At 49.3% G+C, this 72,089-nt stretch overlaps 8 non-coding genes across 8 annotated transcripts; all 8 read left to right on the forward strand.

Moving 5' to 3' along the window:
- Positions 1-9,183: 9,183 nt before the first annotated feature.
- LOC136588830 (U6 spliceosomal RNA) lies at positions 9,184-9,290 on the forward strand. Its single transcript, XR_010787638.1, has one exon. It is a non-coding gene; the product is annotated as a U6 spliceosomal RNA (small nuclear RNA).
- Positions 9,291-21,125: 11,835 nt separating this feature from the next.
- On the forward strand, positions 21,126-21,232 carry LOC136588831 (U6 spliceosomal RNA). Its single transcript, XR_010787639.1, has one exon. It is a non-coding gene; the product is annotated as a U6 spliceosomal RNA (small nuclear RNA).
- A 14,816-nt stretch (positions 21,233-36,048) lies between these two features.
- On the forward strand, positions 36,049-36,155 carry LOC136588832 (U6 spliceosomal RNA). Its single transcript, XR_010787640.1, has one exon. It is a non-coding gene; the product is annotated as a U6 spliceosomal RNA (small nuclear RNA).
- Positions 36,156-41,522: 5,367 nt separating this feature from the next.
- Positions 41,523-41,629, forward strand: LOC136588834 (U6 spliceosomal RNA). The gene has a single exon (XR_010787641.1). It is a non-coding gene; the product is annotated as a U6 spliceosomal RNA (small nuclear RNA).
- A 2,939-nt stretch (positions 41,630-44,568) lies between these two features.
- LOC136588835 (U6 spliceosomal RNA) lies at positions 44,569-44,675 on the forward strand. Its single transcript, XR_010787642.1, has one exon. It is a non-coding gene; the product is annotated as a U6 spliceosomal RNA (small nuclear RNA).
- A 6,262-nt stretch (positions 44,676-50,937) lies between these two features.
- On the forward strand, positions 50,938-51,044 carry LOC136588836 (U6 spliceosomal RNA). The gene has a single exon (XR_010787643.1). It is a non-coding gene; the product is annotated as a U6 spliceosomal RNA (small nuclear RNA).
- A 7,031-nt stretch (positions 51,045-58,075) lies between these two features.
- On the forward strand, positions 58,076-58,182 carry LOC136588837 (U6 spliceosomal RNA). The gene has a single exon (XR_010787644.1). It is a non-coding gene; the product is annotated as a U6 spliceosomal RNA (small nuclear RNA).
- A 12,089-nt stretch (positions 58,183-70,271) lies between these two features.
- On the forward strand, positions 70,272-70,378 carry LOC136588867 (U6 spliceosomal RNA). The gene has a single exon (XR_010787671.1). It is a non-coding gene; the product is annotated as a U6 spliceosomal RNA (small nuclear RNA).
- Positions 70,379-72,089: the final 1,711 nt, after the last annotated feature.

Raw genomic sequence — 72,089 nt, forward strand, 5'->3', positions numbered from 1 at the left:
TGGAGGCTCTAGTACCCTGTTGTACTGCCTCTAGCTTGGATACAAGATGTGATACGGGCGGGCATGGAGGCTCTAATACCCTGTTGTACCGTCTCTAGCTTGGATACAAGATGTGATACGGGCGGGCATGGAGGCTCTAGTACCCTGTTGTACCGCCTCTAGCTTGGATACAAGATGTGATACAGACGGGCATGGAGGCTCTAGTACCCTGTTGTACCGCCTCTAGCTTGGATACAAGATGTGATACAGGCAGGCATGGAGGCTCTAGTACCCTGTTGTACCACCTCTAGCTTGGATACAAGATGTGATACAGGCAGGCATGGAGGCTCTAGTACCCTGTTGTACCACCTCTAGCTTGGATACAAGATGTGATACGGGTGGGCATGGAGGCTCTAGTACCCTGTTGCACTGCCTCTAGCTTGGATACAAGATGTGATACAGACAAGCATGGAGGCTCTAGTACCCTGTTGTACCACCTCTAGCTTGGATACAAGATGTGATACAGGCAGGCATGGAGGCTCTAGTACCCTGTTGTACCGCCTGTAGCTTGGATACAAGATGTGATACAGGTGGGCATGGAGGCTCTAGTACCCTGATGTACCGCCTCTAACTTGGATACAAGATGTGATATAGATAGGCATGGAGGCTCTAATACCCTGTTGTACCACCTCTAGCTTGGATACAAGATGTGATACAGACAGGCATGGAGGCTCTAGTACCCTGTTGTACCGCCTCTAGGTTGGATACAAGATGTGATACAGGCGGGCATGGAGGCTCTAGTACCCTGTTGTACCGCCTCTAGCTTGGATACAAGATGTGATACGGGCGGGCATGGAGGCTCTAGTACCCTGTTGTACTGCCTCTAGCTTGGATACAAGATGTGATACAGGCGGGCATGGAGGCTCTAGTACCCTGTTGTACCGCCTCTAGCTTGGATACAAGATGTGATACGGGCGGGCATGGAGGCTCTAGTACCCTGTTGTACCGCCTCTAGCTTGGATACAAGATGTGATACAGGCGGGCATGGAGGCTCTAGTACTCTGTTGTACCGCCTCTAGCTTGGATACAAGATGTGATACAGGTGGGCATGGATGCTCTAGTATCCTGTTGTACTGCCTCTAGCTTGGATACAAGATGTGATACGGGCGGGCATGGAGGCTCTAGTACCCTGTTGTACTGCCTCTAGCTTGGATACAAGATTTGATACAGACAGGCATGGAGGCTCTAGTACCCTGTTGTACTGCCTCTAGCTTGGATACAAGATGTGATACAGGCAGGTATGGAGGCTCTAGTACCCTGTTGTACCACCTCTAGCTTGGATACAAGATGTGATACAGGCAGGCATGGAGGCTCTAGTACCCTGTTGTACCACCTCTAGCTTGGATACAAGATGTGATACAGGTGGGCATAGAGGCTCTAGTACCCTGTTGCACTGCCTCTAGCTTGGATACAAGATGTGATACAGACAGGCATGGAGGCTCTAGTACCCTGTTGTACCACCTCTAGCTTGGATACAAGATGTGATACAGCCAGGCATGGAGGCTCTAGTACCCTGTTGTACCGCCTGTAGCTTGGATACAAGATGTGATTTGGGTGGGCATGGAGGCTCTAGTACCCTTTTGCACTGCCTCTAGCTTGGATACCAGATGTGATACGGGTGGGCATGGAGGCTCTAGTACCCTGTTGTACCACCTCTAGCTTGGATACAAGATGTGATACAGGTGGGCATGGAGGCTCTAGTACCCTGTTGCACTGCCTCTAGCTTGGATACAAGATGTGACACAGACAGGCATGGAGGCTCTAGTACCCTGTTGTACCACCTCTAGTTTGGATACAAGATGTGATACAGGCAGGCATGGAGGCTCTAGTACCCTGTTGTACCGCCTGTAGCTTGGATACAAGATGTGATACGGGCGGGCATGGAGGCTCTAGTACCCTGTTGTACCGTCTCTAGCTTGGATACAAGATGTGATACGGGCGGGCATGGAGGCTCTAGTACCCTGTTGTACTGCCTCTAGCTTGGATACAAGATGTGATACGGGCGGGCATGGAGGCTCTAATACCCTGTTGTACCGTCTCTAGCTTGGATACAAGATGTGATACGGGCGGGCATGGAGGCTCTAGTACCCTGTTGTACCGCCTCTAGCTTGGATACAAGATGTGATACAGACGGGCATGGAGGCTCTAGTACCCTGTTGTACCGCCTCTAGCTTGGATACAAGATGTGATACAGGCGGGCATGGAGGCTCTAGTACCCTGTTGTACCACCTGTAGCTTGGATACAAGATGTGATACAGGCGGGCATGGAGGCTCTAGTACCCTGTTGTACCGCCTCTAGCTTGGATACAAGATGTGATACGGGCGGGCATGAAGGCTCTAGTACCCTGTTGTACCGCCTCTAGCTTGGATACAAGATGTGATACGGGCGGGCATGAAGGCTCTAGTACCCTGTTGTACCGCCTCTAGCTTGGATACAAGATGTGATACAGGCGGGCATGGAGGCTCTAGTACCCTGTGGTACCGCCTCTAGCTTGGATACAAGATGTGATACGGGCGGGCATGGAGGCTCTAGTACCCTGTTGTACCGCCTCTAGCTTGGATACAAGATGTGATACAGGCAGGCATAGAGGCTCTAGTACCCTGTTGTACCGCCTCTAGCTTGGATACAAGATGTGATACAGGCGGGCATAGTGGCTCTAGTACCCTGTTGTACCGCCTCTAGCTGGGATACAAGATGTGATACGGGCGGGCATGGAGGCTCTAGTTCCCTGTTGTACTGCCTCTAGCTTGGATACAAGATGTGATACAGACAGGCATGGAGGCTCTAGTACCCTGTTGTACCACCTCTAGCTTGGATACAAGATGTGATACAGACAGGCATGGAGGCTCTAGTACCCTGTTGTACTGCCTCTAGCTTGGATACAAGATGTGATACAGGCGGGCATAGAGGCTCTAGTACCCTGTTGTACCGCCTCTAGCTTGGATACAAGATGTGATACGGGCGGGCATGGAGGCTCTAGTACCCTGTTGTACCGTCTCTAGCTTGGATACAAGATGTGATACGGGCGGGCATGGAGGCTCTAGTACCCTGTTGTACTGCCTCTAGCTTGGATACAAGATGTGATACGGGCGGGCATGGAGGCTCTAATACCCTGTTGTACCGTCTCTAGCTTGGATACAAGATGTGATACGGGCGGGCATGGAGGCTCTAGTACCCTGTTGTACCGCCTCTAGCTTGGATACAAGATGTGATACAGACGGGCATGGAGGCTCTAGTACCCTGTTGTACCGCCTCTAGCTTGGATACAAGATGTGATACAGGCGGGCATGGAGGCTCTAGTACCCTGTTGTACCACCTGTAGCTTGGATACAAGATGTGATACAGGCGGGCATGGAGGCTCTAGTACCCTGTTGTACCGCCTCTAGCTTGGATACAAGATGTGATACAGGCAGGCATAGAGGCTCTAGTACCCTGTTGTACCGCCTCTAGCTTGGATACAAGATGTGATACAGGCGGGCATAGTGGCTCTAGTACCCTGTTGTACCGCCTCTAGCTGGGATACAAGATGTGATACGGGCGGGCATGGAGGCTCTAGTTCCCTGTTGTACTGCCTCTAGCTTGGATACAAGATGTGATACAGACAGGCATGGAGGCTCTAGTACCCTGTTGTACCACCTCTAGCTTGGATACAAGATGTGATACAGACAGGCATGGAGGCTCTAGTACCCTGTTGTACTGCCTCTAGCTTGGATACAAGATGTGATACAGGCGGGCATAGAGGCTCTAGTACCCTGTTGTACCGCCTGTAGCTTGGATACAAGATGTGATACGGGCGGGCATGGAGGCTCTAGTACCCTGTTGTACCGTCTCTAGCTTGGATACAAGATGTGATACGGGCGGGCATGGAGGCTCTAGTACCCTGTTGTACTGCCTCTAGCTTGGATACAAGATGTGATACGGGCGGGCATGGAGGCTCTAATACCCTGTTGTACCGTCTCTAGCTTGGATACAAGATGTGATACGGGCGGGCATGGAGGCTCTAGTACCCTGTTGTACCGCCTCTAGCTTGGATACAAGATGTGATACAGACGGGCATGGAGGCTCTAGTACCCTGTTGTACCGCCTCTAGCTTGGATACAAGATGTGATACAGGCGGGCATGGAGGCTCTAGTACCCTGTTGTACCACCTGTAGCTTGGATACAAGATGTGATACAGGCGGGCATGGAGGCTCTAGTACCCTGTTGTACCGCCTCTAGCTTGGATACAAGATGTGATACGGGCGGGCATGAAGGCTCTAGTACCCTGTTGTACCGCCTCTAGCTTGGATACAAGATGTGATACGGGCGGGCATGAAGGCTCTAGTACCCTGTTGTACCGCCTCTAGCTTGGATACAAGATGTGATACAGGCGGGCATGGAGGCTCTAGTACCCTGTTGTACCGCCTCTAGCTTGGATACAAGATGTGATACGGGCGGGCATGGAGGCTCTAGTACCCTGTTGTACCGCCTCTAGCTTGGATACAAGATGTGATACAGGCAGGCATAGAGGCTCTAGTACCCTGTTGTACCGCCTCTAGCTTGGATACAAGATGTGATACAGGCGGGCATAGTGGCTCTAGTACCCTGTTGTACCGCCTCTAGCTGGGATACAAGATGTGATACGGGCGGGCATGGAGGCTCTAGTTCCCTGTTGTACTGCCTCTAGCTTGGATACAAGATGTGATACAGACAGGCATGGAGGCTCTAGTACCCTGTTGTACCACCTCTAGCTTGGATACAAGATGTGATACAGACAGGCATGGAGGCTCTAGTACCCTGTTGTACTGCCTCTAGCTTGGATACAAGATGTGATACAGGCGGGCATAGAGGCTCTAGTACCCTGTTGTACCGCCTCTAGCTTGGATACAAGATGTGATACGGGCGGGCATGGAGGCTCTAGTACCCTGTTGTACCGCCTCTAGGTTGGATACAAGATGCGATACGGGCGGGCATGGAGGCTCTAGTACCCTGATGTACCGCCTCTAGCTTGGATACAAGATGTGATACAGGTGGGCATGGAGGCTCTAGTACCCTGTTGTACCGCCTCTAGCTTGGATACAAGATGTGATATAGACAGGCATGGAGGCTCTAATACCCTGTTGTACCACCTGTAGCTTGGATACAAGATGTGATACGGGCGGGCATGGAGGCTCTAGTACCCTGTTGTACCGCCTCTAGCTTGGATACAAGATGTGATACGGGCGGGCATGGAGGCTCTAGTACCCTGTTGTACCGCCTCTAGCTTGGATACAAGATGTGATACAGGCCGGCATGGAGCCTCTAGTACCCTGTTGTACCGCCTCTAGCTTGGATACAAGATGTGATACAGGTGGGCATGGAGGCTCTAGTACCCTGTTGTACCGCCTCTAGCTTGGATACAAGATGTGATATAGATAGGCATGGAGGCTCTAATACCCTGTTGTACCACCTCTAGCTTGCATACAAGATGTGATACAGACAGGCATGGAGGCTCTAGTACCCTGTTGTACCGCCTCTAGCTTGGATACAAGATGTGATACAGGTGGGCATGGAGGCTCTAGTACCCTGTTGTACCGCCTCTAGCTTGGATACAAGATGTGATATAGATAGGCATGGAGGCTCTAATACCCTGTTGTACCACCTCTAGCTTGCATACAAGATGTGATACAGACAGGCATGGAGGCTCTAGTACCCTGTTGTACCGCCTCTAGGTTGGATACATGATGTGATACAGGCGGGCATGGAGGCTCTAGTACCCTGTAGTACCGCCTCTAGCTTGGATACAAGATGTGATACGGGCGGGCATGGAGGCTCTAGTACCCTGTTGTACTCTCTCTAGCTTGGATACAAGATGTGATACAGGCGGGCATGGAGGCTCTAGTACCCTGTTGTACCGGCTCTAGCTTGGATAGAAGATGTGATACGGGTGGGCATGGAGGCTCTAGTACCCTGTTGTACCGCCTCTAGCTTGGATACAAGATGTGATACAGGCGGGCATGGAGGCTCTAGTACCCTGTTGTACCGCCTCTAGCTTGGATACAAGATGTGATACAGGTGGGCATGGATGCTCTAGTATCCTGTTGTACTGCCTCTAGCTTGGATACAAGATGTGATACGGGCGGGCATGGAGGCTCTAGTACCCTGTTGTACTGCCTCTAGCTTGGATACAAGATGTGATACAGACAGGCATGGAGGCTCTAGTACCCTGTTGTACCACCTCTAGCTTGGATACAAGATGTGATACAGGCAGGCATGGAGGCTCTAGTACCCTGTTGTACCACCTGTAGCTTGGATACAAGTTGTGATACGGGTGGGCATGGAGGCTCTAGTACCCTGTTGCACTGCCTCTAGCTTGGATACCAGATGTGATACGGGTGGGCATGGAGGCTCTAGTTCCCTGTTGTACTGCCTCTAGCTTGGATACAAGATGTGATACAGACAGGCATGGAGGCTCTAGTACCCTGTTGTACCACCTGTAGCTTGGATACAAGATTTAATACAGGTGGGCATGGAGGCTCTAGTACCCTGTTGCACTGCCTCTAGCTTGGATACCAGATGTGATACGGGTGGGCATGGAGGCTCTAGTACCCTGTTGTACCGCCTCTAGCTTGGATACAAGATGTGATATAGACAGGCATGGAGGCTCTAGTACCCTATTGTACCACCTCTAGCTTGGATACAAGATGTGATACAGACAGGCATGGAGGCTCTAGTACCCTGTTGTACTGCCTCTAGCTTGGATACAAGATGTGATACAGGTGGGCATGGAGGCTCTAGTACCCTGTTGTACCGCCTCTAGCTTGGATACAAGATGTGATACGGGCGGGCATGGAGGCTCTAGTTCCCTGTTGTACTGCCTCTAGCTTGGATACAAGATGTGATACAGACAGGCATGGAGGCTCTAGTACCCTGTTGTACCACCTGTAGCTTGGATACAAGGTGTGATACGGGTGGGCATGGAGGCTCTAGTACCCTGTTGTACCGCCTCTAGCTTGGATACAAGATGTGATACAGGTGGGCATGGAGGCTCTAGTACCCTGTTGTACCGCCTCTAGCTTGGATACAAGATGTGATACGGGCGGGCATGGAGGCTCTAGTACACTGTTGTACTGCCTCTAGCTTGGATACAAGATGTGATACAGACAGGCATGGAAGCTCTAGTACCCTGTTGTACCACCTGTAGCTTGGATACAAGATGTGATACGGGCGGGCCTGGAGGCTCTAGTACCCTGTTGTACCGCCTCTAGCTTGGATACAAGATGTGATACAGGCCGGCATGGAGGCTCTAGTACCCTGTTGTACCGCCTCTAGCTTGGATACAAGATGTGACACAGGTGGGCATGGAGGCTCTAGTACCCTGTTGTACCGCCTCTAGCTTGGATACAAGATGTGATATAGATAGGCATGGAGGCTCTAATACCCTGTTGTACCACCTCTAGCTTGGATACAAGATGTGATACAGGCGGGCATGGAGGCTCTAGTACCCTGTAGTACCGCCTCTAGGTTGGATACAAGATGTGATACAGGCGGGCATGGAGGCTCTAGTACCCTGTTGTACCGCCTCTAGCTTGTATACAAGATGTGATACGGGCGGGCATGGAGGCTCTAGTACCCTGTTGTACTGCCTCTAGCTTGGATACAAGATGTGATACAGGCGGGCATGGAGGCTTTAGTACCCTGTTGTACCGCCTCTAGCTTGGATACAAGATGTGATACGGGCGGGCATGGAGGCTCTAGTACCCTGTTGTACTGCGTCTAGCTTGGATAGAAGATGTGATACAGGCGGGCATGGAGGCTCTAGTACCCTGTTGTACCACCTCTAGCTTGGATACAAGATGTGATACAGGTTGGCATGGATGCTCTAGTATCCTGTTGTACTGCCTCTAGCTTGGATACAAGATGTGATACGGGCGGGCTTGGAGGCTCTAGTACCCTGTTGTACTGCCTCTAGCTTGGATACAAGATGTGATACAGACAGGCATGGAGGCTCTAGTACCCTGTTGTACCACCTCTAGCTTGGATACAAGATGTGATACAGGCAGGCATGGAGGCTCTAGTACCCTGTTGTACCACCTCTAGCTTGGATACAATATGTGATACAGGCAGGCATGGAGGCTCTAGTACCCTGTTGTACCACCTGTAGCTTGGATACAAGATGTGATACGGGTGGGCATGGAGGCTCTAGTACCCTGTTGCACTGCCTCTAGCTTGGATACCAGATGTGATACGGGTGGGCATGGAGGCTCTAGTTCCCTGTTGTACTGCCTCTAGCTTGGATACAAGATGTGATACAGACAGGCATGGAGGCTCTAGTACCCTGTTGTACCACCTGTAGCTTGGATACAAGATGTAATACAGGTGGGCATGGAGGCTCTAGTACCCTGTTGCACTGCCTCTAGTTTGTATACCAGATGTGATACTGGCGGGCATGGCGGCATACAGGTTCTGTATGGTATCCTGTGGCATATTGCTCCACATTTGCTATGTAACTGAACCTTTAGATCATGCAAAGTTGTAGGTTGTAGAAGTTGGTCTCCCAGATGGTCCCATACATGTTATCTTGGTGATAAATTTGACCTGGCAGCCACGGAAGTGTGACAATGTTGTGGGACATTCCTGTGACCCCCTTGTGTGTGCGGCCGAGCACACTTGTCAGCTGATAGGTAAGGGCACGCATCGCTGTACTTCGGCCAGGGCAGACCGGTGGGCAGAAGGCGCTGCACTGCTGCACGCCCAGCCCTAATGCTATAGCGCCACGTCCAGCAGCAGTAGGCGTGAGCCGGCAATCACGTCCTAATGTGACCGTCAGCCAGTGGTGCAGCAGTGAGCAGCTGCTCTCCTGATGGAAGCAGAACGCTGCAGTCATCCGCAGTACATTCCACACCAGCTGCGCCTTCTGTGGTACAAGGTCCGTATTCCGAGACCAGCATTCTTCCCAGCATGCACTGCGGCGTCTTCTCATTTGCATATAACATTGTCACAAAATGCTCTTCAGTTTGGCCAAAATACTCTATATTAATGGGTTTTATTATTACAGGCATGACATATTAGGTAAAATATCACAGCAGGATACATTATTTTTAATTTATAAAAGTAATCTCTCCACAATGTAAGAACTTCTCTCCCGCGGGACCATAAATACCGCCGGGGCTGTCTGCAGTATCGTGCTTGCTTCGGCAGCACATATACTAAAATTGGAACGATACAGAGAAGATTAGCATGGCCCCTGCGCAAGGATGACACGCAAATTCGTGAGGCGTTCCATATTTTTGCACCCATTCTTCAATTAGAATTAAAAAAAAAATTCTAACATAACATTTTTTTCTCCTTATAGGTTTTAACTTGGAGTAATAATAATAATTGTCTCACGGTGCCACCACTAAAAGGTGTATTTTTTGTGCCATGTGACTACAGGCATACAGCAAATGTACCCGAGGCGCCATAACCACGTACAGTGTAACCCCCCCCAGAAGTTGTGGGATGACACTTTTGTCTGTGTGATTGTAACATTGTTATAAGTGAGTGATTACAATATCGGAGTAAAAGGATCATTTAGGCGACTTTCACACGGGCGACCCCCTATTTTGTGTCTGCAATATTTGGTTGCCAGCAATGCTTTTTTTTTAGAATAATCTCCCATCGCAGTGCTGACGGCCACAATAAAATTGCGCGATAAAAAATGTACAATTTTTTATTGCGAAAATGAATAGGACTTTCCATTATCAAAATTGCATCGCAACACAATCTTGTTGCATTGCGAGGCGATAAAAAGGAGCGGCTCCATAGCGAAACCTGGGAGATAAAAAGAATCGCACATCGCAGAAAGATAGAGCAGCCGTTATTTTTTGTTCTCTCAACATCACATCAGTGAAAACATCACAGATGGGAAGGAAACCGTTGGTTTCATAATCTGCTTTTTTACTGACTATCGCATCAGGCGAAAATCGCACGATTTTCTTGCCTGTGTGAAACCACCCTTATTGCGGAAAACTGATGCCTTGTACGAAGACTCCAGTACCCTGTTGTACCGCCTCTAGCTTGGATACAAGATGTGATACAGGTGGGCATGGAGGCTCTAGTACCCTGTTGTACCGCCTCTAGCTTGGATACAAGATGTGATACAGGCGGGCATGGAGGCTCTAGTACCCTGTTGTACTGCCTCTAGCTTGGATACAAGATGTGATACAGGCGGGCATGGAGGCTCTAGTACCCTGTTGTACCACCTCTAGCTTGGATACAAGATGTGATACAGACAGGCATGGAGGCTCTAGTACCCTGTTGTACTGCCTCTAGCTTGGATACAAGATGTGATACAGGTGGGCATGGAGGCTCTAGTACCCTATTGTACCGCCTCTAGCTTGGATACAAGATGTGATACGGGCGGGCATGGAGGCTCTAGTACCCTGTTGTACTCTCTCTAGCTTGGATACAAGATGTGATACAGGCGGGCATGGAGGCTCTAGTACCCTGTTGTACCGCCTCTAGCTTGGATACAAGATGTGATACGGGCGGGCATGGAGGCTCTAGTACCCTGTTGTACCGCCTCTAGCTTGGATAAAAGATGTGATACAGGTGGGCATGGATGCTCTAGTATCCTGTTGTACTGCCTCTAGCTTGGATACAAGATGTGATACGGGCGGGCATGGAGGCTCTAGTACCCTGTTGTACTGCCTCTAGCTTGGATACAAGATGTGATACAGACAGGCATGGAGGCTCTAGTACCCTGTTGTACCGCCTCTAGCTTGGATACAACATGTGATACAGGCAGGCATGGAGGCTCTAGTACCCTGTTGTACCGCCTCTAGCTTGGATACAAGATGTGATACAGGTGGGCATGGATGCTCTAGTATCCTGTTGTACCACCTCTAGCTTGGATACAAGATGTGATACAGACAGGCATGGAGGCTCTAGTACCCTGTTGTACTGCCTCTAACGTGGATACAAGATGTGATACAGGCGGGCATGGAGGCTCTAGTACCCTGTTGTACCGCCTCTAGCTTGGATACAAAATGTGATACGGGCGGGCATGGAGGCTCTAGTACACTGTTGTACTGCCTCTAGCTTGGATACAAGATGTGATACAGGCAGGCATGGAGGCTCTAGTACCCTGTTGTACTGCCTCTAGCTTGGATACAAGATGTGATACAGACAGGCATGGAGGCTCTAGTACCCTGTTGTACCACCTCTAGCTTGTATACAAGATGTGATACAGGCAGGCATGGAGGCTCTAGTACCCTGTTGTACCGCCTCTAGCTTGGATACAAGATGTGATACAGGTGGGCATGGATGCTCTAGTATCCTGTTGTACTGCCTCTAGCTTGGATACAAGATGTGATACAGGCGGGCATAGAGGCTCTAGTACCCTGTTGTACCGCCTCCAGCTTGGATACAAGATGTGATACAGGCGAGCATGGAGGCTCTAGTACCCTGTTGTACCGCCTCTAGCTTGGATACAAGATGTGATACGGGCGGGCATGGAGGCTCTAGTACACTGTTGTACTGCCTCTAGCTTGGATACAAGATGTGATACAGGCGGGCATGGAGGCTCTAGTACCCTGTTGTACCGCCTCTAGGTTGGATACAAGATGTGATACGGGCGGGCATGGAGGCTCTAGTACCCTGTTGTACCGCCTCTAGCTTGGATACAAGATGTGATACAGGTGGGCATGGAGGCTCTAGTACCCTGTTGTACCGCCTCTAGCTTGGATACAAGATGTGATATAGACAGGCATGGAGGCTCTAATACCCTGTTGTACCACCTCTAGCTTGGATACAAGATGTGATACAGACAGGCATGGAGGCTCTAGTACCCTGTTGTACCACCTCTAGCTTGGATACAAGATGTGATACAGACAGGCATGGAGGCTCTAGTACCCTGTTGTACTGCCTCTAGCTTGGATACAAGATGTGATACAGGCGGGCATGGAGGCTCTAATACCCTGTTGTACCGCCTCTAGCTTGGATACAAGATGTGATACGGGTGGGCATGGAGGCTCTAGTACCCTGTTGTACTCTCTCTAGCTTGGATACAAGATGTGATACAGGCGGGCATGGAGGCTCTAGTACCCTGTTGTACCGCCTCTAGCTTGGATACAAGATGTGATACGGGCGGGCATGGAGGCTCTAGTACCCTGTTGTACCGCCTCTAGCTTGGATACAAGATGTGATACAGGCGGGCATGGAGGCTCTAGTACCCTGTTGTACCGCCTCTAGCTTGGATAAAAGATGTGATACAGGTGGGCATGGATGCTCTAGTATCCTGTTGTACCACCTCTAGCTTGGATACAAGATGTGATACGGGCGGGCATGGAGGCTCTAGTACCCTGTTGTACTGCCTCTAGCTTGGATACAAGATGTGATACAGACTGACATGGAGGCTCTAGTGCCCTGTTGTACCGCCTCTAGCTTGGATACAAGATGTGATACAGGTGGGCATGGAGGCTCTAGTACCCTGTTGTACCGCCTCTAGCTTGGATACAAGATGTGATATAGACAGGCATGGAGGCTCTAATACCCTGTTGTACCACCTCTAGCTTGGATACAAGATGTGATACAGACAGGCATGGAGGCTCTAGTACCCTGTTGTACTGCCTCTAACGTGGATACAAGATGTGATACAGGCGGGCATGGAGGCTCTAGTACCCTGTTGTACCGCCTCTAGCTTGGATACAAGATGTGATACGGGCGGGCATGGAGGCTCTAGTACACTGTTGTACTGCCTCTAGCTTGGATACAAGATGTGATACAGGCAGGCATGGAGGCTCTAGTACCCTGTTGTACTGCCTCTAGCTTGGATACAAGATGTGATACAGACAGGCATGGAGGCTCTAGTACCCTGTTGTACCACCTCTAGCTTGTATACAAGATGTGATACAGGGAGGCATGGAGGCTCTAGTACCCTGTTGTACCGCCTCTAGCTTGGATACAAGATGTGATACAGGTGGGCATGGATGCTCTAGTATCCTGTTGTACTGCCTCTAGCTTGGATACAAGATGTGATACAGGCGGGCATAGAGGCTCTAGTACCCTGTTGTACCGCCTCCAGCTTGGATACAAGATGTGATACGGGCGGGCATGGAGGCTCTAGTACCCTGTTGTACTGCCTCTAGCTTGGATACAAGATGTGATACGGGTGGGCATGAAGGCTCTAGTACCCTGTTGTACCGCCTCTAGCTTGGATACAAGATGTGATACAGACAGGCATGGAGGCTCTAGTACCCTGTTGTGCCGCCTCTAGCTTGGATATAAAAAGTGATAGGGGTGGGCTTGGAGGCTCTGGTACCCTGTTGTACCGCCTCTAGCTTGGATACAAGATGTGATACGGGCGGGCATGGAGGCTCTAGTACCCTGTTGTACCGCCTCTAGCTTGGATACAAGATGTGATACAGGTGGGCATGGAGGCTCTAGTACCCTGTTGTACCGCCTCTAGCTTGGATACAAGATGTGATACAGGTGGGCATGGAGGCTCTAGTACCCTGTTGTACCGCCTCTAGCTTGGATACAAGATGTGATATAGACAGGCATGGAGGCTCTAATACCCTGTTGTACCACCTCTAGCTTGGATACAAGATGTGATACAGACAGGCATGGAGGCTCTAGTACCCTGTTGTACCGCCTCTAGCTTAGATACAAGATGTGATACAGGCGGGCATGGAGGCTCTAGTACCCTGTTGTACCGCCTCTAGCTTGGATACAAGATGTGATACGGGCGGGCATGAAGGCTCTAGTACCCTGTTGTACCGCCTCTAGGTTGGATACAAGATGTGATACGGGCGGGCATGGAGGCTCTAGTACCCTGTTGTACCGACTCTAGCTTGGATACAAGATGTGATACGGGCGGGCATGGAGGCTCTAGTACCCTGTTGTACCGCCTCTAGGTTGGATACAAGATGTGATACGGGCGGGCATGGAGGCTCTAGTACCCTGTTGTACCGCCTCTAGCTTGGATACAAGATGTGATACAGGTGGGCATGGAGGCTCTAGTACCCTGTTGTACCGCCTCTAGCTTGGATACAAGATGTGATATAGACAGGCATGGAGGCTCTAATACCCTGTTGTACCACCTCTAGCTTGGATACAAGATGTGATACAGGCAGGCATGGAGGCTCTAGTACCCTGTTGTACCGCCTCTAGCTTGGATACAAGATGTGATACAGGTGGGCATGGATGCTCTAGTATCCTGTTGTACTGCCTCTAGCTTGGATACAAGATGTGATACAGGCGGGCATAGAGGCTCTAGTACCCTGTTGTACCGCCTCCAGCTTGGATACAAGATGTGATACAGGCGGGCATGGAGGCTCTAGTACCCTGTTGTACCGCCTCTAGCTTGGATACAAGATGTGATACGGGCGGGCATGGAGGCTCTAGTACACTGTTGTACTGCCTCTAGCTTGGATACAAGATGTGATACAGGCGGGCATGGAGGCTCTAGTACCCTGTTGTACCGCCTCTAGGTTGGATACAAGATGTGATACGGGCGGGCATGGAGGCTCTAGTACCCTGTTGTACCGCCTCTAGCTTGGATACAAGATGTGATACAGGTGGGCATGGAGGCTCTAGTACCCTGTTGTACCGCCTCTAGCTTGGATACAAGATGTGATATAGACAGGCATGGAGGCTCTAATACCCTGTTGTACCACCTCTAGCTTGGATACAAGATGTGATACAGACAGGCATGGAGGCTCTAGTACCCTGTTGTACCACCTCTAGCTTGGATACAAGATGTGATACAGACAGGCATGGAGGCTCTAGTACCCTGTTGTACTGCCTCTAGCTTGGATACAAGATGTGATACAGGCGGGCATGGAGGCTCTAGTACCCTGTTGTACCGCCTCTAGCTTGGATACAAGATGTGATACGGGCGGGCATGGAGGCTCTAGTACCCTGTTGTACTCTCTCTAGCTTGGATACAAGATGTGATACAGGCGGGCATGGAGGCTCTAGTACCCTGTTGTACCGCCTCTAGCTTGGATAAAAGATGTGATACAGGTGGGCATGGATGCTCTACTATCCTGTTGTACTGCCTCTAGCTTGGATACAAGATGTGATACGGGCGGGCATGGAGGCTCTAGTACCCTGTTGTACTGCCTCTAGCTTGGATACAAGATGTGATACAGACAGGCATGGAGGCTCTAGTACCCTGTTGTACCGCCTCTAGCTTGGATACAAGATGTGATACAGGTGGGCATGGAGGCTCTAGTACCCTGTTGTACCGCCTCTAGCTTGGATACAAGATGTGATATAGACAGGCATGGAGGCTCTAATACCCTGTTGTACCACCTCTAGCTTGGATACAAGATGTGATACAGACAGGCATGGAGGCTCTAGTACCCTGTTGTACTGCCTCTAACGTGGATACAAGATGTGATACAGGCGGGCATGGAGGCTCTAGTACCCTGTTGTACCGCCTCTAGCTTGGATACAAGATGTGATACGGGCGGGCATGGAGGCTCTAGTACACTGTTGTACTGCCTCTAGCTTGGATACAAGATGTGATACAGGCAGGCATGGAGGCTCTAGTACCCTGTTGTACTGCCTCTAGCTTGGATACAAGATGTGATACAGACAGGCATGGAGGCTCTAGTACCCTGTTGTACCACCTCTAGCTTGTATACAAGATGTGATACAGGCAGGCATGGAGGCTCTAGTACCCTGTTGTACCGCCTCTAGCTTGGATACAAGATGTGATACAGGTGGGCATGGATGCTCTAGTATCCTGTTGTACTGCCTCTAGCTTGGATACAAGATGTGATACAGGCGGGCATAGAGGCTCTAGTACCCTGTTGTACCGCCTCCAGCTTGGATACAAGATGTGATACGGGCGGGCATGGAGGCTCTAGTACCCTGTTGTACTGCCTCTAGCTTGGATACAAGATGTGATACGGGTGGGCATGAAGGCTCTAGTACCCTGTTGTACCGCCTCTAGCTTGGATACAAGATGTGATACAGACAGGCATGGAGGCTCTAGTACCCTGTTGTGCCGCCTCTAGCTTGGATATAAAAAGTGATAGGGGTGGGCTTGGAGGCTCTGGTACCCTGTTGTACCGCCTCTAGCTTGGATACAAGATGTGATACGGGCGGGCATGGAGGCTCTAGTACCCTGTTGTACCGCCTCTAGCTTGGATACAAGATGTGATACAGGTGGGCATGGAGGCTCTAGTACCCTGTTGTACCGCCTCTAGCTTGGATACAAGATGTGATACAGGTGGGCATGGAGGCTCTAGTACCCTGTTGTACCGCCTCTAGCTTGGATACAAGATGTGATATAGACAGGCATGGAGGCTCTAATACCCTGTTGTACCACCTCTAGCTTGGATACAAGATGTGATACAGACAGGCATGGAGGCTCTAGTACCCTGTTGTACCGCCTCTAGCTTAGATACAAGATGTGATACAGGCGGGCATGGAGGCTCTAGTACCCTGTTGTACCGCCTCTAGCTTGGATACAAGATGTGATACGGGCGGGCATGGAGGCTCTAGTACCCTGTTGTACCGCCTCTAGGTTGGATACAAGATGTGATACGGGCGGGCATGGAGGCTCTAGTACCCTATTGTACCGCCTCTAGCTTGGATACAAGATGTGATACAGGTGGGCATGGAGGCTCTAGTACCCTGTTGTACCGCCTCTAGCTTGGATACAAGATGTGATATAGACAGGCATGGAGGCTCTAATACCCTGTTGCACCACCTCTAGCTTGGATACAAGATGTGATACAGACAGGCATGGAGGCTCTAGTACCCTGTTGTACTGCCTCTAGCTTGGATACAAGATGTGATACAGGCGGGCATGGAGGCTCTAGTACCCTGTTGTACCGCCTCTAGCTTGGATACAAGATGTGATACGGGCGGGCATGGAGGCTCTAGTACCCTGTTGTACTCTCTCTAGCTTGGATACAAGATGTGATACAGGCGGGCATGGAGGCTCTAGTACCCTGTTGTACCGCCTCTAGCTTGGATACAAGATGTGATACGGGCGGGCATGGAGGCTCTAGTACCCTGTTGTACTGCCTCTAGCTTGGATACAAGATGTGATACAGGCGGGCATAGAGGCTCTAGTACCCTGTTGTACCGCCCCCAGCTTGGATACAAGATGTGATACAGGCGGGCATGGAGGCTCTAGTACCCTGTTGTACCGCCTCTAGGTTGGATACAAGATGTGATACGGGCGGGCATGGAGGCTCTAGTACCCTGTTGTACCGCCTCTAGCTTGGATACTAGATGTGATACAGTTGGGCATGGAGGCTCTAGTACCCTGTTGTACCGCCTCTAGCTTGGATACAAGATGTGATATAGACAGGCATGGAGGCTCTAATACCCTGTTGTGCCGCCTCTAGCTTGGATACAAGATGTGATACAGGTGGGCATGGAGGCTCTAGTACCCTGTTGTACCGCCTCTAGCTTGGATACAAGATGTGATATAGACAGGCATGGAGGCTCTAATACCCTGTTGTGCCGCCTCTAGCTTGGATACAAGATGTGATACAGACAGGCATGGAGGCTCTAGTACCCTGTTGTACCACCTCTAGCTTGGATACAAGATGTGATACAGACAGGCATGGAGGCTCTAGTACCCTGTTGTACTGCCTCTAACGTGGATACAAGATGTGATACAGGCGGGCATGGAGGCTCTAGTACCCTGTTGTACCGCCTCTAGCTTGGATACAAGATGTGATACGGGCGGGCATGGAGGCTCTAGTACCCTGTTGTACTGCCTCTAGCTTGGATACAAGATGTGATACAGACAGGCATGGAGGCTCTAGTACCCTGTTGTACCGCCTCTAGCTTGGATACAAGATGTGATACAGGTGGGCATGGAGGCTCTAGTACCCTGTTGTACCGCCTCTAGCTTGGATACAAGATGTGATATACACAGGCATGGAGGCTCTAATACCCTGTTGTACCACCTCTAGCTTGGATACAAGATGTGATACAGACAGGCATGGAGGCTCTAGTACCCTGTTGTACTGCCTCTAACGTGGATACAAGATGTGATACAGGCGGGCATGGAGGCTCTAGTACCCTGTTGTACCGCCTCTAGCTTGGATACAAGATGTGATACGGGCGGGCATGGAGGCTCTAGTACACTGTTGTACTGCCTCTAGCTTGGATACAAGATGTGATACAGGCAGGCATGGAGGCTCTAGTACCCTGTTGTACTGCCTCTAGCTTGGATACAAGATGTGATACAGACAGGCATGGAGGCTCTAGTACCCTGTTGTACCACCTCTAGCTTGTATACAAGATGTGATACAGGCAGGCATGGAGGCTCTAGTACCCTGTTGTACCGCCTCTAGCTTGGATACAAGATGTGATACAGGTGGGCATGGATGCTCTAGTATCCTGTTGTACTGCCTCTAGCTTGGATACAAGATGTGATACAGGCGGGCATAGAGGCTCTAGTACCCTGTTGTACCGCCTCCAGCTTGGATACAAGATGTGATACAGGCGGGCATGGAGGCTCTAGTACCCTGTTGTACCGCCTCTAGGTTGGATACAAGATGTGATACGGGCGGGCATGGAGGCTCTAGTACCCTGTTGTACCGCCTCTAGCTTGGATACTAGATGTGATACAGTTGGGCATGGAGGCTCTAGTACCCTGTTGTACCGCCTCTAGCTTGGATACAAGATGTGATATAGACAGGCATGGAGGCTCTAATACCCTGTTGTGCCGCCTCTAGCTTGGATACAAGATGTGATACAGGTGGGCATGGAGGCTCTAGTACCCTGTTGTACCGCCTCTAGCTTGGATACAAGATGTGATATAGACAGGCATGGAGGCTCTAATACCCTGTTGTGCCGCCTCTAGCTTGGATACAAGATGTGATACAGACAGGCATGGAGGCTCTAGTACCCTGTTGTACCACCTCTAGCTTGTATACAAGATGTGATACAGGCAGGCATGGAGGCTCTAGTACCCTGTTGTACCGCCTCTAGCTTGGATACAAGATGTGATACAGGTGGGCATGGATGCTCTAGTATCCTGTTGTACTGCCTCTAGCTTGGATACAAGATGTGATACAGGCGGGCATAGAGGCTCTAGTACCCTGTTGTACCGCCTCCAGCTTGGATACAAGATGTGATACGGGCGGGCATGGAGGCTCTAGTACCCTGTTGTACCGCCTCTAGGTTGGATACAAGATGTGATACGGGCGGGCATGGAGGCTCTAGTACCCTGTTGTACCGCCTCTAGCTTGGATACTAGATGTGATACAGTTGGGCATGGAGGCTCTAGTACCCTGTTGTACCGCCTCTAGCTTGGATACAAGATGTGATATAGACAGGCATGGAGGCTCTAATACCCTGTTGTGCCGCCTCTAGCTTGGATACAAGATGTGATACGGGTGGGCATGGAGGCTCTAGTACCCTGTTGTACCACCTCTAGCTTGGATACAAGATGTGATACAGACAGGCATGGAGGCTCTAGTACCCTGTTGTACCGCCTCTAGGTTGGATACAAGATGTGATACAGGCAGGCATGGAGGCTCTAGTACCCTGTTGTACTCTCTATAGCTTGGATACAAGATGTGATACAGGCGGGCATGGAGGCTCTAGTACCCTGTTGTACCGCCTCTAGCTTGGATACAAGATTTGATACGGGCGGGCATGGAGGCTCTAGTACCCTGTTGTACCGCCTCTAGCTTGGATACAAGATGTGATACAGGCGGGCATGGAGGCTCTAGTACCCTGTTGTACCGCCTCTAGCTTGGATAAAAGATGTGATACAGGTGGGCATGGATGCTCTAGTATCCTGTTGTACTGCCTCTAGCTTGGATACAAGATGTGATACGGGCGGGCATGGAGGCTCTAGTACCCTGTTGTACTGCCTCTAGCTTGGATACAAGATGTGATACAGACAGGCATGGAGGCTCTAGTACCCTGTTGTACCACCTCTAGCTTGGATACAAGATGTGATACAGGCAGGCATGGAGGCTCTAGTACCCTGTTGTACCACCTCTAGCTTGGATACAAGATGTGATACAGGCAGGCATGGAGGCTCTAGTACCCTGTTGTACCACCTGTAGCTTGGATACAAGATGTGATACGGGTGGGCATGGAGGCTCTAGTACCCTGTTGCACTGCCTCTAGCTTGGATACCAGATGTGATACGGGTGGGCATGGAGGCTCTAGTTCCCTGTTGTACTGCCTCTAGCTTGGATACAAGATGTGATACAGACAGGCATGGAGGCTCTAGTACCCTGTTGTACCACCTGTAGCTTGGATACAAGATGTAATACAGGTGGGCATGGAGGCTCTAGTACCCTGTTGCACTGCCTCTAGCTTGGATACCAGATGTGATACGGGTGGGCATGGAGGCTCTAGTACCCTGTTGCACTGCTTCTAGTTTGTATACCAGATGTGATACTGGCGGGCATGGCGGCATACAGGTTCTGTATGGTATCCTGTGGCATATTGCTCCACATTTGCTATGTAACTGAACCTTTAGATCATGCAAAGTTGTAGGTTGTAGAAGTTGGTCTCCCAGATGGTCCCATACATGTTATCTTGGTGATAAATTTGACCTGGCAGCCACGGAAGTGTGACAATGTTGTGGGACATTCCTGTGACCCCCTTGTGTGTGCGGCCGAGCACACTTGTCAGCTGATAGGTAAGGGCACGCATCGCTGTACTCCGGCCAGGGCAGACCGGTGGGCAGAAGGCGCTGCACTGCTGCACGCCCAGCCCTAATGCTATAGCGCCACGTCCAGCAGCAGTAGGCGTGAGCCGGCAATCACGTCCTAATGTGACCGTCAGCCAGTGGTGCAGCAGTGAGCAGCTGCTCTCCTGATGGAAGCAGAACGCTGCAGTCATCCGCAGTACATTCCACACCAGCTGCGCCTTCTGTGGTACAAGGTCCGTATTCCGAGACCAGCATTCTTCCCAGCATGCACTGCGGCTTCTTCTCATTTGCATATAACATTGTCACAAAATGCTCTTCAGTTTGGCCAAAATACTCTATATTAATGGGTTTTATTATTACAGGCATGACATATTAGGTAAAATATCACAGCAGGATACATTATTTTTAATTTATAAAAGTAATCTCTCCACAATGTAAGAACTTCTCTCCCGCGGGACCATAAATACCGCCGGGGCTGTCTGCAGTATCGTGCTTGCTTCGGCAGCACATATACTAAAATTGGAACGATACAGAGAAGATTAGCATGGCCCCTGCGCAAGGATGACACGCAAATTCGTGAGGCGTTCCATATTTTTGCACCGATTCTTCAATTAGAATTAAAAAAAAAATTCTAACATAACATTTTTTTCTCCTTATAGGTTTTAACTTGGAGTAATAATAATAATTGTCTCACGGTGCCACCACTAAAAGGTGTATTTTTTGTGTCATGTGACTACAGGCATACAGCAAATGTACCCGAGGCGCCATAACCACGTACAGTGTAACCCCCCCCCAGAAGTTGTGGGATGACACTTTTGTCTGTGTGATTGTAACGTTGTTATAAGTGAGTGATTACAATATCGGAGTAAAAGGATCATTTAGGCGACTTTCACACGGGCGACCCCCTATTTTGTGTCTGCAATATTTGGTTGCCAGCAATGCTTTTTTTTTAGAATAATCTCCCATCGCAGTGCTGACGGCCACAATAAAATTGCGCGATAAAAAATGTACAATTTTTTATTGCGAAAATGAATAGGACTTTCCATTATCAAAATTGCATCGCAACACAATCTTGTTGCATTGCGAGGCGATAAAAAGGAGCGGCTCCATAGCGAAACCTGGGAGATAAAAAGAATCGCACATCGCAGAAAGATAGAGCAGCCGTTATTTTTTGTTCTCTCAACATCACATCAGTGAAAACATCACAGATGGGAAGGAAACCGTTGGTTTCATAATCTGCTTTTTTACTGACTATCGCATCAGGCGAAAATCGCACGATTTTCTTGCCTGTGTGAAACCACCCTTATTGCGGAAAACTGATGCCTTGTACGAAGACTCCAGTACCCTGTTGTACCGCCTCTAGCTTAGATACAAGATGCGATACAGGCGGGCATGGAGGCTCTAGTATCCTGTTGTACCGCCTCTAGCTTGGATACAAGATGTGATACAGGCAGGCATAGAGGCTCTAGTACCCTGTTGTACCGCCTCAAGCTTGGATAGAAGATGTGATACGGGCGGGCATGGAGGCTCTAGTACCCTGTTGTACCGCCTCTAGCTTGGATACAAGATGTGATACAGGCGGGCATGGAGGCTCTAGTACCCTGTTGTACCGCCTCTAGCTTGGATACAAGATGTGATACAGGCGGGCATAGAGGCTCTAGTACCCTGTTGTACCGCCTCTAGCTGGGATACAAGATGTGATACGGGCGGGCATGGAGGCTCTAGTACCCTGTTGTACCGCCTCTAGGTTGGATACAAGATGTGATACGGGTGGGCATGGAGGCTCTAGTACCCTGTTGTACCGCCTCTAGCTTGGATACAAGATGTGATACAGGTGGGCATGGAGGCTCTAGTACCCTGTTGTACCGCCTCTAGCTTGGATACAAGATGTGATATAGACAGGCATGGAGGCTCTAATACCCTGTTGTACCACCTCTAGCTTGGATACAAGATGTGATACAGACAGGCATGGAGGCTCTAGTACCCTGTTGTACTGCCTCTAGTTTGGATACAAGATGTGATACAGGCGGGCATGGAGGCTCTAGTACCCTGTTGTACCGCCTCTAGCTTGGATACAAGATGTGATACGGGCGGGCATGGAGGCTCTAGTACCCTTTTGTACCGCCTCTAGCTTGGATACAAGATGTGATACAGGTGGGCATGGAGGCTCTAGTGCCCTGTTGTACCGCCTCTAGCTTGGATACAAGATGTGATATAGACAGGCATGGAGGCTCTAATACCCTGTTGTACCACCTCTAGCTTGGATACAAGATGTGATACAGACAGGCATGGAGGCTCTAGTACCCTGTTGTACCGCCTCTAACGTGGATACAAGATGTGATACAGGCGGGCATGGAGGCTCTAGTACCCTGTTGTACCGCCTCTAGCTTGGATACAAGATGTGATACGGGCGGGCATGGAGGCTCTAGTACACTGTTGTACTGCCTCTAGCTTGGATACAAGATGTGATACAGGCAGGCATGGAGGCTCTAGTACCCTGTTGTACTGCCTCTAGCTTGGATACAAGATGTGATACAGACAGGCATGGAGGCTCTAGTACCCTGTTGTACCACCTCTAGCTTGGATACAAGATGTGATACAGGCAGGCATGGAGGCTCTAGTACCCTGTTGTACCGCCTCTAGCTTGGATACAAGATGTGATACAGGTGGGCATGGATGCTCTAGTATCCTGTTGTACTGCCTCTAGCTTGGATACAAGATGTGATACAGGCGGGCATGGAGGCTCTAGTACCCTGTTGTACCGCCTCAAGCTTGGATACAAGATGTGATACGGGCGGGCATGGAGGCTCTAGTACCCTGTTGTACCGCCTCTAGGTTGGATACAAGATGTGATACGGGCGGGCATGGAGGCTCTAGTACCCTGTTGTACCGCCTCTAGCTTGGATACTAGATGTGATACAGTTGGGCATGGAGGCTCTAGTACCCTGTTGTACCGCCTCTAGCTTGGATACAAGATGTGATATAGACAGGCATGGAGGCTCTAATACCCTGTTGTACCACCTCTAGCTTGGATACAAGATGTGATACAGACAGGCATGGAGGCTCTAGTACCCTGTTGTACTGCCTCTAGCTTGGATACAAGATGTGATACAGGCGGGCATGGAGGCTCTAGTACCCTGTTGTACCGCCTCTAGCTTGGATACAAGATGTGATACGGGCGGGCATGGAGGCTCTAGTACCCTGTTGTACCGCCTCTAGCTTGGATACAAGATGTGATACGGGCGGGCATGGAGGCTCTAGTACACTGTTGTACTGCCTCTAGCTTGGATACAAGATGTGATACAGACAGGCATGGAGGCTCTAGTACCCTGTTGTACCACCTGTAGCTTGGATACAAGATGTGATATGGGCGGGCATGGAGGCTCTAGTACCCTGTTGTACCGCCTCTAGCTTGGATACAAGATGTGATACAGGCCGGCATGGAGGCTCTAGTACCCTGTTGTGCCGCCTCTAGCTTGGATACAAGATGTGATACAGGTGGGCATGGAGGCTCTAGTACCCTGTTGTACCGCCTCTAGCTTGGATACAAGATGTGATACAGACAGGCATGGAGGCTCTAGTACCCTGTTGTACCGCCTCTAGGTTGGATACAAGATGTGATACAGGCGGGCATGGAGGCTCTAGTACCCTGTTGTACCGCCTCTAGCTTGGATACAAGATGTGATACGGGCGGGCATGGAGGCTCTAGTACCCTGTTGTACTGCCTCTAGCTTGGATACAAGATGTGATACAGGCGGGCATGGAGGCTCTAGTACCCTGTTGTACCGCCTCTAGCTTGGATACAAGATGTGATACGGGCGGGCATGGAGGCTCTAGTACCCTGTTGTACCGCCTCTAGCTTGGATACAAGATGTGATACAGGCGGGCATGGAGGCTCTAGTACTCTGTTGTACCACCTCTAGCTTGGATACAAGATGTGATACAGGTGGGCATGGATGCTCTAGTATCCTGTTGTACTGCCTCTAGCTTGGATACAAGATGTGATACAGACAGGCATGGAGGCTCTAGTACCCTGTTGTACCACCTCTAGCTTGGATACAAGATGTGATACAGGCAGGCATGGAGGCTCTAGTACCCTGTTGTACCACCTCTAGCTTGGATACAAGATGTGATACAGGCTGGCATGGAGGCTCTAGTACCCTGTTGTACCACCTCTAGCTTGGATACAAGATGTGATACAGGCAGGCATGGAGGCTCTAGTACCCTGTTGTACCGCCTGTAGCTTGGATACAAGATGTGATTTGGGTGGGCATGGAGGCTCTAGTACCCTGTTGCACTGCCTCTAGCTTGGATACCAGATGTGATACGGGTGGGCATGGAGGCTCTAGTACCCTGTTGCACTGCCTCTAGCTTGGATACAAGATGTGATACAGACAGGCATGGAGGCTCTAGTACCCTGTTGTACCACCTCTAGCTTGGATACAAGATGTGATACAGGCAGGCATGGAGGCTCTAGTACCCTGTTGTACCGCCTGTAGCTTGGATACAAGATGTGATTTGGGTGGGCATGGAGGCTCTAGTACCCTGTTGCACTGCCTCTAGCTTGGATACCAGATGTGATACGGGTGGGCATGGAGGCTCTAGTACCCTGTTGCACTGCCTCTAGTTTGGATGCAAGATGTGATACAGACGGGCATGGAGGCTCTAGTACCCTGTTGTACCGCCTCTAGCTTGGATACAAGATGTGATACGGGCGGGCATGGAGGCTCTAGTACCCTGTTGTACCGTCTCTAGCTTGGATACAAGATGTGATACGGGCGGGCATGGAGGCTCTAGTACCCTGTTGTACTGCCTCTAGCTTGGATACAAGATGTGATGCGGGCGGGCATGGAGGCTCTAATACCCTGTTGTACCGTCTCTAGCTTGGATACAAGATGTGACACGGGCGGGCATGGAGGCTCTAGTACCCTGTTGTACCGCCTCTAGCTTGGATACAAGATGTGATACAGACGGGCATGGAGGCTCTAGTACCCTGTTGTACCGCCTCTAGCTTGGATACAAGATGTGATACAGGCGGGCATGGAGGCTCTAGTACCCTGTTGTACCGCCTGTAGCTTGGATACAAGATGTGATTTGGGTGGGCATGGAGGCTCTAGTACCCTGTTGCACTGCCTCTAGCTTGGATACCAGATGTGATACGGGTGGGCATGGAGGCTCTAGTACCCTGTGATACCACCTCTAGCTTGGATACAAGATGTGATACAGTTGGGCATGGAGGCTCTAGTACCCTGTTGCACTGCCTCTAGCTTGGATACAAGATGTGATACAGACAGGCATGGAGGCTCTAGTACCCTGTTGTACCACCTCTAGCTTGGATACAAGATGTGATACAGGCAGGCATGGAGGCTCTAGTACCCTGTTGTACCGCCTGTAGCTTGGATACAAGATGTGATTTGGGTGGGCATGGAGGCTCTAGTACCCTGTTGCACTGCCTCTAGCTTGGATACCAGATGTGATACGGGTGGGCATGGAGGCTCTAGTACCCTGTTGCACTGCCTCTAGTTTGGATGCAAGATGTGATACAGGCGGGCATGGAGGCTCTAGTACCCTGTTGTACTGCCTCTAGCTTGGATACAAGATGTGATACGGGCGGGCATGGAGGCTCTAGTACCCTGTTGTACCGTCTCTAGCTTGGATACAAGATGTGATACGGGCGGGCATGTAGGCTCTAGTACCCTGTTGTACTGCCTCTAGCTTGGATACAAGATGTGATACAGGCCGGCATGGAGGCTCTAGTACCCTGTTGTGCCGCCTCTAGCTTGGATACAAGATGTGATACAGGTGGGCATGGAGGCTCTAGTACCCTGTTGTACCGCCTCTAGCTTGGATACAAGATGTGATACAGACGGGCATGGAGGCTCTAGTACCCTGTTGTACCGCCTCTAGCTTGGATACAAGATGTGATACAGGCGGGCATGGAGGCTCTAGTACCCTGTTGTACCACCTGTAGCTTGGATACAAGATGTGATACAGGCGGGCATGGAGGCTCTAGTACCCTGTTGTACCGCCTCTAGCTTGGATACAAGATGTGATACGGGCGGGCATGAAGGCTCTAGTACCCTGTTGTACCGCCTCTAGCTTGGATACAAGATGTGATACGGGCGGGCATGAAGGCTCTAGTACCCTGTTGTACCGCCTCTAGCTTGGATACAAGATGTGATACAGGCGGACATGGAGGCTCTAGTACCCTGTTGTACCGCCTCTAGCTTGGATACAAGATGTGATACGGGCGGGCATGGAGGCTCTAGTACCCTGTTGTACCGCCTCTAGCTTGGATACAAGATGTGATACAGACAGGCATGGAGTCTCTAGTACCCTGTTGTACTGCCTCTAGCTTGGATACCAGATGTGATACGGGTGGGCATGGAGGCTCTAGTACCCTGTTGCACTGCCTCTAGTTTGTATACCAGATGTGATACTGGCGGGCATGGCGGCATACAGGTTCTGTATGGTATCCTGTGGCATATTGCTCCATATTTGCTATGTAACTGAACCTTTAGATCATGCAAAGTTGTAGGTTGTAGAAGTTGGTCTCCCAGATGGTCCCATACATGTTATCTTGGTGATAAATTTGACCTGGCAGCCACGGAAGTGTGACAATGTTGTGGGACATTCCTGTGACCCCCTTGTAAGGCTTGAGGGACAGTTAGGAGGGAAAGCCTCATGGGATCTGGGAGCTTTATATACATGATGGATGGATGATATGTCACCTTCTATGGAGAAGGTTTTCTGGTTAACCATGATATGTTACAAAGGTCATTACTGGGTCAGATGAGATGGAAGAGAGTGAGTTCTGCCCAGTGATGGACTGGTTGGCAGCAGCACATGATTGGCTGAAGAAAAATGGCGGGAAATGCCTGTGGTTGTCAGGCAGAATCTGGTGGCCTGATAGTGGCTGGTGATTGGTCCAGAGGAATAAGCTGAGAGGAGCAGCAGTGATATATGGAGGTGCAGAGATGTGGGCCATCATCAGCTGGAAAGGAAGCAGCATCCCGGTGACAGCTCCCTGTTCCTGTCAGCTCCCCTCACAATTCCTGTCACAGCTTCAGATCCTCTGTGAAGATGAAGGACTTTCTGCAGCGCCTGATCGTCAGCGAGGATGAAGTGGTCAGTTAGGAACAGTTTCACAGATGTCTGGAATCCCCTGCGCTTCAGCTTAGAACTTGTCAGCAGTGCCGGCCAGGAGGAGCTGCAGAGGACATTGTGTGAACGCTTGTATCTGAGGAGGACTTGTCAGTAGAAAATTACCAGCGAAGCAAACGCAGAGGCTGCCTTTACCTTCATCCGATCGGAGGCGACTGAAACCTGGCAGCGGGAACAGTGCCCAGCAGATGCCAACGCCAGCAGGAACAGTGCCACCAGATGCCAACACCAAGTTCTGTACTGCTGTGCGTGCAGGGTACGGGTGAAGCTCGACAAGATGGCGACGGTCCCTCTGCCAAGTACTGTGCTGCTGTAATGGCAGGGTACAGGTGAAGCTGTACAAGTGGTGAGACCCCCGGTTACCAGGTGGTACCCCTGGTCACTGGCACCTGTGTATAGAAGGGTTTAGCTTGTGTACCAGTTGGGAGTGATTTCGCACGGCGGTTTTTGTGTTCAGTTTTTGGCGGGCCGGAGCCAGGAGCGGGTCTATTATGGGGAGGACATGGGAATCTTTCCATTATGCTTCCTCTCTGCTCCTGGCTTTGGCTTACAGGGTGCTGGGCATCGGGGCCGTCGTGTGAGCGCCCCCTAAGGTAGATTGGTCAGTTTTAAATGTGTTAGTGATAACCCTTACTAGGCTGTTGAGCTCTGAGGTAACTGAGCTCTGAGGTGACCACTGCATGCAGACTGTCAGCTCTAACCACTGCTTGGTATCTGTCAGCGGTGAGATAACTGGTCAGCTGTCAGCTCTGAGGTAACCACTGCATACAGGCAGTCAGCTGTGAGATAACTGGTCAGCTATCAGCTGTGAGGTAACCACTGCATGCAGGCAGTCAGCGGTGAGATAACTGGTCAGCTATCAGCTCTGAGGTAACTACTGCATGCAGGCAGTCAGCGGTGAGATAACTGGTCAGCTATCAGCTCTGAGGTAACTACTGCATGCAGGCAGTCAGACGTGAGATAACTGGTCACTTATCAGCTGTGAGGTAACCACTGCATGCAGGCAGTCAGCTGTGAGATAACTGGTCAGCTATCAGCTCTGAGGTAACTACTGCATGCAGGCAGTCAGCGGTGAGATAACTGGTCAGCTATCAGCTGTGAGGTAACCACTGCATACAGGCAGTCAGCTGTGAGATAACTGGTCAGCTATCAGCTGTGAGGTAACCACTGCATGCAGGCAGTCAGCTGTGAGATAACTGGTCAGCTATCAGCTCTGAGGTAACTACTGCATGCAGGCAGTCAGCGGTGAGATAACTGGTCAGCTATCAGCTCTGAGGTAACTACTGCTTGGTATCTGTCAGCGGTGAGATAACTGGTCAGCTATCAGCTCTGAGGTAACCACTGCATGCAGGCAGTCAGCGGTGAGATAACTGGTCACCTATCAGCTCTGAGGTAACCACTGCATGCAGGCAGTCAGCAGTGAGATAACTGGTCAGCTATCAGCTCTGAGGTAACCACTGCATGCAGGCAGTCAGCTGTGAGATAACTGGTCAGCTATCAGCTCTGAGGTAACCACTGCATGCAGGCAGTCAGCTGTGAGATAACTGGTCAGCTATCAGCTGTGAGGTAAGCACTGCATGCAGGCAGTCAGCTGTGAGATAACTGGTCAGCTATCAGCTGTGAGGTAACCACTGCATGCAGGCAGTCAGCTGTGAGATAACTGGTCAGCTATCAGCTCTGAGGTAACTACTGCATGCAGGCAGTCAGCGGTGAGATAACTGGTCAGCTATCAGCTCTGAGGTAACTACTGCGTGCAGGCAGTCAGCTGTGAGATAACTGGTCAGCTATCAGCTGTGAGGTAACCACTGCATGCAGGCAGTCAGCTGTGAGATAACTGGTCAGCTATCAGCTCTGAGGTAACTACTGCATGCAGGCAGTCAGCTGTGAGATAACTGGTCAGCTATCAGCTGTGAGGTAACCACTGCATGCAGGCAGTCAGCTGTGAGATAACTGGTCAGCTATCAGCTGTGAGGTAACCACTGCATGCAGGCAGTCAGCTGTGAGATAACTGGTCACCTATCAGCTGTGAGGTAACCACTGCTTGGTATCTGTCAGCGGTGAGATAACTGGTCAGCTATCAGCTGTGAGGTAACCACTGCATGCAGGCAGTCAGCTGTGAGATAACTGGTCAGCTATCAGCTCTGAGGTAACTACTGCATGCAGGCAGTCAGCTGTGAGATAACTGGTCACCTATCAGCTCTGAGGTAACTACTGCGTGCAGGCAGTCAGCGGTGAGATAACTGGTCACCTATCAGCTCTGAGGTAACCACTGCATGCAGGCAGTCAGCTGTGAGATAACTGGTCAGCTATCAGCTCTGAGGTAACCACTGCATGCAGGCAGTCAGCTGTGAGATAACTGGTCACCTATCAGCTGTGAGGTAACCACTGCATGCAGGCAGTCAGCTGTGAGATAACTGGTCAGCTATCAGCTCTGAGGTAACTACTGCATGCAGGCAGTCAGCTGTGAGATAACTGGTCACCTATCAGCTGTGAGGTAACCACTGCATGCAGGCAGTCAGCGGTGAGATAACTGGTCAGCTATCAGCTGTGAGGTAACCACTGCATGCAGGCAGTCAGCTGTGAGATAACTGGTCAGCTATCAGCTCTGAGGTAACCACTGCATGCAGGCAGTCAGCGGTGAGATAACTGGTCAGCTATCAGCTCTGAGGTAACCACTGCATGCAGGCAGTCAGCGGTGAGATAACTGGTCACCTATCAGCTCTGAGGTAACCACTGCATGCAGGCAGTCAGCTGTGAGATAACTGGTCAGCTATCAGCTCTGAGGTAACCACTGCATGCAGGCAGTCAGCGGTGAGATAACTGGTCACCTATCAGCTCTGAGGTAACGGCTGCCCGCAGTCTGTGGTTGAGGCGGCTGCTGCTGTTAATCAGATCTGGTTTATAATTACTTGTTGTTTTATAACTGTTACTTTCTTATAAAAATAATCAGAATCTAATGATGACCGGAGGAACAGAGACGGTTAATGATGGTTACCGGGGTGTTTGTGTCACCTCGGTGTAACTAGTTAGGTGGTTGTTAGACATCCTTGGGGCGCCTCACTACCTTGGTGTGTGGTTACATTTATGGGATCGAGGTAATGGAGCCGTGTGGGTACTGAGGTAAGAGCTGTGGGTACTGAGGTAAGAGCTGTGGGTACTGAGGTAAGAGCTGTGGGTACTGAGGTAAGAGCTGTGGGTACTGAGGTAAGAGCTGTGGGTACTGAGGTAAGAGCTGTGGGTACTGAGATAAGAGCTGTGGGTACTGAGGTAAGCTGTGGGTACTGAGGTAAGAGCTGTGGGTACTGAGGTAAGAGCTGTGGGTACTGAGGTAAGAGCTGTGGGTACTGAGATAAGAGCTGTGGGTACTGAGGTAAGAGCTGTGGGTACTGAGGTAAGAGCTGTGGGCACTGATGTAAGAGGTGTGGGTACTGATGTAAGATCTGTGGGTACTGAGGTAAGAGCTGTGGGTACTGAGGTAAGAGCTGTGGGTACTGAGATAAGAGCTGTGGGTACTGAGGTAAGAGCTGTGGGTACTGAGGTAAGAGCTGTGGGTACTGAGGTAAGAGCTGTGGGTACTGAGGTAAGAGCTGTGGGTACTGAGATAAGAGCTGTGGGTACGGAGGTAAGAGCTGTGGGTACTGAGATAAGAGCTGTGGGTACTGAGGTAAGAGCTGTGGGTACTGAGGTAAGAGCTGTGGGTACTGAGGTAAGAGCTGTGGGTACTGAGGTAAGAGCTGTGGGTACTGAGATAAGAGCTGTGGGTACTGAGGTAAGCTGTGGGTACTGAGGTAAGAGCTGTGGGTACTGAGGTAAGAGCTGTGGGTACTGAGGTAAGAGCTGTGGGTACTGAGATAAGAGCTGTGGGTACGGAGGTAAGAGCTGTGGGTACTGAGATAAGAGCTGTGGGTACGGAGGTAAGAGCTGTGGGTACTGAGGTAAGAGCTGTGGGTACTGAGGTAAGAGCTGTGGGTACTGAGGTAAGAGCTGTGGGTACTGAGGTAAGAGCTGTGGGTACTGCCATAAGGGCTCATATTGTGCCGCTCTCATCCATTTATGGTTGTTTTAGTCAGAAATCAGTACAAATTCCTTGCATCCAGGAAATAGAGTTTCCTGCAATAGGGCAGGACTAGAGTGAGGCCACCATATTGGAAGTAGGCCCGGCTCATTAAAGAAGGCTCCCAGTATGGCCTATATGTGCATGAGTTAAAGGGACTCAGCTGTGAAGGGGTTAATAAGTTAATTTCAGTTGTTTATGATCCTGATCTAGCTAAATTGCTAAGAACATAGCTGAGGGCAGAGTTGCCGGTCATTTTGATCCCCCCCTTTATTTTCAATTTGAGGTTGTCCCCTTTAAGGGCGCCCACCCACTGGCGTTTGCGATTTTCGTGCGTGAAAAACGCCGCGTTTTCGCGGCGTTTTTTGCCGCATTTTCGCGGCTTTTCCGTTAATTTCCATTGACTTTCATGGGTGCATTAGGAGAAAAATAAGGACACATATGCAACTGACAGTTCCTATGTTAAAAAACGCAACGCAACGCAACGCAAAACGCCAGTGGACAGGAGTACATTCAATTCTAATTGCTCTGCAGGAAAAACGCAAAACGCAAAGAAAAAAAAATCGCCAGTGGGTGGGCGCCCTAAGGGCGAGCACCCACTGGCGTTTTTTTACCTGCGTTTTGCGTTTTGCGTTTTTCCTGCACAGGCATAGAGATAACATGTGTTCCTGTCCACTGGCGGTTTTTTTGCATTGCGTTTGCGTTTTTAACATAGGAGCTGTCAGTTGCATATGTGTCCTTATTTTTCTCCATGGAAATTAATGGAAAAGCCGCGAAAACGCCGCGAAAAACGCCGCGGAAAACGGGCGGAAAAAACGCGGGGAACGCGGCGAAAACGCTGCGTTTTTTTCCCGCGGAAAACGCAAACGCCAGTGGGTGCTCGCCCTGAGGCTGATGCCACAGAAGGAGTCTATCTCCGCTCAGTGATTTATCATCTATCTTACCCACAAGCAGTCTTCTCTGAATGCTGAGGCGCTCCTGAGCTGCTGGCAGTAAGATATGCATCATGTGACTACATTGGCTTTATTATGGCCCTTCGGTCATGTGATGCAGTATTCGGATAACTTCTTATTGGTTGGGGTGTTAATTCTTTGGTTTCCGGTTTGGCGTTACCGATGGGATCTAAGGCATCCCACTATTATTTAGGACTATCCTCATTGTTACAGTAGGTGTGAGGAAGGAATGCCCTGATGTTGGTGTAATACACTACATAGATGGTTGTTGTTTATGGGGCATCATGGTAATGAGGGTATGCACAAGTTTTAGAGGGCATGTGGCCAGGATGGAGGATTTTGGGGTGCCGCTGGCGAACGGGAAAATTGTATGGCCGTGTACTCGGTTGGAGTTTTTAGCTATTTAATTGATAGCATTGTGATGGTTTTTCTAATTGCCAATGTCAGGGGTGTATAGTTTATGGGTTTAATTAGTCAGACATTATGTATGAAGGACGAATACATGGAGGGAGTTGCAGCCGTTAGCAGATCAGTCCTGTTTGGCTTCACAGGTGATTATTATTGGTCGCAGGTATTCCCGCAGGTCATGTGTGGTGATATGCGGTTGGAAGTCCCATACATCGCATGCGCGGATGTCAAGGGAGCTAAAGCAGCATTTAGTGCTATGGTTGGTATCTTTGACTTTAATGGTCAGTCAGCCTGGTGATGGGAGCTTGTGGAAGCGGAGGAGCTATCATGAGGTGCTGACATCAGTGGATAATGATTATGGAGTGATTGTTGGTAAGAGCCGGTCAGCACCAATTAATTCGTATGCTAGTCAGATTATGTCTAACATATAACCTCTTACTGATGTTAGAGATGGTCGGTGTGAGATTAATGCAGCTGCTATCTTATTGTCTTGTTTACGGATGCGCAATTCAGGGAAGAAGAGTCCAACATTCAGGATGCAGCGCTCATATAGCTCAGTTTGGAAGGTAATGTTGGGTATGGCTTTCTTTCAAAGATGGTATAATCTGGTACCTATTAATTGTTTTTCAGGTAGAGAGATTGATCAGAGGCTGTAAGGCGGTAGCTGATGCCGCTGATCAACGCTCTGCTATCACATTGAGCTTACAAGGGAAGTTGGTGAAAGTATTGCCTGAAGTGTGTAGATCAGCAGATGAGGTACAGCTGTTTAGACCTGACTTTGGGGCCTTAAGGATTTGTCCAACCATGGGAGCTTTATAATAATAATAATAAAATAAAAAAAAAAAAAAGACGAAATGGGTAAAGGGGTATGAATTCGCTTGTTTGCTCATTTTCATGAGAATATATGCTTGCTTAGGAATTTGCAGGTGTTTATGTGGCTATGCCTGCAAGCACCAGGTTCTTTGTTGATCCATGTACCCTGTTTCTCCGGTGATAAAACCTACCCGGAAATAAACCCTAGCAGGATTTTTCTGGACACTTGAACTTTAAGCCCTATTCCAAAATTAAGCCCTAGTTGAAGTTAATTAAAAAAAAAAACAAAAAAAAAACTGTAAATGTAAATAGTGCTAGGCAGTTATACATGGCAAAGTAAGATCTTGTGGAGCAAATTAGTAGAAGACCCTGTCTTGTTTTCGGGGAGCCAGGGATGATGGACAGTCATTATCTTGCTTTTAATGTAAAATGGTGCTTATTGGTTTACAGGTGCGGTTTTATTGAAGAAAAAGTAAACAGATGGGGATCATCTCAGTTTAAGTTGTACATGCGCCTGAATTATATGGTGTACTAATTCTTTTTTCATTTTAGGAGTTAAGAAAAGTATTGTGTGGATTGTTGGACCCTCCTTTGTGTACTAGCCTTGGAGAAGGGCAGCGGATCACTGTTGTTCTGAAAATTTGGGTTTGTACAGATCACAGTTTGAAATTTTTTGGCGCGGTAGCAGAGGTATGAGGTGGAGTGGATTAATGGCTAAACTGATGTATAAAGAGTCACGTGGGTTTGGAGTGTCACGTGGGTTTGGAGTGTCACGTGGGCCCTGTCCAGATGTTTTGATTTTACACTTAGGGGATAATGACATAGAAGAGAACACATTGATATGTCATGGGATATTGAAAGGGAGATGTGGAGCATTAAACAAGGTTCCAGATACAGTGATAGTTTTTTTCAGATATTGTTCCTAGTTTATTATGGTCATTGCCAAGGTCTGTATATAGTGAGAGAATTCGGAGAAGGGTTGACCTGGTGGTAGAGCTCATGCCAGGAGTGGATGTTTTCTTTTTAGACATGCTGATATGGAAGGTTTGGTTCCAGGATTGCATAGGAATGTTATAGTATACTTGTCAGAGATTGCGTTGGATATTTTTATTATGGATTTGTGTAGATAATTGAGGAGGCTGCGGGTGTTGGGGGGGCCATGTCATTAGTGGATGCCATGGCCTGGTGGGGGATTGTCGCCCGCATTAGGCGGGTGGGCAGGTAAACTTGGGGAGAGTTTGGTGGTGGTAAACTCGTGTCTGTAAGACAGAGTTTACATGAACTGTTATGGTTATTGATTGGTTAATAAACTTGGGTCTGTAAAACAGAGTTTACAGCAAGTGTTATGGTTATTATTGGTTATATTTCTCCCCAAATGTTTGTAACCCCGTTAATAAACACCGCGGCCTTATTTATCCAATATTGGTGTCTGTGTCGGTTATTTATAAGAGTTTGGTAAGGTTTTAATAAAGCGTAAGATCCCATGTGTGTGCGGCCGAGCACACTTGTCAGCTGATAGGTAAGGGCACGCATCGCTGTACTCCGGCCAGGGCAGACCGGTGGGCAGAAGGCGCTGCACTGCTGCACGCCCAGCCCTAATGCTATAGCGCCACGTCCAGCAGCAGTAGGCGTGAGCCGGCAATCACGTCCTAATGTGACCGTCAGCCAGTGGTGCAGCAGTGAGCAGCTGCTCTCCTGATGGAAGCAGAACGCTGCAGTCATCCGCAGTACATTCCACACCAGCTGCGCCTTCTGTGGTACAAGGTCCGTATTCCGAGACCAGCATTCTTCCCAGCATGCACTGCGGCTTCTTCTCATTTGCATATAACATTGTCACAAAATGCTCTTCAGTTTGGCCAAAATACTCTATATTAATGGGTTTTATTATTACAGGCATGACATATTAGGTAAAATATCACAGCAGGATACATTATTTTTAATTTATAAAAGTAATCTCTCCACAATGTAAGAACTTCTCTCCCGCGGGACCATAAATACCGCCGGGGCTGTCTGCAGTATCGTGCTTGCTTCGGCAGCACATATACTAAAATTGGAACGATACAGAGAAGATTAGCATGGCCCCTGCGCAAGGATGACACGCAAATTCGTGAGGCGTTCCATATTTTTGCACCGATTCTTCAATTAGAATTAAAAAAAAAATTCTAACATAACATTTTTTTCTCCTTATAGGTTTTAACTTGGAGTAATAATAATAATTGTCTCACGGTGCCACCACTAAAAGGTGTATTTTTTGTGCCATGTGACTACAGGCATACAGCAAATGTACCCGAGGCGCCATAACCACGTACAGTGTAACCCCCCCCAGAAGTTGTGGGATGACACTTTTGTCTGTGTGATTGTAACGTTGTTATAAGTGAGTGATTACAATATCGGAGTAAAAGGATCATTTAGGCGACTTTCACACGGGCGACCCCCTATTTTGTGTCTGCAATATTTGGTTGCCAGCAATGCTTTTTTTTTAGAATAATCTCCCATCGCAGTGCTGACGGCCACAATAAAATTGCGCGATAAAAAATGTACAATTTTTTATTGCGAAAATGAATAGGACTTTCCATTATCAAAATTGCATCGCAACACAATCTTGTTGCATTGCGAGGCGATAAAAAGGAGCGGCTCCATAGCGAAACCTGGGAGATAAAAAGAATCGCACATCGCAGAAAGATAGAGCAGCCGTTATTTTTTGTTCTCTCAACATCACATCAGTGAAAACATCACAGATGGGAAGGAAACCGTTGGTTTCATAATCTGCTTTTTTACTGACTATCGCATCAGGCGAAAATCGCACGATTTTCTTGCCTGTGTGAAACCACCCTAATTGCGGAAAACTGATGCCTTGTACGAAGACTCCAGTACCCTGTTGTACCGCCTCTAGCTTAGATACAAGATGTGATACAGGCGGGCATGGAGGCTCTAGTACCCTGTTGTACCGCCTCTAGCTTGGATACAGGATGTGATACAGGCAGGCATGGAGGCTCTAGTACCCTGTTGTACCGCCTCTAGCTTGGATACAAGATGTGATACAGGCAGGCATGGAGACTTTAGTACCCTGTTGTACCGCCTCTAGCTTGGATACAAGATGTGATACAGGCGGGCATAGAGGCTCTAGTACCCTGTTGTACCGCCTCTAGCTTGGATACAAGATGTGATACAGGCAGGAATAGAGGCTCTAGTACCCTGTTGTACCGCCTCTAGCTTGGATACAAGATGTGATACAGGCGGGCATAGAGGCTCTAGTACCCTGTTGTACCGCCTCTAGCTGGGATACAAGATGTGATACGGGCGGGCATGGAGGCTCTAGTACCTTGTTGTACCGCCTCTAGGTTGGATACAAGATGTGATACGGGCGGGCATGGAGGCTCTAGTACCATGTTGTACCGCCTCTAGCTTGGATACAAGATGTGATACAGGTGGGCATGGAGGCTCTAGTACCCTGTTGTACCGCCACTAGCTTGGATACAAGATGTGATATAGACAGGCATGGAGGCTCTAATACCCTGTTGTACCACCGCTAGCTTGGATACAAGATGTGATACAGACAGGCATGGAGGCTCTAGTACCCTGTTGTACTGCCTCTAGCTTGGATACAAGATGTGATACAGGCGGGCATGGAGGCTCTAGTACCCTGTTGTACCGCCTCTAGCTTGGATACAAGATGTGATACAGGTGGGCATGGAGGCTCTAGTACCCTGTTGTACCGCCTCTAGCTTGGATACAAGATGTGATATAGACAGGCATGGAGGCTCTAATACCTTGTTGTACCACCTCTAGCTTGGATACAAGATGTGATACAGACAGGCATGGAGGCTCTAGTACCCTGTTGTACTGCCTCTAGCTTGGATACAAGATGTGATACAGGCATGGAGGCTCTAGTACCCTGTTATACCGCCTCTAGCTTGGATACAAGATGTGATACGGGCGGGCATGGAGGCTCTAGTACCCTGTTGTACCGCCTCTAGCTTGGATACAAGATGTGATACGGGCGGGCATGGAGGCTCTAGTACACTGTTGTACCGCCTCTAGCTTGGATACAAGATGTGATACAGACAGGCATGGAGGCTCTAGTACCCTGTTGTACCACCTGTAGCTTGGATACAAGATGTGATACGGGCGGGCATGGAGGTTCTGGTACCCTGTTGTACCGCCTCTAGCTTGGATACAAGATGTGATACAGGCCGGCATGGAGGCTCTAGTACCCTGTTGTACCGCCTCTAGCTTGGATACAAGATGTGATACAGGTGGGCATGGAGGCTCTAGTACCCTGTTGTACCGCCTCTAGCTTGGATACAAGATGTGATATAGATAGGCATGGAGGCTCTAATACCCTGTTGTACCACCTCTAGCTTGGATACAAGATGTGATACAGACAGGCATGGAGGCTCTAGTACCCTGTAGTACCGCCTCTAGGTTGGATACAAGATGTGATACAGGCGGGCATGGAGGCTCTAGTACCCTGTTGTACCGCCTCTAGCTTGGATACAAGATGTGATACGGGCGGGCATGGAGGCTCTAGTACCCTGTTGTACCGCCTCTAGCTTGGATACAAGATGTGATACGGGCGGGCATGGAGGCTCTAGTACCCTGTTGTACCGCCTCTAGCTTGGATACAAGATGTGATACAGGCGGGCATGGAGGCTCTAGTACCCTGTTGTACCGCCTCTAGCTTGGATACAAGATGTGATACAGGTGGGCATGGAGGCTCTAGTATCCTGTTGTACTGCCTCTAGCTTGGATACAAGATGTGATACGGGCTGGCATGGAGGCTCTAGTACCCTGTTGTACTGCCTCTAGCTTGGATACAAGATGTGATACAGACAGGCATGGAGGCTCTAGTACCCTGTTGTACCACCTCTAGCTTGGATACAAGATGTGATACAGGCAGGCATGGAGGCTCTAGTACCCTGTTGTACCACCTCTAGCTTGGATACAAGATGTGATACAGGCAGGCATGGAGGCTCTAGTACCCTGTTGTACCACCTGTAGCTTGGATACAAGATGTGATACGGGTGGGCATGGAGGCTCTAGTACCCTGTTGCACTGCCTCTAGCTTGGATACAAGATGTGATACGGACGGGCATGGAGGCTCTAGTACCCTGTTGTACTGCCTCTAGCTTGGATACAAGATGTGATACAGACAGGCATGTATGCTCTATTACCCTGTTGTACCGCCTCTAGCTTGGATACAAGATGTGATACAGGCAGGCATGGAGGCTCTAGTACCCTGTTGTACCACCTGTAGCTTGGATACAAGATGTGATACAGGCAGGCATGGAGGCTCTAGTACCCTGTTGTACCGCCTCTAGCTTGGATACAAGATGTGATACGGACGGGCATGGAGGCTCTAGTACCCTGTTGTACTGCCTCTAGCTTGGATACAAGATGTGATACAGACAGGCATGTATGCTCTAGTACCCTGTTGTACCGCCTCTAGCTTGGATACAAGATGTGATACAGGCAGGCATGGAGGCTCTAGTACCCTGTTGTACCACCTCTAGCTTGGATACAAGATGTGATACAGGCGGGCATGGAGGCTCTAGTACCCTGTTGTACCGCCTCTAGCTTGGATACAAGATGTGATACGGGCGGGAATGGAGGCTCTAGTACCCTGTTGTACCGCCTCTAGCTTGGATACAAGATGTGATACAGGCAGGCATGGAGGCTCTAGTACCCTGTTGTACCGCCTCTAGCTTGGATACAAGATGTGATACAGGCGGGCATGGAGGCTCTAGTACCCTGTTGTACCGCCTCTAGCTTGGATACAAGATGTGATACAGGTGAGCATGGAGGCTCTATTATCCTGTTGTACCGCCTCTAGCTTGGATACAAGATGTGATACAGGCGGGCATGGAGGCTCTAGTACCCTGTTGTACCGCCTCTAGCTTGGATACAAGATGTGATATGGGCGGGCATGGAGGCTCTAGTACCCTGTTGTACCGCCTCTAGCTTGGATACAAGATGTGATACAGACAGGCATGTATGCTCTAGTACCCTGTTGTACCACCTCTAGCTTGGATACAAGATGTGATACAGGCAGGCATGGAGGCTCTAGTACCCTGTTGTACCGCCTCTAGCTTGGATACAAGATGTGATACAGGCGGGCATGGAGGCTCTAGTACCCTGTTGTACCGCCTCTAGCTTGGATACAAGATGTGATACAGGTGGGCATGGATGCTCTAGTATCCTGTTGTACTGCCTCTAGCTTGGATACAAGATGTGATACAGACAGGCATGGAGGCTCTACTACCCTGTTGTACCACCTCTAGCTTGGATACAAGATGTGATACAGGCAGGCATGGAGGCTCTAGTACCCTGTTGTACCACCTCTAGCTTGGATACAAGATGTGATACAGGCAGGCATGGAGGCTCTAGTACCCTTTTGTACCACCTGTAGCTTGGATACAAGATGTGATACGGGTGGGCATGGAGGCTCTAGTACCCTGTTGCACTGCCTCTAGCTTGGATACCAGATGTGATACAGGTGGGCATGGAGGCTCTAGTTCCCTGTTGTACTGCCTCTAGCTTGGATACAAGATGTGATACAGACAGGCATGGAGGCTCTAGTACCCTGTTGTACCACCTGTAGCTTGGATACAAGATGTAATACAGGTGGGCATGGAGGCTCTAGTACCCTGTTGCACTGCCTCTAGCTTGGATACCAGATGTGATACGGGTGGGCATGGAGGCTCTAGTACCCTGTTGCACTGCCTCTAGTTTGTATACCAGATGTGATACTGGCGGGCTTGGCGGCATACAGGTTCTGTATGGTATCCTGTGGCATATTGCTCCACATTTGCTATGAAACTGAACCTTTAGATCATGCAAAGTTGTAGGTTGTAGAAGTTGGTCTCCCAGATGGTCCCATACATGTTATCTTGGTGATAAATTTGACCTGGCAGCCACGGAAGTGTGACAATGTTGTGGGACATTCCTGTGACCCCCTTGTGTGTGCGGCCGAGCACACTTGTCAGCTGATAGGTAAGGGCACGCATCGCTGTACTCCGGCCAGGGCAGACCGGTGGGCAGAAGGCGCTGCACTGCTGCACGCCCAGCCCTAATGCTATAGCGCCACGTCCAGCAGCAGTAGGCGTGAGCCGGCAATCACGTCCTAATGTGACCGTCAGCCAGTGGTGCAGCAGTGAGCAGCTGCTCTCCTGATGGAAGCAGAACGCTGCAGTCATCCGCAGTACATTCCACACCAGCTGCGCCTTCTGTGGTACAAGGTCCGTATTCCGAGACCAGCATTCTTCCCAGCATGCACTGCGGCTTCTTCTCATTTGCATATAACATTGTCACAAAATGCTCTTCAGTTTGGCCAAAATACTCTATATTAATGGGTTTTATTATTACAGGCATGACATATTAGGTAAAATATCACAGCAGGATACATTATTTTTAATTTATAAAAGTAATCTCTCCACAATGTAAGAACTTCTCTCCCGCGGGACCATAAATACCGCCGGGGCTGTGTGCAGTATCGTGCTTGCTTCGGCAGCACATATACTAAAATTGGAACGATACAGAGAAGATTAGCATGGCCCCTGCGCAAGGATGACACGCAAATTCGTGAGGCGTTCCATATTTTTGCACCGATTCTTCAATTAGAATTAAAAAAAAAATTCTAACATAACATTTTTTTCTCCTTATAGGTTTTAACTTGGAGTAATAATAATAATTGTCTCACGGTGCCACCACTAAAAGGTGTATTTTTTGTGCCATGTGACTACAGGCATACAGCAAATGTACCCGAGGCGCCATAACCACGTACAGTGTAACCCCCCCCAGAAGTTGTGGGATGACACTTTTGTCTGTGTGATTGTAACGTTGTTATAAGTGAGTGATTACAATATCGGAGTAAAAGGATCATTTAGGCGACTTTCACACGGGCGACCCCCTATTTTGTGTCTGCAATATTTGGTTGCCAGCAATGCTTTTTTTTTAGAATAATCTCCCATCGCAGTGCTGACGGCCACAATAAAATTGCGCGATAAAAAATGTACAATTTTTTATTGCGAAAATGAATAGGACTTTCCATTATCAAAATTGCGTCGCAACACAATCTTGTTGCATTGCGAGGCGATAAAAAGGAGCGGCTCCATAGCGAAACCTGGGAGATAAAAAGAATCGCACATCGCAGAAAGATAGAGCAGCCGTTATTTTTTGTTCTCTCAACATCACATCAGTGAAAACATCACAGATGGGAAGGAAACCGTTGGTTTCATAATCTGCTTTTTTACTGACTATCGCATCAGGCGAAAATCGCACGATTTTCTTGCCTGTGTGAAACCACCCTTATTGCGGAAAACTGATGCCTTGTACGAAGACTCCAGTACCCTGTTGTACCGCCTCTAGCTTAGATACAAGATGTGATACAGGCGGGCATGGAGGCTCTAGTACCCTGTTGTACCGCCTCTAGCTTGGATACAGGATGTGATACAGGCAGGCATGGAGGCTCTAGTACCCTGTTGTACCGCCTCTAGCTTGGATACAAGATGTGATACAGGCAGGCATGGAGACTTTAGTACCCTGTTGTACCGCCTCTAGCTTGGATACAAGATGTGATACAGGCGGGCATAGAGGCTCTAGTACCCTGTTGTACCGCCTCTAGCTTGGATACAAGATGTGATACAGGCCGGCATGGAGGCTCTAGTACCCTGTTGTACCGCCCCTAGCTTGGATACAAGATGTGATACAGGTGGGCATGGAGGCTCTAGTACCCTGTTGTACCGCCTCTAGCTTGGATACAAGATGTGATATAGATAGGCATGGAGGCTCTAATACCCTGTTGTACCACCTCTAGCTTGGATACAAGATGTGATACAGACAGGCATGGAGGCTCTAGTACCCTGTAGTACCACCTCTAGGTTGGATACAAGATGTGATACAGGCGGGCATGGAGGCTCTAGTACCCTGTTGTACCGCCTCTAGCTTGGATACAAGATGTGATTCGGGCGGGCATGGAGGCTCTAGTACCCTGTTGTACCGCCTCTAGCTTGGATACAAGATGTGATACGGGCGGGCATGGAGGCTCTAGTACCCTGTTGTACCGCCTCTAGCTTGGATACAAGATGTGATACAGGCGGGCATGGAGGCTCTAGTACCCTGTTGTACCGCCTCTAGCTTGGATACAAGATGTGATACAGGTGGGCATGGATGCTCTAGTATCCTGTTGTACTGCCTCTAGCTTGGATACAAGATGTGATACGGGCTGGCATGGAGGCTCTAGTACCCTGTTGTACTGCCTCTAGCTTGGATACAAGATGTGATACAGACAGGCATGGAGGCTCTAGTACCCTGTTGTACCACCTCTAGCTTGGATACAAGATGTGATACAGGCAGGCATGGAGGCTCTAGTACCCTGTTGTACCACCTCTAGCTTGGATACAAGATGTGATACAGGCAGGCATGGAGGCTCTAGTACCCTGTTGTACCACCTGTAGCTTGGATACAATATGTGATACGGGTGGGCATGGAGGCTCTAGTACCCTGTTGCACTGCCTCTAGCTTGGATACCAGATGTGATACGGGTGGGCATGGAGGCTCTAGTTCCCTGTTGTACTGCCTCTAGCTTGGATACAAGATGTGATACAGACAGGCATGGAGGCTCTAGTACCCTGTTGTACCACCTGTAGCTTGGATACAAGATGTAATACAGGTGGGCATGGAGGCTCTAGTACCCTGTTGCACTGCCTCTAGCTTGGATACCAGATGTGATACGGGTGGGCATGGAGGCTCTAGTACCCTGTTGCACTGCCTCTAGTTTGTATACCAGATGTGATACTGGCGGGCATGGCGGCATACAGGTTCTGTATGGTATCCTGTGGCATATTGCTCCACATTTGCTATGTAACTGAACCTTTAGATCATGCAAAGTTGTAGGTTGTAGAAGTTGGTCTCCCAGATGGTCCCATACATGTTATCTTGGTGATAAATTTGATCTGGCAGCCACGGAAGTGTGACAATGTTGTGGGACATTCCTGTGACCCCCTTGTGTGTGCGGCCGAGCACACTTGTCAGCTGATAGGTAAGGGCACGCATCGCTGTACTCCGGCCAGGGCAGACCGGTGGGCAGAGGGCGCTGCACTGCTGCACGCCCAGCCCTAATGCTATAGCGCCACGTCCAGCAGCAGTAGGCGTGAGCCGGCAATCACGTCCTAATGTGACCGTCAGCCAGTGGTGCAGCAGTGAGCAGCTGCTCTCCTGATGGAAGCAGAACGCTGCAGTCATCCGCAGTACATTCCACACCAGCTGCGCCTTCTGTGGTACAAGGTCCGTATTCCGAGACCAGCATTCTTCCCAGCATGCACTGCAGCTTCTTCTCATTTGCATATAACATTGTCACAAAATGCTCTTCAGTTTGGCCAAAATACTCTATATTAATGGGTTTTATTATTACAGGCATGACATATTAGGTAAAATATCACAGCAGGATACATTATTTATAATTTATAAAAGTAATCTCTCCACAATGTAAGAACTTCTCTCCCGCGGGACCATAAATACCGCCGGGGCTGTCTGCAGTACCGTGCTTGCTTCGGCAGCACATATACTAAAATTGGAACGATACAGAGAAGATTAGCATGGCCCCTGCGCAAGGATGACACGCAAATTCGTGAGGCGTTCCATATTTTTGCACCGATTCTTCAATTAGAATTTTAAAAAAAATTCTAACATAACATTTTTTTCTCCTTATAGGTTTTAACTTGGAGTAATAATAATAATTGTCTCACGGTGCCACCACTAAAAGGTGTATTTTTTGTGCCATGTGACTACAGGCATACAGCAAATGTACCCGAGGCGCCATAACCACGTACAGTGTAACCCCCCCCAGAAGTTGTGGGATGACACTTTTGTCTGTGTGATTGTAACGTTGTTATAAGTGAGTGATTACAATATCGGAGTAAAAGGATCATTTAGGCGACTTTCACACGGGCGACCCCCTATTTTGTGTCTGCAATATTTGGTTGCCAGCAATGCTTTTTTTTAGAATAATCTCCCATCGCAGTGCTGACGGCCACAATAAAATTGCGCGATAAAAAATGTACAATTTTTTATTGCGAAAATGAATAGGACTTTCCATTATCAAAATTGCGTCGCAACACAATCTTGTTGCATTGCGAGGCGATAAAAAGGAGCGGCTCCATAGCGAAACCTGGGAGATAAAAAGAATCGCACATCGCAGAAAGATAGAGCAGCCGTTATTTTTTGTTCTCTCAACATCACATCAGTGAAAACATCACAGATGGGAAGGAAACCGTTGGTTTCATAATCTGCTTTTTTACTGACTATCGCATCAGGCGAAAATCGCACGATTTTCTTGCCTGTGTGAAACCACCCTTATTGCGGAAAACTGATGCCTTGTACGAAGACTCCAGTACCCTGTTGTACCGCCTCTAGCTTAGATACAAGATGTGATACAGGCGGGCATGGAGGCTCTAGTACCCTGTTGCACTGCCTCTAGCTTGGATACAAGATGTGGTACGGGTGGGCATGGAGGCTCTAGTACCCTGTTGTACCGCCTCTAGCTTGGATACAAGATGTGATACAGGCAGGCATGGAGACTTTAGTACCCTGTTGTACCGCCTCTAGCTTGGATACAAGATGTGATACAGGCGGGCATAGAGGCTCTAGTACCCTGTTGTACCGCCTCTAGCTTGGATACAAGATGTGATACAGGCAGGCATAGAGGCTCTAGTACCCTGTTGTACCGCCTCTAGCTTGGATACAAGATGTGATACAGGCGGGCATAGAGGCTCTAGTACCCTGTTGTACCGCCTCTAGCTGGGATACAAGATGTGATACGGGCGGGCATGGAGGCTCTAGTACCTTGTTGTACCGCCTCTAGGTTGGATACAAGATGTGATACGGGCGGGCATGGAGGCTCTAGTACCATGTTGTACCGCCTCTAGCTTGGATACAAGATGTGATACAGGTGGGCATGGAGGCTCTAGTACCCTGTTGTACCGCCACTAGCTTGGATACAAGATGTGATATAGACAGGCATGGAGGCTCTAATACCCTGTTGTACCACCGCTAGCTTGGATACAAGATGTGATACAGACAGGCATGGAGGCTCTAGTACCCTGTTGTACTGCCTCTAGCTTGGATACAAGATGTGATACAGGCGGGCATGGAGGCTCTAGTACCCTGTTGTACCGCCTCTAGCTTGGATACAAGATGTGATACGGGCGGGCATGGAGGCTCTAGTACCCTGTTGTACCGCCTCTAGCTTGGATACAAGATGTGATACAGGTGGGCATGGAGGCTCTAGTACCCTGTTGTACCGCCTCTAGCTTGGATACAAGATGTGATATAGACAGGCATGGAGGCTCTAATACCTTGTTGTACCACCTCTAGCTTGGATACAAGATGTGATACAGACAGGCATGGAGGCTCTAGTACCCTGTTGTACTGCCTCTAGCTTGGATACAAGATGTGATACAGGCATGGAGGCTCTAGTACCCTGTTATACCGCCTCTAGCTTGGATACAAGATGTGATACGGGCGGGCATGGAGGCTCTAGTACCCTGTTGTACCGCCTCTAGCTTGGATACAAGATGTGATACGGGCGGGCATGGAGGCTCTAGTACACTGTTGTACCGCCTCTAGCTTGGATACAAGATGTGATACAGACAGGCATGGAGGCTCTAGTACCCTGTTGTACCACCTGTAGCTTGGATACAAGATGTGATACGGGCGGGCATGGAGGTTCTGGTACCCTGTTGTACCGCCTCTAGCTTGGATACAAGATGTGATACAGGCCGGCATGGAGGCTCTAGTACCCTGTTGTACCGCCTCTAGCTTGGATACAAGATGTGATACAGGTGGGCATGGAGGCTCTAGTACCCTGTTGTACCGCCTCTAGCTTGGATACAAGATGTGATATAGATAGGCATGGAGGCTCTAATACCCTGTTGTACCACCTCTAGCTTGGATACAAGATGTGATACAGACAGGCATGGAGGCTCTAGTACCCTGTAGTACCGCCTCTAGGTTGGATACAAGATGTGATACAGGCGGGCATGGAGGCTCTAGTACCCTGTTGTACCGCCTCTAGCTTGGATACAAGATGTGATACGGGCGGGCATGGAGGCTCTAGTACCCTGTTGTACCGCCTCTAGCTTGGATACAAGATGTGATACGGGCGGGCATGGAGGCTCTAGTACCCTGTTGTACCGCCTCTAGCTTGGATACAAGATGTGATACAGGCGGGCATGGAGGCTCTAGTACCCTGTTGTACCGCCTCTAGCTTGGATACAAGATGTGATACAGGTGGGCATGGAGGCTCTAGTATCCTGTTGTACTGCCTCTAGCTTGGATACAAGATGTGATACGGGCTGGCATGGAGGCTCTAGTACCCTGTTGTACTGCCTCTAGCTTGGATACAAGATGTGATACAGACAGGCATGGAGGCTCTAGTACCCTGTTGTACCACCTCTAGCTTGGATACAAGATGTGATACAGGCAGGCATGGAGGCTCTAGTACCCTGTTGTACCACCTCTAGCTTGGATACAAGATGTGATACAGGCAGGCATGGAGGCTCTAGTACCCTGTTGTACCACCTGTAGCTTGGATACAAGATGTGATACGGGTGGGCATGGAGGCTCTAGTACCCTGTTGCACTGCCTCTAGCTTGGATACAAGATGTGATACGGACGGGCATGGAGGCTCTAGTACCCTGTTGTACTGCCTCTAGCTTGGATACAAGATGTGATACAGACAGGCATGTATGCTCTATTACCCTGTTGTACCGCCTCTAGCTTGGATACAAGATGTGATACAGGCAGGCATGGAGGCTCTAGTACCCTGTTGTACCACCTGTAGCTTGGATACAAGATGTGATACAGGCAGGCATGGAGGCTCTAGTACCCTGTTGTACCGCCTCTAGCTTGGATACAAGATGTGATACGGACGGGCATGGAGGCTCTAGTACCCTGTTGTACTGCCTCTAGCTTGGATACAAGATGTGATACAGACAGGCATGTATGCTCTAGTACCCTGTTGTACCGCCTCTAGCTTGGATACAAGATGTGATACAGGCAGGCATGGAGGCTCTAGTACCCTGTTGTACCACCTCTAGCTTGGATACAAGATGTGATACAGGCGGGCATGGAGGCTCTAGTACCCTGTTGTACCGCCTCTAGCTTGGATACAAGATGTGATACGGGCGGGAATGGAGGCTCTAGTACCCTGTTGTACCGCCTCTAGCTTGGATACAAGATGTGATACAGGCAGGCATGGAGGCTCTAGTACCCTGTTGTACCGCCTCTAGCTTGGATACAAGATGTGATACAGGCGGGCATGGAGGCTCTAGTACCCTGTTGTACCGCCTCTAGCTTGGATACAAGATGTGATACAGGTGAGCATGGAGGCTCTATTATCCTGTTGTACCGCCTCTAGCTTGGATACAAGATGTGATACAGGCGGGCATGGAGGCTCTAGTACCCTGTTGTACCGCCTCTAGCTTGGATACAAGATGTGATATGGGCGGGCATGGAGGCTCTAGTACCCTGTTGTACCGCCTCTAGCTTGGATACAAGATGTGATACAGACAGGCATGTATGCTCTAGTACCCTGTTGTACCACCTCTAGCTTGGATACAAGATGTGATACAGGCAGGCATGGAGGCTCTAGTACCCTGTTGTACCGCCTCTAGCTTGGATACAAGATGTGATACAGGCGGGCATGGAGGCTCTAGTACCCTGTTGTACCGCCTCTAGCTTGGATACAAGATGTGATACAGGTGGGCATGGATGCTCTAGTATCCTGTTGTACTGCCTCTAGCTTGGATACAAGATGTGATACAGACAGGCATGGAGGCTCTACTACCCTGTTGTACCACCTCTAGCTTGGATACAAGATGTGATACAGGCAGGCATGGAGGCTCTAGTACCCTGTTGTACCACCTCTAGCTTGGATACAAGATGTGATACAGGCAGGCATGGAGGCTCTAGTACCCTGTTGTACCGCCTCTAGCTTGGATACAAGATGTGATACAGGCCGGCATGGAGGCTCTAGTACCCTGTTGTACCGCCCCTAGCTTGGATACAAGATGTGATACAGGTGGGCATGGAGGCTCTAGTACCCTGTTGTACCGCCTCTAGCTTGGATACAAGATGTGATATAGATAGGCATGGAGGCTCTAATACCCTGTTGTACCACCTCTAGCTTGGATACAAGATGTGATACAGACAGGCATGGAGGCTCTAGTACCCTGTAGTACCACCTCTAGGTTGGATACAAGATGTGATACAGGCGGGCATGGAGGCTCTAGTACCCTGTTGTACCGCCTCTAGCTTGGATACAAGATGTGATACGGGCGGGCATGGAGGCTCTAGTACCCTGTTGTACCGCCTCTAGCTTGGATACAAGATGTGATACGGGCGGGCATGGAGGCTCTAGTACCCTGTTGTACCGCCTCTAGCTTGGATACAAGATGTGATACAGGCGGGCATGGAGGCTCTAGTACCCTGTTGTACCGCCTCTAGCTTGGATACAAGATGTGATACAGGTGGGCATGGATGCTCTAGTATCCTGTTGTACTGCCTCTAGCTTGGATACAAGATGTGATACGGGCTGGCATGGAGGCTCTAGTACCCTGTTGTACTGCCTCTAGCTTGGATACAAGATGTGATACAGACAGGCATGGAGGCTCTAGTACCCTGTTGTACCACCTCTAGCTTGGATACAAGATGTGATACAGGCAGGCATGGAGGCTCTAGTACCCTGTTGTACCACCTCTAGCTTGGATACAAGATGTGATACAGGCAGGCATGGAGGCTCTAGTACCCTGTTGTACCACCTGTAGCTTGGATACAATATGTGATACGGGTGGGCATGGAGGCTCTAGTACCCTGTTGCACTGCCTCTAGCTTGGATACCAGATGTGATACGGGTGGGCATGGAGGCTCTAGTTCCCTGTTGTACTGCCTCTAGCTTGGATACAAGATGTGATACAGACAGGCATGGAGGCTCTAGTACCCTGTTGTACCACCTGTAGCTTGGATACAAGATGTAATACAGGTGGGCATGGAGGCTCTAGTACCCTGTTGCACTGCCTCTAGCTTGGATACCAGATGTGATACGGGTGGGCATGGAGGCTCTAGTACCCTGTTGCACTGCCTCTAGTTTGTATACCAGATGTGATACTGGCGGGCATGGCAGCATACAGGTTCTGTATGGTATCCTGTGGCATATTGCTCCACATTTGCTATGTAACTGAACCTTTAGATCATGCAAAGTTGTAGGTTGTAGAAGTTGGTCTCCCAGATGGTCCCATACATGTTATCTTGGTGATAAATTTGATCTGGCAGCCACGGAAGTGTGACAATGTTGTGGGACATTCCTGTGACCCCCTTGTGTGTGCGGCCGAGCACACTTGTCAGCTGATAGGTAAGGGCACGCATCGCTGTACTCCGGCCAGGGCAGACCGGTGGGCAGAGGGCGCTGCACTGCTGCACGCCCAGCCCTAATGCTATAGCGCCACGTCCAGCAGCAGTAGGCGTGAGCCGGCAATCACGTCCTAATGTGACCGTCAGCCAGTGGTGCAGCAGTGAGCAGCTGCTCTCCTGATGGAAGCAGAACGCTGCAGTCATCCGCAGTACATTCCACACCAGCTGCGCCTTCTGTGGTACAAGGTCCGTATTCCGAGACCAGCATTCTTCCCAGCATGCACTGCAGCTTCTTCTCATTTGCATATAACATTGTCACAAAATGCTCTTCAGTTTGGCCAAAATACTCTATATTAATGGGTTATATTATTACAGGCATGACATATTAGGTAAAATATCACAGCAGGATACATTATTTATAATTTATAAAAGTAATCTCTCCACAATGTAAGAACTTCTCTCCCGCGGGACCATAAATACCGCCGGGGCTGTCTGCAGTACCGTGCTTGCTTCGGCAGCACATATACTAAAATTGGAACGATACAGAGAAGATTAGCATGGCCCCTGCGCAAGGATGACACGCAAATTCGTGAGGCGTTCCATATTTTTGCACCGATTCTTCAATTAGAATTTTAAAAAAAATTCTAACATAACATTTTTTTCTCCTTATAGGTTTTAACTTGGAGTAATAATAATAATTGTCTCACGGTGCCACCACTAAAAGGTGTATTTTTTGTGCCATGTGACTACAGGCATACAGCAAATGTACCCGAGGCGCCATAACCACGTACAGTGTAACCCCCCCCCCCCCCCCCCAGAAGTTGTGGGATGACACTTTTGTCTGTGTGATTGTAACGTTGTTATAAGTGAGTGATTACAATATCGGAGTAAAAGGATCATTTAGGCGACTTTCACACGGGCGACCCCCTATTTTGTGTCTGCAATATTTGGTTGCCAGCAATGCTTTTTTTTAGAATAATCTCCCATCGCAGTGCTGACGGCCACAATAAAATTGCGCGATAAAAAATGTACAATTTTTTATTGCGAAAATGAATAGGACTTTCCATTATCAAAATTGCGTCGCAACACAATCTTGTTGCATTGCGAGGCGATAAAAAGGAGCGGCTCCATAGCGAAACCTGGGAGATAAAAAGAATCGCACATCGCAGAAAGATAGAGCAGCCGTTATTTTTTGTTCTCTCAACATCACATCAGTGAAAACATCACAGATGGGAAGGAAACCGTTGGTTTCATAATCTGCTTTTTTACTGACTATCGCATCAGGCGAAAATCGCACGATTTTCTTGCCTGTGTGAAACCACCCTTATTGCGGAAAACTGATGCCTTGTACGAAGACTCCAGTACCCTGTTGTACCGCCTCTAGCTTAGATACAAGATGTGATACAGGCGGGCATGGAGGCTCTAGTATCCTGTTGTACCGCCTCTAGCTTGGATACAAGATGTGATACAGGCAGGCATAGAGGCTCTAGTACCCTGTTGTACCGCCTCTAGCTTGGATACAAGATGTGATACAGGTGGGCATGGAGGCTCTAGTACCTGTTGTACCGCCTCTAGCTTGGATACAAGATGTGATACAGGCGGGCATAGAGGCTCTAGTACCCTGTTGTACCGCCTCTAGCTGGGATACAAGATGTGATACGGGCGGGCATGGAGGCTCTAGTACCCTGTTGTACCGCCTCTAGGTTGGATACAAGATGTGATACGGGCGGGCATGGAGGCTCTAGTACCCTTTTGTACCGCCTCTAGCTTGGATACAAGATGTGATACAGGTGGGCATGGAGGCTCTAGTACCCTGTTGTACCGCCTCTAGCTTGGATACTAGATGTGATATAGACAGGCATGGAGGCTCTAATACCCTGCTGTACCACCTCTAGCTTGGATACAAGATGTGATACAGACAGGCATGGAGGCTCTAGTACCCTGTTGTACTGCCTCTAGCTTGGATACAAGATGTGATACAGGCGGGCATGGAGGCTCTAGTACCCTGTTGTACCGCCTCTAGCTTGGATACAAGATGTGATACGGGCGGGCATGGAGGCTCTAGTACACTGTTGTACTGCCTCTAGCTTGGATACAAGATGTGATACAGACAGGCATGGAGGCTCTAGTACCCTGTTGTACCACCTGTAGCTTGGATACAAGATGTGATACGGGCGGGCATGGAGGCTCTAGTACCCTGTTGTACTGCCTCTAGCTTGGATACAAGATGTGATACAGGCAGGCATGGAGGCAATAGTACCCTGTTGTACCACCTGTAGCTTGGACACAAGATGTGATACAGGTGGGCATGGAGGCTCTAGTACCCTGTTGTACTGCCTCTAGCTTGGATACAAGATGTGATACAGACAGGCATGGAGGCTCTAGTACCCTGTTGTACCACCTCTAGCTTGGATACAAGATGTGATACAGGCAGGCATGGAGGCTCTAGTACCCTGTTGTACCACCTGTAGCTTGGATACAAGATGTGATACGGGTGGGCATGGAGGCTCTAGTACCCTGTTGCACTGCCTCTAGCTTAGATACCAGATGTGATACGGGTGGGCATGGAGGCTCTAGTACCCTGTTGCACTGCCTCTAGTTTGAATACAAGATGTGATACAGGTGGGCATGGAGGCTCTAGTACCCTGTTGTACCGCCTCTAGCTTGGATACAAGATGTGATACGGGCGGGCATGGAGGCTCTAGTACCCTGTTGTACCGCCTCTAGCTTGGATACAAGATGTGATACGGGTGGGCATGGAGGCTCTAGTACCCTGTTGTACTGCCTCTAGCTTGGATACAAGATGTGATACGGGCGGGCATGGAGGCTCTAGTACCCTGTTGTACCGTCTCTAGCTTGGATACAAGATGTGATACGGGCGGGCATGGAGGCTCTAGTACCCTGTTGTACTGCCTCTAGCTTGGATACAAGATGTGATACGGGCGGGCATGAAGGCTCTAGTACCCTGTTGTACCGCCTCTAGCTTGGATACAAGATGTGATACAGACAGGCATGGAGGCTCTAGTACCCTGTTCTACCGCCTCTAGCTTGGATATAAAAAGTGATAGGGGTGGGCTTCGAGGCTCTGGTACCCTGTTGTACCACCTCTAGCTTGGATACAAGATGTGATACGGGCGGGCATGGAGGCTCTAGTACCCTGTTGTACCGCCTCTAGCTTGGATACAATATGTGATACAGGTGGGCATGGAGGCTCTAGTATCCTGTTGTACCGCCTCTAGCTTGGATACAAGATGTGATACGGGCGGGCATGGAGGCTCTAGTACCCTGTTGTACTGCCTCTAGCTTGGATACAAGATGTGATACAGACAGGCATGGAGGCTCTAGTACCCTGTTTAACCACCTCTAGCTTGGATACAAGATGTGATACAGGCAGGCATGGAGGCTCTAGTACCCTTTTGTCCCACCTGTAGCTTGGATACAAGATGTGATACAGGTGGGCATGGAGGCTCTAGTACCCTGTTGTACCGCCTCTAGCTTGGATACAAGATGTGATACGGGTGGGCATGGAGGCTCTAGTACCCTGTTGTACTGCCTCTAGCTTGTATACAAGATGTGATACGGGCGGGCATGGAGGCTCTAGTACCCTGTTGTACCGTCTCTAGCTTGGATACTGTCGTAGAATTCCTTTGCGGAATCACGGCTTACTCAATTTGGAATGTTTACACCCTTCCATATTAATTCTGAATTGATAATGCGCATAAGAAGTTTCCACACTGACACGAGGTTCAGCATGCATAGCTTCCTCAATTCTAACTTTAATGATCGGCGTGTAGCCTGTTTTAAGAGTTTAACACATCCGCCCATCTGGGCAGGTCAAAGATTACATAGATACAACGTATTGTTTAATTATTGGATAAGCATCTTGCAATTCTTCCATCCTCCGGTCATCTGTGATTGGCCATCAGGTGGTGGATGAGATGAGTGGGTTGTCTTGGAGCCACGTGTGGTTGCTTCGATATGATTGGATGTTACATCATGAACTATAAATTGCACAAACCTCCCATGTTATTTGCATACGTTTCCAGTAAAGTTGCTGGGGAAATTTTCGCGGTAACTTGAAAGCGGAAGCTTGTCTCAGATTCGGTTCATTGTCTACTTCCTAGTTCCTTTAATCACCCATGCAACCGGACAAAGAGATATATTTATATCTTGGTTGCGTGCTAAATTCCATCCAGCAGAGTTTATAAAACAGATATTTCATATAAGCGGATGTACCTATTGCATAACTGTAAGAACATTATATTTGTAGCAAGACAGAAAGCAAATATGTATACAGAATGTTAAATTGACAACTGTCTACTGCCAAGGCCCACCGATCCATATAGATATATACTGGGCTTCCACCACAGACCCCCCTTGAAACTATCTGTTTCACTAAACTCGCCCTGCTCCGTCCCACCCCCACCGCTGACCCTAGACTCGCATTGTGTTGTACACTGGAGCTATTGCTGTCATGGGGGTATAGGATGGTTCGACATCATCGTATTCTGGATCCATGATGACGACGTTTGCGCTGACAGTGGGCTTTTTGTTGGACGTCGTAGTGGGACAGGTGGACCAGGTAGTCATCAGGGTCGGAATACACTGTATGCAACAACAAACAGAAATTAGGATGACTATAAAGGTGACAAATATAATCAGGTTAGGAGGGGTGCGACTTTCACTATTTCAGGTAAACACTGCATAACTTGTATAGAACCCCGCCTTCTTGACGTTACCTCGATTCATCAACAAGAGTGCAAAGTCAGGACTATCTAATTACTGATCAATATGACTAAACCCCTGTCTCATTAGTAAGTGCATGATCATATATATTAGTCTGGAAGGAAAGAGCTACAAGCTGATTATTCCCACTTCCCTTTTCCAGAGGCGGCAAGGTAACAGGACCAGGGGTGTTGTAACACCGGCATGTTGCGTGGACATTTAAACGATAAACAAATATTTGTGGACACACACAAATAGACAGAGCACCAGTACGGCTGGCTTTAGTCTTACTGCCCCTCAGGATCCGGTCTGTCAGTTCCCTTTCTTCGGAAGCCTTTTACCAGACTTTACCGAAGTAGCGATACCTGCCCAGACGTTTGACGGCTTCCTTACTCTTAGGCTTTGTAACCAAACCAGACCAGAGCAGGACAGCCTTTCCGTCAAACTACCCTCACAGGTCCCTTACTCTTAGGTTTTGTAACCAAACCTGGACCGAGTAATCGGGACACCTGCGCAGGGTCAACCCCCCCCTTAAGGCAGCTACTGACCTCGCCACTCGACCAGTACTCTCAACACAACAGGCATGTAAACATTCCTTTATATCTTATGACAGGTTCTTATCATGTGATCGAGCCTTAAAGAAGTACCTGTCGTCGTGCGTCTCCAAATCTATCGGCCTGGCACGGCACATAGGCAAGCCCGGAGTTAGCCACACAGGTATAGATAATTAATTTATCTTACCGTGTATTTGGTGGGCCCGCTAAGTCCAAGGTTGTCCATGTCCGTGCCTTGTGTCCGATTTCTTCGGAGCCTATCGATCACAGTCCCATCTGGGGTGCCACTGTCGTAGAATTCCTTTGCGGAATCACGGCTTACTCAATTTGGAATGTTTACACCCTTCCATATTAATTCTGAATTGATAATGCGCATAAGAAGTTTCCACACTGACACGAGGTTCAGCATGCATAGCTTCCTCAATTCTAACTTTAATGATCGGCGTGTAGCCTGTTTTAAGAGTTTAACACATCTGCCCATCTGGGCAGGTCAAAGATTACATAGATACAACGTATTGTTTAATTATTGGATAAGCATCTTGCAATTCTTCCATCCTCCGGTCATCTGTGATTGGCCATCAGGTGGTGGATGAGATGAGTGGGTTGTCTTGGAGCCACGTGTGGTTCCTTCGATATGATTGGATGTTACATCATGAACTATAAATTGCACAAACCTCCCATGTAATTTGCATACGTTTCCAGTAAAGTTGCTGGGGAAATTTTCGCGGTAACTTGAAAGCGGAAGCTTGTCTCAGATTCGGTTCATTGTCTACTTCCTAGTTCCTTTAATCACCCATGCAACCGGACAAAGAGATATATTTATATCTTGGTTGCGTGCTAAATTCCATCCAGCAGAGTTTATAAAACAGATATTTCATATAAGCGGAAGTACCTATTGCATAACTGTAAGAACATTATATTTGTAGCAAGACAGAAAGCAAATATGTATACAGAATGTTAAATTGACAACTGTCTACTGCCAAGGCCCACCGATCCATATAGATATATACTGGGCTTCCACCACAATACAAGATGTGATACGGGCGGGCATGGAGGCTCTAGTACCCTGTTGCACTGCCTCTAGCTTGGATACAAGATGTGGTACGGGTGGGCATGGAGGCTCTAGTACCCTGTTGTACTGCCTCTAGCTTGGATGCAAGATGTGATACAGACAGGCATGGAGGCTCTAGTACCCTGTTGTACTGCCTCTAGCTTGGATACAAGATGTGATACAGGCAGGCATGGAGGCTCTAGTACCCTGTTGTACCACCTGTAGCTTGGATACAAGATGTGATACGGGTGGGCATGGAGGCTCTAGTACCCTGTTGCACTGCCTCTAGCTTGGATACCAGATGTGATACGGGTGGGCATGGAGGCTCTAGTTCCCTGTTGCACTGCCTCTAGCTTGGATACAAGATGTGATACAGACAGGCATGGAGGCTCTAGTACCCTGTTGTACCACCTGTAGCTTGGATACAAGATGTAATACAGGTGGGCATGGAGGCTCTAGTACCCTGTTGCACTGCCTCTAGCTTGGATACCAGATGTGATACGGGTGGGCATGGAGGCTCTAGTACCCTGTTGCACTGCCTCTAGTTTGTATACCAGATGTGATACTGGCGGGCATGGCGGCATACAGGTTCTGTATGGTATCCTGTGGCATATTGCTCCACATTTGCTATGTAACTGAACCTTTAGATCATGCAAAGTTGTAGGTTGTAGAAGTTGGTCTCCCAGATGGTCCCATACATGTTATCTTGGTGATAAATTTGACCTGGCAGCCACGGAAGTGTGACTATGTTGTGGGACATTCCTGTGACCCCCTTGTGTGTGCAGCCGAGCACACTTGTCAGCTGATAGGTAAGGGCACGCATCGCTGTACTCCGGCCAGGGCAGACCGGTGGGCAGAAGGCGCTGCACTGCTGCACGCCCAGCCCTAATGCTATAGCGCCACGTCCAGCAGCAGTAGGCGTGAGCCGGCAATCACGTCCCAATGTGACCGTCAGCCAGTGGTGCAGCAGTGAGCAGCTGCTCTCCTGATGGAAGCAGAACGCTGCAGTCATCCGCAGTACATTCCACACCAGCTGCGCCTTCTGTGGTACAAGGTCCGTATTCCGAGACCAGCATTCTTCCCAGCATGCACTGCGGCTTCTTCTCATTTGCATATAACATTGTCACAAAATGCTCTTCAGTTTGGCCAAAATACTCTATATTAATGGGTTTTATTATTACAGGCATGACATATTAGGTAAAATATCACAGCAGGATACATTATTTTTAATTTATAAAAGTAATCTCTCCACAATGTAAGAACTTCTCTCCCGCGGGACCATAAATACTGCCGGGGCTGTCTGCAGTATCGTGCTTGCTTCGGCAGCACATATACTAAAATTGGAACGATACAGAGAAGATTAGCATGGCCCCTGCGCAAGGATGACACGCAAATTCGTGAGGCGTTCCATATTTTTGCACCCATTCTTCAATTAGAATTAAAAAAAAAATTCTAACATAACATTTTTTTCTCCTTATAGGTTTTAACTTGGAGTAATAATAATAATTGTCTCACGGTGCCACCACTAAAAGGTGTATTTTTTGTGCCATGTGACTACAGGCATACAGCAAATGTACCCGAGGCGCCATAACCACGTACAGTGTAACCCCCCCCAGAAGTTGTGGGATGACACTTTTGTCTGTGTGATTGTAACGTTGTTATAAGTGAGTGATTACAATATCGGAGTAAAAGGATCATTTAGGTGACTTTCACACGGGCGACCCCCTATTTTGTGTCTGCAATATTTGGTTGCCAGCAATGCTTTTTTTTAGAATAATCTCCCATCGCAGTGCTGACGGCCACAATAAAATTGCGCGATAAAAAATGTACAATTTTTTATTGCGAAAATGAATAGGACTTTCCATTATCAAAATTGCATCGCAACACAATCTTGTGGCATTGCGAGGCGATAAAAAGGAGCGGCTCCATAGCGAAACCTGGGAGATAAAAAGAATGGCACATCGCAGAAAGATAGAGCAGCCGTTATTTTTTGTTCTCTCAACATCACATCAGTGAAAACATCACAGATGGGAAGGAAACCGTTGGTTTCATAATCTGCTTTTTTACTGACTATCGCATCAGGCGAAAATCGCACGATTTTCTTGCCTGTGTGAAACCACCCTTATTGCGGAAAACTGATGCCTTGTACGAAGACTCCAGTACCCTGTTGTACCGCCTCTAGCTTAGATACAAGATGTGATACAGGCGGGCATGGAGGCTCTAGTATCCTGTTGTACAGCCTCTAGCTTGGATACAAGATGTGATACAGGCAGGCATAGAGGCTCTAGTACCCTGTTGTACCGCCTCTAGCTTGGATACAAGATGTGATACAGGCAGGCATAGAGGCTCTAGTACCCTGTTGTACCGCCTCTAGCTTGGATACAAGATGTGATACAGGCGGGCATAGAGGCTCTAGTACCCTGTTGTACCGCCTCTAGCTGGGATACAAGATGTGATACGGGCGGGCATGGAGGCTCTAGTACCCTGTTGTACCGCCTCTAGGTTGGATACAAGATGTGATACGGGCGGGCATGGAGGCTCTAGTACCCTGTTGTACCGCCTCTAGCTTGGATACAAGATGTGATACAGGTGGGCATGGAGGCTCTAGTACCCTGTTGTACCGCCTCTAGCTTGGATACAAGATGTGATATAGACAGGCATGGAGGCTCTAATACCCTGTTGTACCACCTCTAGCTTGGATACAAGATGTGATACAGACAGGCATGGAGGCTCTAGTACCCTGTTGTACTGCCTCTAGCTTGGATACAAGATGTGATACAGGCGGGCATGGAGGCTCTAGTACCCTGTTGTACCGCCTCTAGCTTGGATACAAGATGTGATACGGGCGGGTATGGAGGCTCTAGTACCCTGTTGTACCGCCTCTAGCTTGGATACAAGATGTGATACGGGCGGGCATGGAGGCTCTAGTACACTGTTGTACTGCCTCTAGCTTGGATACAAGATGTGATACAGACAGGCATGGAGGCTCTAGTACCCTGTTGTACCACCTGTAGCTTGGATACAAGATGTGATACGGGCGGGCATGGAGGCTCTAGTACCATGTTGTACTGCCTCTAGCTTGGATACAAGATGTGATACAGACAGGCATGGAGGCTCTAGCACCCTGTTTAACCACCTCTAGCTTGGATACAAGATGTGATACAGGCGGGCATGGAGGCAATAGTACCCTATTGTACCACCTGTAGCTTGGATGCAAGATGTGATACAGGTGGGCATGGAGGCTCTAGTACCCTGTTGTACTGCCTCTAGCTTGGATACAAGATGTGATACAGACAGGCATGGAGGCTCTAGTACCCTGTTGTACCACCTCTAGCTTGGATACAAGATGTGATACAGGCAGGCATGGAGGCTCTAGTACCCTGTTGTACCATCTGTAGCTTGGATACAAGATGTGATACGGGTGGGCATGGAGGCTCTAGTACCCTGTTGCACTGCCTCTAGCTTGGATACCAGATGTGATACGGGTGGGCATGGAGGCTCTAGTACCCTGTTGCACTGCCTCTAGCTTGGATACCAGATGTGATACGGGTGGGCATGGAGGCTCTAGTACCCTGTTGCACTACCTCTAGTTTGGATACAAGATGTGATACGGGCGGGCATGGAGGCTCTAGTACCCTGTTGTACTGCCTCTAGCTTGGATACAAGATGTGATACAGACAGGCATGGAGGCTCTAGTACCCTGTTTAACCACCTCTAGCTTGGATACAAGATGTGATACAGGCGGGCATGGAGGCAATAGTACCCTATTGTACCACCTGTAGCTTGGATACAAGATGTGATACAGGTGGGCATGGAGGCTCTAGTACCCTGTTGTACTGCCTCTAGCTTGGATACAAGATGTGATACAGACAGGCATGGAGGCTCTAGTACCCTGTTGTACCACCTCTAGCTTGGATACAAGATGTGATACAGGCAGGCATGGAGGCTCTAGTACCCTGTTGTACCACCTGTAGCTTGGATACAAGATGTGATACGGGTGGGCATGGAGGCTCTAATACCCTGTTGTACCACCTCTAGCTTGGATACAAGATGTGATACAGGCAGGCATGGAGGCTCTAGTACCCTGTTGTACCACCTGTAGCTTGGATACAAGATGTGATACGGGTGGGCATGGAGGCTCTAGTACCCTGTTGCACTGCCTCTAGCTTGGATACCAGATGTGATACGGGTAGGCATGGAGGCTCTAGTACCCTGTTGCACTGCCTCTAGTTTGGATACAAGATGTGATACAAGTGGGCATGGAGGCTCTAATACCCTGTTGTACCACCTCTAGCTTGGATACAAGATGTGATACAGACAGGCATGGAGGCTCTAGTACCCTGTAGTACCGCCTCTAGTTTGGATACAAGATGTGATACGGGCGGGCATGGAGGCTCTAGTACCCTGTTGTACTGCCTCTAGCTTGGATACAAGATGTGATACAGACAGGCATGGAGGCTCTAGTACCCTGTTTAACCACCTCTAGCTTGGATACAAGATGTGATACAGGCGGGCATGGAGGCAATAGTACCCTATTGTACCACCTGTAGCTTGGATACAAGATGTGATACAGGTGGGCATGGAGGCTCTAGTACCCTGTTGTACTGCCTCTAGCTTGGATACAAGATGTGATACAGACAGGCATGGAGGCTCTAGTACCCTGTTGTACCACCTCTAGCTTGGATACAAGATGTGATACAGGCAGGCATGGAGGCTCTAGTACCCTGTTGTACCACCTGTAGCTTGGATACAAGATGTGATACGGGTGGGCATGGAGGCTCTAATACCCTGTTGTACCACCTCTAGCTTGGATACAAGATGTGATACAGGCAGGCATGGAGGCTCTAGTACCCTGTTGTACCACCTGTAGCTTGGATACAAGATGTGATACGGGTGGGCATGGAGGCTCTAGTACCCTGTTGCACTGCCTCTAGCTTGGATACCAGATGTGATACGGGTAGGCATGGAGGCTCTAGTACCCTGTTGCACTGCCTCTAGTTTGGATACAAGATGTGATACAGGTGGGCATGGAGGCTCTAATACCCTGTTGTACCACCTCTAGCTTGGATACAAGATGTGATACAGACAGGCATGGAGGCTCTAGTACCCTGTAGTACCGCCTCTAGGTTGGATACAAGATGTGATACAGGCGGGCATGGAGGCTCTAGTACCCTGTTGTACCGCCTCTAGCTTGGATACAAGATGTGATACGGGCGGGCATGGAGGCTCTAGTACCCTGTTGTACTGCCTCTAGCTTGGATTCAAGATGTGATACGGGCGGGCATGGAGGCTCTAGTACCCTGTTGTACCGACTCTAGCTTGGATACAAGATGTGATACGGGCGGGCATGGAGGCTCTAGTACCCTGTTGTACCGCGTCTAGCTTGGATACAAGATGTGATACAGGCGGGCATGGAGGCTCTAGTACCCTGTTGTACCACCTCTAGCTTGGATACAAGATGTGATACAGGTGGGCATGGATGCTCTAGTATCCTGTTGTACTGCCTCTAGCTTGGATACAAGATGTGATACGGGCGGGCTTGGAGGCTCTAGTACCCTGTTGTACTGCCTCTAGCTTGGATACAAGATGTGATACAGACAGGCATGGAGGCTCTAGTACCCTGTTGTACAACCTGTAGCTTGGATACAAGATGTAATACAGGTGGGCATGGAGGCTCTAGTACCCTGTTGCACTGCCTCTAGCTTGGATACCAGATGTGATACGGGTGGGCATGGAGGCTTTAGTACCCTGTTGTACTGCCTCTAGCTTGGATACAAGATGTGATACAGGCGGGCATGGAGGCTCTAGTACCCTGTTGTACCGCCTCTAGCTTGGATACAAGATGTGATACGGGCGGGCATGGAGGCTCTAGTACCCTGTTGTACCGCCTCTAGCTTGGATACAAGATGTGATACGGGCGGGCAAGGAGGCTCTAGTACACTGTTGTACTGCCTCTAGCTTGGATACAAGATTGATACAGACAGGCATGGAGGCTCTAGTACCCTGTTGTACCACCTGTAGCTTGGATACAAGATGTGATACGGGCGGGCATGGAGACTCTAGTACCCTGTTGTACCGCCTCTAGCTTGGATACAAGATGTGATACAGGCCGGCATGGAGGCTCTAGTACCCTGTTGTACCGCCTCTAGCTTGGATACAAGATGTGATACAGGTGGGCATGGAGGCTCTAGTACCCTGTTGTACCACCTCTAGCTTGGATACAAGATGTGATATAGATAGGCATGGAGGCTCTAATACCCTGTTGTACCACCTCTAGCTTGGATACAAGATGTGATACAGACAGGCATGGAGGCTCTAGTACCCTGTTGTACCAACATTAGGTTTGATACAAGATGTGATACAGGCGGGCATGGAGGCTCTAGTACCCTGTTGTACCGCCTCTAGCTTGGATACAAGATGTGATACGGGCGGGCATGGAGGCTCTAGTACCCTGTTGTACCGCCTCTAGCTTGGATACAAGATGTGATACAGGCGGGCATAGAGGCTCTAGTACCCTGTTGTACCGCCTCTAGCTGGGATACAAGATGTGATACGGGCGGGCATGGAGGCTCTAGTACCCTGTTGTACCGCCTCTAGGTTGGATACAAGATGTGATACGGGCGGGCATGGAGGCTCTAGTACCCTGTTGTACCGCCTCTAGCTTGGATACAAGATGTGATACAGGTGGGCATGGAGGCTCTAGTACCCTGTTGTACCGCCTCTAGCTTGGATACAAGATGTGATATAGACAGGCATGGAGGCTCTAATACCCTGTTGTACCACCTCTAGCTTGGATACAAGATGTGATACAGACAGGCATGGATGCTCTAGTACCCTGTTGTACTGCCTCTAGCTTGGATACAAGATGTGATACAGGCGGGCATGGAGGCTCTAGTACCCTGTTGTACCGCCTCTAGCTTGGATACAAGATGTGATACGGGCAGGCATGGAGGCTCTAGTACCCTGTTGTACCGCCTCTAGCATGGATACAAGATGTGATACGGGCGGGCATGGAGGCTCTAGTACACTGTTGTACTGCCTCTAGCTTGGATACAAGATGTGATACAGACAGGCATGGAGGCTCTAGTACCCTGTTGTACCACCTGTAGCTTGGATACAAGATGTGATACGGGCGGGCATGGAGGCTCTGGTACCCTGTTGTACCGCCTCTAGCTTGGATACAAGATGTGATACAGGCCGGCATGGAGGCTCTAGTACCCTGTTGTACCGCCTCTAGCTTGGATACAAGATGTGATACGGTCGGGCATGGAGGCTCTAGTACCCTGTTGTACCGTCTCAAGCTTGGATACAAGATGTGATACGGGCGGGCATGGAGGCTCTAGTACCCTGTTGTACCGCCTCTAGCTTGGATACAAGATGTGATACAGGCGGGCATGGAGGCTCTAGTACTCTGTTGTACCGCCTCTAGCTTGGATACAAGATGTGATACAGGTGGGCATGGATGCTCTAGTATCCTGTTGTACTGCCTGTAGCTTGGATACAAGATGTGATACGGTCGGGCATGGAGGCTCTAGTACCCTGTTGTACTGCATCTAGCTTGGATACAAGATGTGATACAGACAGGCATGGAGGCTCTAGTACCCTGTTGTACCACCTCTAGCTTGGATACAAGATGTGATACAGGCAGGCATGTAGGCTCTAGTACCCTGTTGTACCACCTCTAGCTTGGATACAAGATGTGATACAGGCGGGCATGGAGGCTCTAGTACCCTGTTGTACCGCCTCTAGCTTGGATACAAGATGTGATACGGGCGGGCATGGAGGCTCTAGTACCCTGTTGTACCGCCTCTAGCTTGGATACAAGATGTGATACAGGCGGGCATAGAGGCTCTAGTACCCTGTTGTACCGCCTCTAGCTGGGATACAAGATGTGATACGGGCGGGCATGGAGGCTCTAGTACCCTGTTGTACCGCCTCTAGGTTGGATACAAGATGTGATACGGGCGGGCATGGAGGCTCTAGTACCCTGTTGTACCGCCTCTAGCTTGGATACAAGATGTGATACAGGTGGGCATGGAGGCTCTAGTACCCTGTTGTACCGCCTCTAGCTTGGATACAAGATGTGATATAGACAGGCATGGAGGCTCTAATACCCTGTTGTACCACCTCTAGCTTGGATACAAGATGTGATACAGACAGGCATGGATGCTCTAGTACCCTGTTGTACTGCCTCTAGCTTGGATACAAGATGTGATACAGGCGGGCATGGAGGCTCTAGTACCCTGTTGTACCGCCTCTAGCTTGGATACAAGATGTGATACGGGCAGGCATGGAGGCTCTAGTACCCTGTTGTACCGCCTCTAGCATGGATACAAGATGTGATACGGGCGGGCATGGAGGCTCTAGTACACTGTTGTACTGCCTCTAGCTTGGATACAAGATGTGATACAGACAGGCATGGAGGCTCTAGTACCCTGTTGTACCACCTGTAGCTTGGATACAAGATGTGATACGGGCGGGCATGGAGGCTCTGGTACCCTGTTGTACCGCCTCTAGCTTGGATACAAGATGTGATACAGGCCGGCATGGAGGCTCTAGTACCCTGTTGTACCGCCTCTAGCTTGGATACAAGATGTGATACGGTCGGGCATGGAGGCTCTAGTACCCTGTTGTACCGTCTCTAGCTTGGATACAAGATGTGATACGGGCGGGCATGGAGGCTCTAGTACCCTGTTGTACCGCCTCTAGCTTGGATACAAGATGTGATACAGGCGGGCATGGAGGCTCTAGTACTCTGTTGTACCGCCTCTAGCTTGGATACAAGATGTGATACAGGTGGGCATGGATGCTCTAGTATCCTGTTGTACTGCCTGTAGCTTGGATACAAGATGTGATACGGTCGGGCATGGAGGCTCTAGTACCCTGTTGTACTGCATCTAGCTTGGATACAAGATGTGATACAGACAGGCATGGAGGCTCTAGTACCCTGTTGTACCACCTCTAGCTTGGATACAAGATGTGATACAGGCAGGCATGTAGGCTCTAGTACCCTGTTGTACCACCTCTAGCTTGGATACAAGATGTGATACAGGCGGGCATGGAGGCTCTAGTACCCTGTTGTACCGCCTCTAGCTTGGATACAAGATGTGATACGGGCGGGCATGGAGGCTCTAGTACCCTGTTGTACCGCCTCTAGCTTGGATACAAGATGTGATACAGGCGGGCATGGAGGCTCTAGTACCCTGTTGTACCGCCTCTAGCTTGGATACAAGATGTGATACAGACAGGCATGGAGGCTCTAGTACCCTGTTGTACCACCTCTAGCTTGGATACAAGATGTGATACAGGCAGGCATGGAGGCTCTAGTACCCTGTTGTACCACCTGTAGCTTGGATACAAGATGTGATACGGGTGGGCATGGAGGCTCTAGTACCCTGTTGCACTGCCTCTAGCTTGGATACCAGATGTGATACGGGTGGTCATGGAGGCTCTAGTACCCTGTTGCACTGCCTCTAGCTTGGATACCAGATGTGATACGGGTGGGCATGGAGGCTCTAGTACCCTGTTGCACTGCCTCTAGTTTGGATACAAGATGTGATACAGGTGGGCATGGAGGCTCTAGTACCCTGTTGTACCGCCTCTAGCTTGGATACAAGATGTGATACGGGCGGGCATGGAGGCTCTAGTACCCTGTTGTACCGCCTCTAGCTTGGATACAAGATGTGATACGGGTGGGCAAGGAGGCTCTAGTACCCTGTTGTACTGCCTCCAGCTTGGATACAAGATGTGATACGGGCGGGCATGGAGGCTCTAGGACCCTGTTGTACCGTCTCTAGCTTGGATACAACATGTGATACGGGCGGGCATGGAGGCTCTAGTACCCTGTTGTACTGCCTCTAGCTTGGATACAAGATGTGATACGGGCGGGCATGAAGGCTCTAGTACCCTGTTGTACCGCCTCTAGCTTGGATACAAGATGTGATACAGACAGGCATGGAGGCTCTAGTACCCTGTTCTACCGCCTCTAGCTTGGATATAAAAAGTGATAGGGGTGGGCATGGAGGCTCTGGTACCCTGTTGTACCACCTCTAGCTTGGATACAAGATGTGATACGGGCGGGCATGGAGGCTCTAGTACCCTGTTGTACCGCCTCTAGCTTGGATACAAGATGTGATACAGGCGGGCATGGAGGCTCTAGTACCCTGTTGTACCGCCTCTAGCTTGGATACAAGATGTGATACGGGCGGGCATGGAGGCTCTAGTACCCTGTTGTACCGCCTCTAGCTTGGATACAAGATGTGATACAGGCGGGCATGGAGGCTCTAGTACCCTGTTGTACCGCCTCTAGCTTGGATACAAGATGTGATACAGGTGGGCATGGAGGCTCTAGTATCCTGTTGTACCGCCTCTAGCTTGGATACAAGATGTGATACGGGCGGGCATGGAGGCTCTAGTACCCTGTTGTACTGCCTCTAGCTTGGATACAAGATGTGATACAGACAGGCATGGAGGCTCTAGTACCCTGTTTAACCACCTCTAGCTTGGATACAAGATGTGATACAGGCAGGCATGGAGGCTCTAGTACCCTGTTGTACCACCTGTAGCTTGGATACAAGATGTGATACAGGTGGGCATGGAGGCACTCTTACCCTGTTGTACTGCCTCTAGCTTGGATACAAGATGTGATACAGACAGGCATGGAGGCTCTAGTACCCTGTTGTACCACCTCTAGCTTGGATACAAGATGTGATACAGGCAGGCATGGAGGCTCTAGTACCCTGTTGTACCACCTCTAGCTTGGATACAAGATGTGATACAGGTGGGCATGGATGCTCTAGTATCCTGTTGTACTGCCTCTAGCTTGGATACAAGATGTGATACAGGCGGGCATAGAGGCTCTAGTACCCTGTTGTACCGCCTCCAGCTTGGATACAAGATGTGATACGGGCGGGCATGGAGGCTCTAGTACCCTGTTGTACCGCCTCTAGGTTGGATACAAGATGTGATACGGGCGGGCATGGAGGCTCTAGTACCCTGTTGTACCGCCTCTAGCTTGGATACTAGATGTGATACAGTTGGGCATGGAGGCTCTAGTACCCTGTTGTACCACCTCTAGCTTGGATACAAGATGTGATATAGACAGGCATGGAGGCTCTAATACCCTGTTGTACCACCTCTAGCTTGGATACAAGATGTGATACAGACAGGCATGGAGGCTCTAGTACCCTGTTGTACTGCCTCTAGCTTGGATACAAGATGTGATACAGGCGGGCATGGAGGCTCTAGTACCCTGTTGTACCGCCTCTAGCTTGGATACAAGATGTGATACGGGCGGGCATGGAGGCTCTAGTACCCTGTTGTACCGCCTCTAGCTTGGATACAAGATGTGATACGGGCGGGCATGGAGGCTCTAGTACACTGTTGTACTGCCTCTAGCTTGGATACAAGATGTGATACAGACAGGCATGGAGGCTCTAGTACCCTGTTGTACCACCTGTAGCTTGGATACAAGATGTGATACGGGCGGGCATGGAGGCTCTAGTACCCTGTTGTACCGCCTCTAGCTTGGATACAAGATGTGATACAGGCCGGCATGGAGGCTCTAGTACCCTGTTGTGCCGCCTCTAGCTTGGATACAAGATGTGATACAGGTGGGCATGGAGGCTCTAGTACCCTGTTGTACCGCCTCTAGCTTGGATACAAGATGTGATATAGATAGGCATGGAGGCTCTAATACCCTGTTGTACCACCTCTAGCTTGGATACAAGATGTGATACAGACAGGCATGGAGGCTCTAGTACCCTGTTGTACCGCCTCTAGGTTGGATACAAGATGTGATACAGGCAGGCATGGAGGCTCTAGTACCCTGTTGTACCGCCTCTAGCTTGGATACAAGATGTGATACGGGCGGGCATGGAGGCTCTAGTACCCTGTTGTACTCTCTCTAGCTTGGATACAAGATGTGATACAGGCGGGCATGGAGGCTCTAGTACCCTGTTGTACCGCCTCTAGCTTGGATACAAGATGTGATACGGGCGGGCATGGAGGCTCTAGTACCCTGTTGTACCGCCTCTAGCTTGGATACAAGATGTGATACAGGCGGGCATGGAGGCTCTAGTACCCTGTTGTACCGCCTCTAGCTTGGATAAAAGATGTGATACAGGTGGGCATGGATGCTCTAGTATCCTGTTGTACTGCCTCTAGCTTGGATACAAGATGTGATACGGGCGGGCATGGAGGCTCTAGTACCCTGTTGTACTGCCTCTAGCTTGGATACAAGATGTGATACAGACAGGCATGGAGGCTCTAGTACCCTGTTGTACCACCTCTAGCTTGGATACAAGATGTGATACAGGCAGGCATGGAGGCTCTAGTACCCTGTTGTACCACCTCTAGCTTGGATACAAGATGTGATACAGGCAGGCATGGAGGCTCTAGTACCCTGTTGTACCACCTGTAGCTTGGATACAAGATGTGATACGGGTGGGCATGGAGGCTCTAGTACCCTGTTGCACTGCCTCTAGCTTGGATACCAGATGTGATACGGGTGGGCATGGAGGCTCTAGTTCCCAGTTGTACTGCCTCTAGCTTGGATACAAGATGTGATACAGACAGGCATGGAGGCTCTAGTACCCTGTTGTACCACCTGTAGCTTGGATACAAGATGTAATACAGGTGGGCATGGAGGCTCTAGTACCCTGTTTCACTGCCTCTAGCTTGGATACCAGATGTGATACGGGTGGGCATGGAGGCTCTAGTACCCTGTTGCACTGCTTCTAGTTTGTATACCAGATGTGATACTGGCGGGCATGGAGGCATACAGGTTCTGTATGGTATCCTGTGGCATGTTGCTCCACATTTGCTATGTAACTGAACCTTTAGATCATGCAAAGTTGTAGGTTGTAGAAGTTGGTCTCCCAGATGGTCCCATACATGTTATCTTGGTGATAAATTTGACCTGGCAGCCACGGAAGTGTGACAATGTTGTGGGACATTCCTGTGACCCCCTTGTGTGTGCGGCCGAGCACACTTGTCAGCTGATAGGTAAGGGCACGCATCGCTGTACTCCGGCCAGGGCAGACCGGTGGGCAGAAGGCGCTGCACTGCTGCACGCCCAGCCCTAATGCTATAGCGCCACGTCCAGCAGCAGTAGGCGTGAGCCGGCAATCACGTCCTAATGTGACCGTCAGCCAGTGGTGCAGCAGTGAGCAGCTGCTCTCCTGATGGAAGCAGAACGCTGCAGTCATCCGCAGTACATTCCACACCAGCTGCGCCTTCTGTGGTACAAGGTCCGTATTCCGAGACCAGCATTCTTCCCAGCATGCACTGCGGCTTCTTCTCATTTGCATATAACATTGTCACAAAATGCTCTTCAGTTTGGCCAAAATACTCTATATTAATGGGTTTTATTATTACAGGCATGACATATTAGGTAAAATATCACAGCAGGATACATTATTTTTAATTTATAAAAGTAATCTCTCCACAATGTAAGAACTTCTCTCCCGCGGGACCATAAATACCGCCGGGGCTGTCTGCAGTATCGTGCTTGCTTCGGCAGCACATATACTAAAATTGGAACAATACAGAGAAGATTAGCATGGCCCCTGCGCAAGGATGACACGCAAATTCGTGAGGCGTTCCATATTTTTGCACCGATTCTTCAATTAGAATTTTAAAAAAAATTCTAACATAACATTTTTTTCTCCTTATAGGTTTTAACTTGGAGTAATAATAATAATTGTCTCACGGTGCCACCACTAAAAGGTGTATTTTTTGTGCCATGTGACTACAGGCATACAGCAAATGTACCCGAGGCGCCATAACCACGTACAGTGTAACCCCCCCCCCCCAGAAGTTGTGGGATGACACTTTTGTCTGTGTGATTGTAACGTTGTTATAAGTGAGTGATTACAATATCGGAGTAAAAGGATCATTTAGGCGACTTTCACACGGGCGACCCCCTATTTTGTGTCTGCAATATTTGGTTGCCAGCAATGCTTTTTTTTTAGAATAATCTCCCATCGCAGTGCTGACGGCCACAATAAAATTGCGCGATAAAAAATGTACAATTTTTTATTGCGAAAATGAATAGGACTTTCCATTATCAAAATTGCATCGCAACACAATCTTGTTGCATTGCGAGGCGATAAAAAGGAGCGGCTCCATAGCGAAACCTGGGAGATAAAAAGAATCGCACATCGCAGGAAGATAGAGCAGCCGTTATTTTTTGTTCTCTCAACATCACATCAGTGAAAACATCACAGATGGGAAGGAAACCGTTGGTTTCATAATCTGCTTTTTTACTGACTATCGCATCAGGCGAAAATCGCACGATTTTCTTGCCTGTGTGAAACCACCCTTATTGCGGAAAACTGATGCCTTGTACGAAGACTCCAGTACCCTGTTGTACCGCCTCTAGCTTAGATACAAGATGTGATACAGGCGGGCATGGAGGCTCTAGTATCCTGTTGTACCGCCTCTAGCTTGGATACGAGATGTGATACAGGCAGGCATAGAGGCTCTAGTACCCTGTTGTACCGCCTCTAGCTTGGATACAAGATGTGATACAGGCAGGCATAGAGGCTCTAGTACCCTGTTGTACCGCCTCTAGCTTGGATACAAGATGTGATACAGGCGGGCATAGAGGCTCTAGTACCCTGTTGTACCGCCTCTAGCTGGGATACAAGATGTGATACGGGCGGGCATGGAGGCTCTAGTACCCTGTTGTACCGCCTCTAGGTTGGATACAAGATGTGATACGGGTGGGCATGGAGGCTCTAGTACCCTATTGTACCGCCTCTAGCTTGGATACAAGATGTGATACAGGTGGGCATGGAGGCTCTAGTACCCTGTTGTACCGCCTCTAGCTTGGATACAAGATGTGATATAGACAGGCATGGAGGCTCTAATACCCTGTTGTACCACCTCTAGCTTGGATACAAGATGTGATACAGACAGGCATGGAGGCTCTAGTACCCTGTTGTACTGCCTCTAGCTTGGATACAAGATGTGATACAGGCGGGCATGGAGGCTCTAGTACCCTGTTGTACCGCCTCTAGCTTGGATACAAGATGTGATACGGGCGGGCATGGAGGCTCTAGTACCCTGTTGTACCGCCTCTAGCTTGGATACAAGATGTGATACAGGTGGGCATGGAGGCTCTAGTACCCTGTTGTACCGCCTCTAGCTTGGATACAAGATGTGATATAGACAGGCATGGAGGCTCTAATACCCTGTTGTACCACCTCTAGCTTGGATACAAGATGTGATACAGACAGGCATGGAGGCTCTAGTACCCTGTTGTACCGCCTCTAACGTGGATACAAGATGTGATACAGGCGGGCATGGAGGCTCTAGTAC

The sequence above is a fragment of the Eleutherodactylus coqui genome, chromosome 13 (assembly GCF_035609145.1).
Source record: "Eleutherodactylus coqui strain aEleCoq1 chromosome 13, aEleCoq1.hap1, whole genome shotgun sequence".
Lineage (NCBI taxonomy): Eukaryota > Metazoa > Chordata > Amphibia > Anura > Eleutherodactylidae > Eleutherodactylus > Eleutherodactylus coqui.